Here is a 72,089-nt window from a genome sequence, read left to right on the forward strand (position 1 = left end):
GATTTGTAAGTTTCAGATTGACAGATTCGTAAATAATGCAATTCTGGAAATGTTTTTGTCACTAACTCATTGACAGTGTCACTTTTGAACTACTTATCGTAAATAAATACGGATTCCTGTATGCTACAGACCACTAAAAACCATCCAGAATTGCAATGTAAGCTTATGAAAAGTTACAGATTGGCTTACACATGAAAGCAGAATACCACCATTACACTGATGCAATTGGGATAAACTAGTATGGCTTAGTGTAAACTACAGTGGTTTGACCAGTATCACAGTGTTCGGACGATCAAAAAACGCAAACTAGTTTACCCTAACCCAGACTAGTTTGTTTTAAGCCGAAGTAGTTTGGCTTGAGGGTAACTGCATATTTTGGCCTAAAATCTTGTTTGGTCAGGTATACGTATATACTAATATGTTATATTTATATATAAATATAATTGCAGATCTGATTTCAACGATACTTTTTCTATGAATGTATCGAACTTCAAGTAGATTCATTCTAAAAAAAGCTGGAGTAATTGAAACTGGCTCATTTGCAATGCCATCATTTATTTCTGATACTCTTCTACGGAATGTGTAATTTATGGCTTCTCAATTGAATAAAAGACTTCACCTTACTGAATAATGAAACTTATTTCAACCTCCATCCTCCATCTGTTAGATTTAGATAGCCCCTATTCAATTAAAGGAAAATGTTATCTTCATCTTATATATAGCTAATAGTAAAAAGTGTGTATCATCATAATTAAGAAACAAAAAATTCGCAGACTCTTTTTGCCATACCAAGGCCCATTGACTCATAAACACAGTACAACTGCAATAAATAATTATTGAAGTAGTACTCTGCCATAGAATGCAATTCTTGTCAATTGGTGTATGCAATTATACAATTCAATACTCTGGTTAATGACAACCAAGATCACGGGACCTAGGTCTAGTCAAACTTGTCAAAACTTTATTGAAGGGTCAAATTTTCGCATATTCAGACTCCATCAGGACCTTTGATATTTTTTTTATTTGTTGAGTATATAAAGAAATGATTGTTGTTGTGTGATATTATCGTTCAACGATCGACTATGGTTTTGCTTGATCCTGAAAATTTCATCTTTTTGGCGTGAAGGGAAAAGAAATAGCTGAAAATTCAAGACGAAAAACAGTTTTTTGTGAATAACTCAGAAAATATCCATTTTAGGGCAAGGGTGTGATGCATACACTCACATTATTTTTTAACGTAGATTCAATATCTGCCATAAAAAAATGGGGTTCAATTTTGAAAAAATTGATTTTTCACGATTTTGTCATCCCTAACTTTGAAAGCGATTTTTTCACCCCCTGTATCATGAATCGCGATTTCGATTTTCAAAGTGGATACATCAAGCTTACATCTTGAAAAATCCCAAAAATGAAAATTTTCCATCCAAAAACCTCGAAGTTATTCTTGTTTCAGCGGAGCTCTTTTTTCGATTTTTTTTTCGAATTTTCCCGCTCAGAGAGAATTCTCCAACCAAAACTGAAAAATGTTACATCAAAATAACTTGAAATTTTCTAAGGAATCTATTTCTGCAATAAAAAAATGGTGTTCTAATTTGAAAAACGGAAGTTGACGTCATTTCCGGAAAAACCGGAGGTGCTCATGCCTTGAAAATATTTTAGATTTCATCAGCATCGTGAAATACTTATAAGTGCTGAATTTCATGAAAATCCGTTCAGTAGTTTCCCGTATAAATATGGGTGAGGTTCCTCGTGAAAGATCATTCCGAGTCAATCGCTTGACAGGAGAAGACGTGCTACAGTGCTCCTAGTGCTATAAAAGAGAAAGCGGACGAGAAAGTCACAGTGCCGTAAAAGTGAAAGCGGAGGTGAAAGTGCCCACTAACCAAGCTACGGAATATTTGATTCCGTCTGTGAAGTTGTGTAGGTTCTATATTTGTTATCGGAATTTTAATTCGTTAAAATTTTCAAAGTTGGTGTTCATCCTAAGTGTCCAGAGAATTTTCTCGTTGGTACTGCAGAAAACATCAGGTGAGCTTATTTTTCGTATCTTTCTTTCTGATTTTTCTCATAGCGTAGAGAATTTTTGATGAGCCGTTTTGTTTTTATGCATGAGATACATTTTTCTTTTGTCTTGAAAAATTTTATTTCCAATTTCTTCGAGTAGCGAAGTAATTATTAATTAGATTCTAAAATGTCTGACCATTCGGACTGCGAGTCCGTAATGGAAGAAGACGCGCCAGAAATAGCTAATGTCGTGACCGAACACGATATTTTGAGAGAGGAGAACGCAAGTTTGAAAGCGAGGGTGAATGAGTTAGATAGATGCGTATCTAGCTTAGTTGCTGAGATTAAAAATCTCAGGGAGAGGCTCGAGTTGCAGGAGGGAAATAAGGAAAGTCCTTACTCCAAAGCACTCAAGAAGAACATTATTTTGAAAAATGTCCAAGAAGTGAACTTACCGGTTCAAAAACAGAAGATGGAGGTGGTCAAAACCCCTCAAACCAAAATTTCCCCACCCGCCAAAAGAGTGAGAAAGGATAGCTCCTCGTCAAATGAAGAGGCAAACAAGAAAAGAGTCTTGGAAACCCCAGCCCAAGAGAAAACCACTCCAGTGGAGAGAAAAGAAAAAATCCCCCCAGTTACCCTGAGGGGTACGTCCGAATGGACGTCAATTTTCAACGCGTTAATGCGAAACGGAATAAATTACAGCAGAGCGACTACTGTGAAGGACGGAATTAGGGTCGTTCCACAAACCGCGGAAGACCACAGAAGAATGACGGACTTCCTTCATAAAATAAATAGGGAGTTTTACACTCTTCAACGGGAGGAAGAAAAGAAAATCTATGCGGTAGTGAGATATCTACCGCTGGATGCAGATATCCCGACGATCCTTGACGACCTCAAGGATCAAGGGATCGTCGATGCTGAGGTCATAAGAATGACCTCAAATATAACTAAGAGGCCGATGCCCTTATTGCTGGTTAAAACCCAGAATAAGGGTATCTTCGAGGTGAGAAGGCTCTACAACATGAACTGTGTTGTTGAACCTAAGAGAAGGACGACCGGGCCTGGACAATGTTACCGCTGTCAGCGATATGGACATGCCCAAAGTAAGTGCACTTTTCCATGGAGGTGCGTGAAATGCTCCGGTAATCACAGCTCCAAGGAGTGTACGCTCACCAGGGAGAACGAGGAGCGAAATGCCTCTTGTGTTCTCTGTGGAGAGCAAGGACATCCAGCCAGCTACAAGGGATGTAGCGAATGGAAATTGGTCACTAAAAAGACCAAGAGATCGCCAAGATCGAACCAGACCAGCTCGAGGCCAACACAAAATACACCGAGGCCATCCCCAAACTCTTCGGAAGTGAAGAAACCCCAGGAAACTGCAACCGAAGCAGTCAAAGAGACGAAGAAACCAGAGAAAAAGACGGAAAAGGCAAAAACCGTCAAAAAAGCCGAAACCAGAAAAGGAATTTCTGGAATCACTGAGGAACTGGATAAGTTCACGAAAAACCTCCTCAGCACGATGATGCAGAATCTGGAGAAAGAGATTGAGAAGAAGATGCAGCAAATTATTAAGAATATTTAATGGCTGACACGACGATAAAGAACAATCTCATAATCGTCTCTTGGAACGTCGAAGGATTGAGAGCCCGCAGATCAGAATTCGAAGAACTGATTGAAGAGAAGAGACCGGATGTCATAGCTCTTCAAGAAACGAGACTTAACCCCAACGTTCGGATAGCATTTCCCAATTACGATATTTACAGAAATGATAGACCTAACAGCACAGGTGGCGTTGCTATACTGGCTAGAAAGAATATGGATCACCATTTCGACCAAATATTCAATGGACAAGAAGTAGAAGCAATATCGATTATTGTGAATACTAATCGAGGGCAAGTGAAGATTATTTCAACTTATAAATCACCGGATAAGGACATGCTGGAAGAGGATCTAAAAATGCTACTAGAAGGAAGACACCCGAAAATCATAATTGGTGATCTTAACTGCAAATCGCAGGAATGGAACAGTAGGGTGGAAAATACAAACGGGAGAAGACTGAAGATTTATGCTGAAAAACTTAATGCAGTTGTGATAGGACCTGATATACCGACCTACATACCAAGAGTAAATGGACTACCCGATGTACTGGACATTGTCGTAATGAAAGACATCACTGAAGAAATCAGCATTGATACAATAGAAGACGGAACTTCAGACCACAATCCCATAGAATTCATAGTGGGACATGGCCCAAGAAACGAAGAAGAGACACAAACCAAGGAACGCACAGACTGGGAGAAATATAAGAATTTACTTCAGGAGAAAATCAGGGAAATTCCCCAAATAAACACCCAGGATGAATTAGATGAAGCAGTTGAAAAATTGGAAAATCATATAAAAGAAGCCTATGAAGAAAGCACCAAGAGAATAAGGAAACCAATTCCGAAACATTCACATGGAGATACGCCAAGGGATATAAAGGAACTTATAAAAAAGAACAGAAGACTCAGGAAAATCTACAGAACAACAAAAAGAGAAGAAGACAAGAAGAAACTGAATAAGCATAGTCAGATATTGAAAAATGCTTTAACAGAACTGCGTAATAACAGATGGCACCAGAGATTAAGGGAACTGAATACAATAGATCACTCGGCTTGGAAAATGCAAAAACGCTTACGACGAGAACAGACAGTTATACCTCCACTGCATGGAGCAAACGGAATGGTATATACGAGACTTGAAAAAGCCGAAGCACTTGCCGACACAATTGAGAGAGAAGCCAGAATAAATTACAGAAATGATGATGACAATGAAGATCTAGAAGAAGAAGTGGAGGCAAACGAAGAACTGATGATGGAATCACCGGAAACCGAAATCATTCCAAAACCGGCTTCACCAACAGAAATCAAAGAGATCATAATGAAACTGAAAAACCGGAAAGCACCGGGAGAAGATAGGATAACGAATTATATGTTGAAGAAATTGCCTAGAAAAGGAATAGCAGCCTTGACGAATATAACAAACGGAGTGATGAGGACCGAATACTACCCAAAGAGATGGAAAACTGCAGAAATGATAGTTTTCAACAAGCCTGGAAAGGAACGGAAATTTCCTCAAAATTATAGACCAATCAGCCTACTATCAGCACTAGGAAAAGTCGTCGAGAGGGTTATCGCCAAAAGGCTGAATGAGGAAACAGAAATGTTGAAGATAATCCCACCCGAACAATTTGGATTTCGACGAGAACACTCGACTGAACTCCAATTACTACGGCTCATAGAATACGTCACCGAAGGAATGCAGACCAAACAGGCCACAGGATTAGTTCTGATGGATATCGAGAGAGCTTTTGATAGAGTATGGCACGAAGGCCTAATCTACAAGATGAAAAGAGCAGGATATTCGACCAAGCTATGCAAGATTATAAGGAATTATCTGAGGAATAGAAACTTTTATGTGAAGATAGATGGAGCAACCTCTCAAACCAGACAATTGGAAGCGGGAGTGCCTCAAGGATCGGTACTTGGACCTCTGCTTTACGTAATATACGTTTATGATATCCCGAAGAATGCTAGGAATATGCTCACCTTGTACGCAGATGACACAGGAATAGCGTTCAGACATCGACGCCCAGAGATCATACACCGGAGACTGCAGGAAGCCATAGATGAATTACTCAAATGGTGCATCAAATGGAAAATCCAAATCAATGGAAGAAAGACTCAAGCAATATTACTGCAAAAGAGAAGATTGAGGATGGAAGAAAACCTTGAAGTTGATGGACAAGAGGTTGAATGGAAAAATGAAGCAACATACCTAGGAGTGACGCTTGACAGAGGACTTACATGGAAAAACCACATCAAATGTGCTGTTGATAAAACAAAAGCCGCAATGAGTAAACTTTATCCACTCATAGGCAGAAGAAGTCATATGAATAAGAACATCAAGTTGACGATGATTAAAACTATTGCGCGACCACAACTCACATATGGATCGGCGGCATGGGGCTTCGCAGCCAAGACCCACATCAAGAGAATACAGGCCACTGAGAATAAACTCCTTAGAATGGCGATGGACGTACCCTGGTTTGTTAGGAACAAACAAATCTACAAGGACTTGGAATGGGAACCAGTTACAGAATTTATGAAGAGAAAGGCGGAAAGGATATTCGACAAAGCCAAACAACATCCAAATGAGGAACTACGAAGATTAGTCGACTACTATCCAACAGAAGAAGCTAGAAGGTCAAGAACCTACCACCGAAGACCGAGAGATCAGTTAAGGATTTAAATGTAACCAAAGAAGAGCTTAACCTATAAAAGCTATAGGCAGCATACAACTATCAACACGACTATGATCGTGTGAGAGTCCAGAAACCATAAGAGTCAACTGGTTAATAGGCAAAATGCCCGGAACCTATGAAGAAGCAGTTAAGGGTTTTTAGTGGGTCTCGAGCTCAGAGAGTGAGAATCCCCACACTGTTCCCCCTCAGCAGAGGGTGTGTTCGTCTGTTTGCAGATTTTCCCCCTGCTACACCAACAAAAAAAAAAAAAAAAAAAAAAAGTGAAAGATCCTGTATATGGATCTAAACATATTTAAACTTCACAGATCCGCAGTTCCTATTCCTTGGCAAACCTCCGCAAGAACTATTAAGACAAATGAAGTAAATATGGAATTTCATCTGTAAAATCTGAAAAAGGTATTTGAAAATTGCGATTTTGTGTATACGCCCTTCCGGCACGAAACCCTTTATATGATAACACATACCATCTCAACTCATTTTGCAAAAGTTTTGTTTCTTGTAGTTGTTGAAAAATAGTTATAAACTGTTTCAGAAATTATGACTGAAGTGACTGAGGCAGCTTGGGATGATCCAAGCCCTAGCTCAAAAACCCCACATTTGGCCACACCGAGTATCAAGGAAGAAAATATTCAGAAATTTTGATGTACTTTCAATAATGGACAGTACACCAAGAAAAGAGCAATTAATAAAAATCATTCATAGAAGGGAGAAGAATCTGAGGAAGATTAAAACCTTATGTAGGGAAAATCCCGAGATTTAAAAACTCTCACAAATGTGTGTGAAACTAGTATGGTATGTAAAATTGTGAAATTAATGAAATTAGAAAAAAGAAAAATAAGTATATTTCAACATTGAAAAATTTCAAATTCATTAATTCCACATTTTTTTTCTCTAAGTTCCATTTATTTTGTATTTCTTTTGTAAAATAAAATTTACCTATTGTATATATACCTATACCTACATCTATTGATTATTGAATTGTTTTTTACTAAAATTGTGCTGGAATTTTTTTATGTTTGGAGTTGAAATATAGCTATGAATCTTACTGATTTAGTTTTACATTTCCTATTTCCTTAGTGAATAAATGAGAAACTTTGCATTTTTGATATCTGAAAATTTTCCTTGATGAAAATTTGTCAATGAAGGCAATATTTATATATTTATATATTATTTATATAATTAGATAGGAAATTTTCCGTTCGTCAAAAATGCAAAATTTCTCATTGGCTCTTCGAACAGAATAAAATCGGCAATGCGTCGGTTCAAATTTCCCGCGCTTTTGTGAGATACTCTATGCAGCGCCTCTACAAATGCTTTCCGAGAAAATTAGAGAGATGGAGAATTAGGATGTGACTTCATTTTAGCAGGTAGTTGACCGTCTCGTTTGTCTCTGCCTACTGTTATCTACGAAGTCGCAAAAAGTTGTTGCGGTATGCATTTTAATAAGAAAAAGTCAAAAAAATAGTTCTGAGAGAAAACTGAAAGTGATTTTCACTAGAGCTGGTGTAAGCTCGCAAAAAAGTGCATTGGTAAGTAATAAACAATTTTCTTAATAGGTATTATAGCCTTCGCTATCGCCAACTCAGCATGATCATATTGATCAAAACATAGTTTTTATATTTCTGACCAATATGCCATAATATACTAGAAGTGTTCAGATCTCGAAACATTAGTTTAGTCAATGATAGATAATTAGAAAAAAAAGATACAAAAATTTTTCTGGTCATTAGATAAGAAAAACGTGCAAAATTTTTCTTGTGACTATTGTACTTTTGACTGCCAGCGAACTGCGTTTGAAATAATTTGTTTTTGAATTATTAAGAAACATTTAGACGCTTACTTTAAATTTTCGAATCAAAATTGAATTTTTTTCAGATCGATATAGATTTCGAATATTTATTCGCCAATGCAGGCAACATGTATTCTAATTGGCAGTTATTTGCCAATGAAGTATTGGAGATTTTTGCCAATAGAATAAAAGAAAAGGAATGTTTACTGCTCCTGGAAAAATTGAAAACTCAACAGGATATTTCTGAAGGTTGAGAATATATTGAACATGATAGCATATTATGAATATATAAATTATTAATGAAAATCGATTTATCTATACTATTGAAGTTTTCCTGATGTTTATAAAACTTATCATTTAAGCTTTGTTATGTTATATCTTCTTGATTTTAAATTTTAGATGGGAGAAATGTGGGAATTCTGTTGCTTTTGCATACAGCCATTGTGCCAACATCTAAGAAGACACAAAGAGTCGGTACTAAAAAAATCCTCATAAAATACATGATGAGTGACTCACAGGAAGCTTTTATGGTCACAGGAGCCAGTGCAGCGGAAGTGTAAACAAAACTTTCAACTTTAAAAAATAAAAACATGCCCATACAACCACATCTAGTTGTCATTTATGATGATAATGTGTTGAATCCGAAGCCGTATCTCGTGTGTTGTGACCAAATCATGAACACTTTCTTTTCCCCAATTTCGGCATTAAATAGCAGTTTTCAAATTTTCTACACATTCAATTTGAATTAACCTCTGGAATGTTTAGCTGTATCTCAACTTTTACATATTTATTTTTCTGAAATTAAGACGAAGCACAATATTAATATGTTCATGAATGAATTGAAAAAAAAAATCTTGGTTGAAAAACCACAGTTCATGGATATGAAATGAAGTTTTTCTCGAAATGAGTTTGAATTGAATTCATTTAGAAGAGTGTTATAACATGAAATATTTTCTTGTTATTTATTTTTGTTTCTAAAATAGAGAATATTTCTAATATTTTTTATTCTTCGAATAAAGTTGTTTTCATTTCTGAGTATTATGTTTCAACTCACCTGTACCTATATACATCTTAAAAAACTGTTTTTCTCATAGTGCGAAAAATATACTGTTGACCATCATATACAGGGTGTTTCATTGGTACATGAACTTACAGTAACCTGTGCTAGAGCTACCCTAGGCGAGTCCAAAAAACCCATATGTGATAGGTCTAATCAATTCCATAACCGAGATACAGGGTGCTTCATGTATTCACCTAAAATTTCAATTTCTCATAACTTTCGAACCAACTAGTATAGTCGGTTAATATTTGGAATATATGATCCACTTACACAGGTCGATAGATTCACATTTAAATTTCCAAAAAGTCCAGGTCGTTATTGAAAAATATGGGACATCTTCGAAGCTGGGATTCAACACCCCCCTATATCAAAATTTCTGGATTTGACAGAGATATTTGAAAAGAGCAAAAAATTTTCAATGAGATTCAGTAGATTTCATTGTACCGCACGTTATTTCGCTCAAAGGAAACTACAAGGAAAGAGAAGTGAGAAATGTTTTCTTTGCTTATTTTGGTTACAAATCGTTTTAAGGCAATCTGTTATATTTTTGAAGTACGATTTAGGTGAGCAAGACTCTCAGTTCGCACTCCGATCACAAATCGGAACACGTACATTGCAGGAATGCATTTTCAGTATGACGGAGCTCCACCCCATTTCAGACTAATGGTCAGACATTTTTTGAATCAGACCTAAAGGTGGACCGCATGCCTGGACCGCTAGATCACCGGATTTCAATTCGGTTGATTATTTTATTTGGGGTTATTTAAAGAGTTCAGTATACTCATCTGAAATAGGAAGTGAGGAGATTCTCATGCAATGTATCGAAGTAGCCTGCAATGAATAACGCAATAATCCAGACATGATAAAAAAAAGTATCACACATATTTTGAAGTTTTTATGTTTCTTTATTTATTTATTCATCGTTGTTGTCTTTAAATGAATTTTTCTTAATCAATCATGTTTTTCCGGTAATAACTTGAAATGATTCCTCAGAATATTATGAAATACGAATGTGCAATAAGTGGGACTCAAAAGCCAATTTGATTACAATGTACGATTTTTCTGAAGATTAGAGGAATTCCAATATTTAATTTGATCTTTCCCTGGAGTTTCCTTTGATCAAAATGACGAGCGGGACAATAAAATCTCATTGAAAATTTTCCGCTCCACTCAAATATCTCCATCAAATTCCAAAATTTCAATTTACAAGGTGTTGAATTCCAGCTAAGAGGAAAGTCCCATATTTTTCAAATAAGGACCTGGAATTTGTTGGCAATTTAAATGTGAATCTATCGCCTGTTTCAGTGAATCATACATTCCAAATATCAACCGACTATACTGCTTGGTTGAAAAGTTATGAGAAATTCAAATTTTAGGTGAATACGTGAATCACCCTGTATCTTGGTTATGGAATTGATTAGACCTATCTGATATGGGTTTTTTGGACTCACCTGAGGTAGTCCTAGCTCAGGTTACCGTATGTTCATTAACCAATGAAACACCCTGTATATAAAAACATTTTCCAATATTTCACACAATTTATTAGAAAATACTCATAACATTGAATTTTTTCCATAGATACTCGTTTATAGGAAGCCGATATCTTAGATATTATAAATTCATGAAATTTTAAGCAATAATATTATGCCACCAGCTTGTTGCTTACTCCTTAGTATTTTTAACACATTTACTGTTGAAGTAGTAATTGTTTTTCAACAATATGAAAAAAATATTTTCAATAAAGCAAAGAGATACTATTGAGGACAGCGTAAAAAATTGTTAAATTAACAGTTAACTGTTATAATATGAATATCGATGAATATTATATTCTCACAACCTAATATAAACACTTTTTATACATTATACACGTTATAGAAATTACTATTGGCAAAAAGTATGAATTTTTATATTTCACAACTATACTATCCATAGTACAACAAGGACTGTTGTAGAAATCATCGTTTCTTCCGAATATGATAGTAATAATGAATTATTTCGATCAATTTTACAGCCTATTTTTATAAATATGAAAAAATATATAGCTTTCATAACACAAAAGTATTGTTAGAAACATCAGTATTTCTCTAGTAGTTGATAACTAGGCTATTAGCAGAAGAACTATTTCATTATAATGGTAACAAAGAAATCTTAATATTTATCAAGTTTTCTTTCAACTGATAAGCTAACAAAAGCGCTTCTATTCATTCAACATAATTTTGGATTGACCAAATAGGGAGGTTGCCTCAACATACAATTTTCGTTATATTTACTAGTACAATTTTTTAAGTGCTGTATTATTTATGACAACTTAAATCATGTATCACTTCATTGACGATTGAGCAAAAATTATAATCATTGTGAGCATCATGATGAAAAGTAAAATTTTTCAATCAGTTTTTTGAATTTATTCCCATTAATTCTGGGATACCCTGTATATTACTTACAGTAAATGCGGTTACAGCAGAAATTATTTTTACTCTATGTGATATGAAATAATTTTCCACTACCCAAATGTAGAAATACCTCTAACATATGAAGATTATTCAAATGAAACGATTTTATTCAATCTTGAATATGTTTTATTTCAACTTCGGCGATGATGAAGTGAATGTAAAGTCTAGGGTCTTTAGTAATTTCACCGGAGAAATCGAATGGGCCCATCAGGAATTTTGAACAGAAAACAGGTACAAAAATAGACGAACAAATTTTGATTTCAACCAGTTCGAATATAAAATTTCCCGCTGAATCCGAACCTGCAATGAAAAAGATGGGTATACATTTGAAATTCAAAAGTTGGGCCTCAAATCTCGAATGAGCTCCTTTTATGCCCAAAATCGATTCCTCGAGCGGAATTACTAAAGACCTCAGTTTCAGAATTCCGATTTTGAACCTGTGCGAGAAATAAATTCAACGTGTCCCGACTTTTGAACTATCCGGTATACTTAAAACACACTCTCTATGGCCATTTCAGCATTATATTTCAGTCCCTTAAGGTAAAACAGAAATTATACCAGTCATATGTTTGTGTGATGCATACACTCACATTATTTTTTAACGTAGATGCAATATCTGCCATAAAAAATGGGGTTCTAATTTGAAAAAATTGATTTTTCATGATTTTGTCATCCCTAACTTTGAAAGCGATTTTTTCACCCCCTGTATCATGAATCGCGATTTCGATTTTTAAAGTGAATACATCAATCTTACATCCTGAAAAATCCCAAAAATGAAAATTTTCCATCCAAAAACCTCGAAGTTATTCTTGTTTCAGCGGAGCTCTATTTTCGATTTTTTTTCGAATTTTCCCGCTCAGAGAGAATTTTCCAACCAAAACTGAAAAATGTTTCATCAAAATAAATTGAAATTTTCTAAGGAATCTATTTCTGCAATAAAAAAATGGTGTGCTAATTTGAAAAACGGAAGTTGACGTCATTTCCGGAAAAACCGGAGGTGCTCATACCTTGAAAATATTTTATATTTCATCAGCATCGTGAAATACTTATAAGTGCCGAATTTCATGAAAATACGTTCAGTAGTTTCCCGTATAAATATGGGTGAGGTTCCTCGTGAAAGACCCTGTATTGAATTGACACTGGACAGAACGGTGTCGCGAGGAGATTGTAATCGTGAAACTTTTTCGTTATCTACAGGTATCGTGTATAATCGAGGAAGCTGTTTTAGCCCGAAATGTAATCCTAACATTAATATTGAATTGATGTGGCCGATCCTTGATGCAAATCCATAATTGAACTCAAAAAAGATTATACGATTTTAACAAAATGAGTTTCCAAAACAACATGTGATTCGCTATCACAATAACATCTTCATGTGGGTAAAGGTAAACTGAAATATTTGGTACAGAAACAAAATAAACAGGGTGTCCCGGATAAGATGGGAAACATTTCAATATGAGATAGAGAACACCTTGAGGATAACCAAAAACCCCCATATACTGGCTGGGCTTTTTAAAACGAAACAGACGAGATAACAGGCGGAATAAATTTATTTCGAAAAAATTCTCGGACACGTCGATTTTTGTTTAGAGGGGGACAAATTTTAAGGTCAAATTCACAACTATATCGCTTCAACCCTTAGTGTTAGAACAACAACCCCTAAATTTTGAATGAGAAAGATAGTGTGATGAGTGATACCTCATTTGAAAGGTCTTTTTATCCTGAATTCAGCGTATTAATTTTTTCCTCATTTAATGCATTTGTTCTCGAGATATTCAATTTTGAATTTCGTACAGTACCAGTCATTCCGCTAACCATGCTATGTGAAATCATCAATTATTTGACTAACTCATTATGTGATTACGATGGTAACCATCAATTGTCAACATTAGACAACGAAATAATTATTATTGGCTATTACCTTCTTCAACAATTAAGGTGGTTGTCTCGTCTGTTTCGTTTTAAAAAGCCCACCCTGTATAATACCTAGAAGTTCTAGATTCTCATAACAGGGTGTTTTTCAAATTTTGGTGGAAATTAAAACCACTCTATATAGAAATATATATTTGTGATTAGTTTCTATACTTGAAAAGGGTAAACTTCTTTTATTGCTGATTTAATAGAAAGGATGCTTGCAAAAATTCATTTGGAACAACAATTCAAGAAGTTCATCCTCTTCAAGTAGTAACTAATCACAAATATAAAGCGATATTTCATTTAGTTAATTTTGCTAGATTAGTTTCTGCTTGAAAAGGGTGAATTTGTTTTATTACTGATGCAATAGATAGAATGCTTGTGAAAAAGTTATTCAAAATAGTAATAGGAGCAGTTTACTCTTTTTAAATAGAAACTAATCACAATTATAAAGCGATATCTTATTTAGGAAAGAGTCCGGAAAAAATATCAAACTTTTTGAAAGCTGAAGTTATCAAATTAGTTTTTGAGACGGAAAATACTCTAGGTAAATATATAAAGCATAATAAAGATCAAAAAAATTGGGGGGATGAATGTGAAGTTCATAAACTTGCAGTAATTGTTCATTTTTTTTACATAGGTCAAACGGGTACAAAATTTCAGAAAAGAGTATAAGAGCACAGAAATTGTTTCATAAAAGGCCCCGAAAATTCTACTTTTGTTGAGCATCTGTTGAATGCAACGCACAACTTCAACGAAGACTTCGAAATTTAACATATAGAAAATAAAAGTCAGAAACTGAATCTTTTAGAAAGTTTGGAAATAAATACTGCATGTTTTCGCCGGATTTACTCAACGATTAGATCGACTTCAATAACTCTCCATTACTGAATGTATTTTGAATATTTGTATTCAACTAGTAGTTTATTCGATAGTTTATTCGCTAACATAACAAATTTCAATGTTAAAAAAAGAAAGGATAAAAACTTCGTCATCTAAGGAAAGATGATAGTTTTCAATAACATTGAGGACTAAAGATTTTGTTATGAACTCGTTAGAAAGTTAATAGGAAGTTCTTGTTCTATATTATTCGATATCCTATCCTCCGACTGCTTTCTGTTCCGTAAATTCCTTAATGTTTCCGGAAGCATCTCTAGCTCTAGTCCGATTTGTTCCTGGCCCAACACCCTCAAAATTATTAGGAGTAGAGTCGAATGCTTGCTTATATATTTTGTTTAGGTACTAAATATTTCAGTCACCCACCTGAAGATGCTATTGTGATAGCGAAGTGTCGTGGTTTAAAAACTCAATTTTTCAAAATAGACAATTATGCCAACGTACCTTCATACAAAATTCAAATTTTCTGTATAAGTATACAGTGTGAAAACCACTTATGGAATAACATTCTTCGTTTCCTTATGTTAGAGAATTATGAAAAACGCCGGGACACGTCAAATTTTCAATTCAATAGAACAAAAATGAGCATGAATTCAGATGCAGAAACCATGACATTTCATCCTCTTTATCTTAAATGAAACATCCTGTATATTTTTGTACTTTTTGGTATTAACGACCTGATTTCAAGACATCAAGAAAAATGCTTCGTCCATTATATATTATATAATACCGACTTACCGAGTGAAAGAACTAGACAAATTTTTTCAAGTTCCTTTTGGCAACCTGATTTCTATGAACTATACAGGGTCTTGCAATAGTGCGTTAGGCTTCCATAGTTGCGAAACCAGACGTTTCAGGAATTTAGTTGAGAAGCATTACCTTTGTACTTTAAATTCTACATCTCAGGAAATTATTTTCTAATATACACAGGGTGTTCCATGGGCGTAGCCAGGGTTGAGTTTCGGCAGGAGGGGGGGGGTGAAATGATCTTATTCAGAAAAAATTGCAAAATTTTGACGACACAGTAAAAGCCCTTCAACGATTTCCAGAAGCGATAGAAACATGAATTTGATCATGATTTCTTTTAACCCTGAATTTTTTTCCATGATGATGTACACAGTTTAAAACACTACATTTTTTCAGAAGCAACCTTAGGATTATTTTCACTCCTGTGTCCAGCAGACACGAAAAATGACATTTCAACCAAAAATTTCAGGAATAATGAACATAATAACTAACAGATATTTTAAATGAGTCACACAATGAAACCAAACTGAATGACTAATTTTTGAAAAACACTTCCAAAATCATAATTCTTGAAGATCAACATGAAAATGATAATATTTGTCCGAATAACTATCACATACATATGTAGGTATTATTGGTAACTTGTGTATTCTACCGATTACAGAGAAATGGATTAACACAATTTTTCTTTGTCTTCTTCAACGCGCGTTGGATTTTATTTTCAATTTTTAAATAAAATTTTTCGTTCTAATTTCATTTTTCGTGCCTGCTGGACGCAGGAATTAAAATAGCCCTTTTGTTACTTTTGAAAAAAAGTAAGGTTTCAAACTGTGTATATCGTCATGAAAAAAAATACAGGGTGTTTCATTTGAAAAAATGGAGAAAAAACAATTTGAAATTCTTCATATTTGGACATTGGTAACAGAAACCCTGTATAAGAGAGGTTGATCATTTAGGAACGATGACTAGGCAAATTCTTAAGTTAAAAGAAATCCTCATCAAATTCATGTTGCTATCGCTTCTTGAAATCGGTAAAGGGATTTTACCGAACTACTGTTTCGTCGAAATGTTGCAGTTTTTTCTGAATAAGATCCGAACCGTTGGAAAAATATCCCTAATATTTTGCATATGTTAGAGGTATTGAAGAGCATTGAAAATATGCAAAAATATAGGGGGTGTTCCATTTAAAACATCACTCATTCGTGGAATAATTTTATTTGGGAACACCCTGTATATTAGAAAATAATTTCCTGAGATGCAGAATTGAAAGTACAAAGGCAATGCTCCTCAACTAAATTCCTCAAACGTCTGGTTTGGCCTCTATGGAAGCCTAACGCACTATAGCAGGACCCTGTATAATGTATAGTCTATTAGGGACAATATCAGATGAAATTTCGACTGTACCTGTCTATTGATTTCAAAAAACCAATCACCCAAATTACATGATGTAATTGATTTTAGTACATTTATCTTAAAACTCAAAATGTCCTCCACCTAGTTCTTGGCAATAATACAGTCACATATAATACTATAACACTTTTTTCGAAGTTTCAGTTGATTGTTATTCCACCCCGTATTATGCAGAATACACCAATCATTAATAGTGTTTTGAAATATGTGAGGTTGTTAAATAGTTTCAAATATATAGGCAATATAGACAGTTGTGGATTTGCGCACACCACCCTGTAAATTCGAGTTTGTGCTACGAAATCACAACATTGAATTTAAAAGCGCTGTCCCAGTGTTTCTTGAAATTTTCTAACATAAGTACCTACAAAGAATTTAATTCCATACGTGGTTTCAATCAACTTTAATACATTTCGATATATCCAAATATGCTAACAAAGGAAATATGGGTAAACTGAAATTAATTCAAGTTTGAAGGCAACAAAACGATTCAGAAATAAGAACGACAGATGGTCAAATAAATTGACCTTCAATCAAGAAACTGAAAATATGTTGTTATCTCTTGTACGTTATGATTAAATTTCGATGTGATCAATGATGGAGGGAATAATTCGTTAAAAACTCCCAGTACTGCATGGAAATAGTTTAATTTAAAAAACAATATTTTTCGAAAAATGCAAAAAATGATACGTATTAAAGGAGTTGACTGTATTTTGAGGAGCTGGTCCTTTTGAACACAATACTGTAGGTTGAATATTATTTATACAAAAATATTTCAACAGTCTAAGGAGGTGAAAATTTGCAATTGAAGGCATACAGGATCTCCTGACTCACCCTGGGTAAATATGAAAGAAAGATAACCCGAACCCGCAACGTTTGTATCCTCCCGTATTGACCTCTTGACACCTTTGATTCACTTATAGCTGTTTTCACTAGTATATACTTATGATAATGTTTATAAAACTGTTTTTGTATTTTATTCCGAAATTTAAGTTAGTACGTAACAGTTAATATAGTATTCTACTTGTACGTATCCCCAAGACTCGCAATTCACGACTGCCTTCCCTCCATCAGGTTTGTCCCATCTGGATTGTAAGGACTTTTTTATGAATTGGAAGTGGCGGTAAAGAAGGACAGAGTAATTCAAACATGCCGTGTGTGATATGGAAAGTAGCGAAACATTTCCCTCATGAATTAAGTGAATGAAATATTGGGATCAAATCGAATTAGCAGGTAACCTTGAAAACTTGATTGTGAAAGAGTAGAGAGAAAAAAACAAGCGAAAAATTTAGGAAATTCAAGCAAACCTAAAAAATTACAATCACTTCTAATTTGCATGCCATTGGCCTCAAATAAAATGAAAGAAGTGAAAATTGGACTTCGATGAGTTTAAAAATTTTATTCCTATCAAAGAAAAGGGTTTAATAAAAAACCCTATCAATGATCGAAATATTCACAGCATTCGATTTACAGATGTATTTATTTTTGGTGTAAGAAGTCACCATCAAGTGATTCTCAACTAGCTTCAATTATGGTATCTAATAATAATCAGTTTTTTTCAATTCCTCAGCCGCAAACTCATGCAACATCGTCCGTTTTTCAAATGGAAATATATACCATGTGAAGACTCGTTGGCGAGCTGACGGAAAATAAAATCATACCATCATCTTTGTTATTTTTCCAATAATGTATTTATATCAGGAGTAATATAAAAGTCGCTCGAAAAAAAAATTAAATTTATTGTTTTTCAACCAATAACATGAATTGAGACCCTCAGTTGAAAATTGAATATTTTTCTTCAACCCAATACAATTTCTGTTTTTAAAATGAAAATATACAGCATGCTTGGGCTCGTTGGGAAGCTCCCGAAAAATGAAAGCCCATTATAATATTTGTTTTTTTTTTATTTTTGTAGTTTTCGAAAAAAAACAATAGAGTTTCTTGGAGAAATCCGTTATTAGTAATCAAAAAAAAAAATATGGTGAGATCTTATTTTCCTTGAGCTTTCCATCGAGCCCACATAGTATATGTTCCCAGTCAAAAAAGTAGTTGGTTGGGATTTCGGCTGAGGGGTTGAAGAAAAACACTCAATTTTATTGCCAGAAAACTAGAGTAATTAAAAATCACTTTATAGGTTTGAGAAGGAATCATATCACGTGGCTTTTTAGATGCAGTTGGAGGGAACTGAGGTCTTTTTCCGTTTCCCTTCACACAATACAGGGAGGGATAACGAAACTTGGGATCAGAAATATGGGGCCAATTACTAAGCCAAATTTTAAATTCGGCATATTATTCAAACGTAATCTAGGTAGAAAAAACAGAGGCGTCTAACTGAATTGCACAATTAGCATGGTAACATGAACAAATGACCCCAGTAACACAACCCTTAGGAACAACGAGGGAACTTTATATGCCATGAATTGGCGTGGTTAATAGGGGTCAACCCCATTCTAGTGGTCAGTTCAAAAAGAGAAAATGAATTATTATATCTTACTTCTGAAACCACTAATTTTTATGGGGTTTTCATTATAATTCAATTTTATCAGTTCGTCATCTCGAAAGTCTTTATTTTTCATTCGTGAAACGGAAAAAGAATGAAAGATGTTTTCATTGAAGAACAAAAATATTCATTCATGGTATTAACTTTCCAAAGTGAAATTATCTTTTCTATGAATTTCCAGAAGAAAAACTTTCTCGAGAAGTCTCGAAAATTGGCTAGAATTCGTATACTGGTGAAATTGAAAAAAGACGTTGTTTGAGTGTTGCATTCTTTTTGACGAAAGTGGAAACTATTGTAATATTCGTAATTTCTAGTTATCGTTCAAGTTATTTTAGAGGGAATTCTACCACTTGGCTTTTTAGCCACGTTGGTGGGAACCTAAGTCTTTTTCCGATTCCCTTTACACAATACAGGGACGGAAAATGTAGCCAGAAAATGTGAATTTTCATTTATTGAATATTTAGTCAAGAGGTCTACTATTCGCAATACACAAGAAGAGAATAGAAAATTTCAAAGATTCGTTCTGCTGGTTTTACTGTTCGTTTTTATTCGATTATTTTTGTGTACGATGCAAAATTTCAAATTTACAGTTGAATTGCAAGGCGAACAGCAATTTTGAGCAATTTATTAGCAATTTAACTGGGATAAAAATTCGAATTCCCTGAGCGAGTCCAATGTATAGCGTGATGGGGATATTAAGTTTTATGAGAAGATAATTCGCATTATCTGGAATGTTTCGACAGCTCAATTTAAAAATTTTGGGCCTCACAGCCAACCGGTTTTTTTTTATTATGTTAGAGGTTCCTGCGAGATATTTGGACGGCTGCAGTAAAGAAACGGTTCGATATTTTTCGATTCTGTTTTAATATTCGTGTTACGTATAAGAGGAAATACAATCGGGAAACATTTCAACAATTTCGGGTGTAATTTTTTTTTCGCTGTAGACGTAAAAAAGTTTTGTTCGATTTATAGAAAAATTTTGGCACATATATTCTTCGAAAATTGTGTTTATTCAGAAAATTACATTAAAATGAACCGAAAAGAATAATCACGAACATTGCAGGTTTTCCGCCATTTTGTGAATTTTTTTTCAGAGTTCTTCATCCCTTCTGAATTGAGCAGATGGAATAACTACATAGCACCGAATGATGGCTCGGAACGCGAAAACTCAAAGCAATTTAGAGATGTTCAACCCTGTCCAAGCATTCTGAAAGTCTGTAAAATCAATTTGACCAGCAGAATCAAGTGCTTCGCAAATATACTGGCAAAATATTGGTAGTCAAATTACTTGTGCAAGATCTCCCAGCCATGAATCCGTGCTGTTCAATTTTAATATGGTTCTTTACGACTGGAATAGTCTTTTAGACAATACAATTCTATACAGGTCGTAAGCAGCATATATTTCACCATTGGTGTTATATTGTTGGCCTGTGTTTCTGTACAACCCCTAATTTTTAAGGATTGCGTTGGAGTCTGCGAAGAAAAATAATGATAAAGTACTTATATATCGATTTTTTCAAAATGAATAATTCCTTACTTGCGTAGGATTTTCTGAATTCAAGTCGTACGTATGTCTGTTTCGTATTAATAATGTATTATTCATTTATTTATTGTAGAACCACACATTACATATTAGCTAGGTCAAATTCAATAGGATCAGTGGTTTACTGTACAATAAGAAGCAAAAAACAGCATTTTAATGAATTTTTTGACATTATGAAACGCATCCGAGAAAACATCCACACGTTCACTCAAACTGAGAGACTCAAAAGCGGCCTGTGAACAGAGAGTGCTGTCCTGTATTCGTTCTTCGATAAGGGTTGTTGAATAGGCTTTTATCCCTAACATCGCAACCAGGTACTCTGAAGTTGACTCTTGAAAGCAAGTACGGAGAGTTGCGATATGATTATTGATGATTTTATGGAGTGTATACAGGAATCCATTACGATCATCCTCGAGTTCGAGGATTTTAAATTTATATCTTAAGTGCTTGTTGTTTCGATCATCAATTTGAGTCTTTTAAAGGCCAAAAATTTATTCTGTACTCGCTGAATTCTTTTCGTATGAATGTCATATTTCGGAGGGGAGGGGGGTATCTGCCAGTCATAGATTAAATGAACAGAGAATAGATGGACCACTCGAAAAACAAACTTCAGCGTCATCTGTTTTTACGGTACATGTACTAATTTTCGACGAAACCAAATAAAAAGGGAACCTGTAACGCTCATTTTCAATTTTCTTGTAATGATCAAGGCAGAATATATTTGGAAATTTCTGAGTGAAACTCAGAGAAAGATTCGAAATAAATTGCTCATTAAGAAATTGCAGTGAAATAACGAATAATACGAATCTCTATCTGGATTTTTCTCTGATCCGAAGAATCGAAAAAAAAAATCACTTCATAATTGAAAAATTTATTGCATTGTTCTTCAAACACGGATTCATTTAATAATTGAAATTATCTTTTAAATTCACTTTATTCTAATTACAAAACTTATTCATTAGACAAAAACATTTTTCATAAACTACCATAATACCTAATCACAAAAACAATTCAATATTTATACATAATATACGCATATTCTATTGGATAAAAGCAATACATTTTTGAATATCAAACAAGAAAGTTTATGTATGACATGAAAAAGTTTTAGTAGAGGTTGATATAATGAGGTACCATACAATTCGGCGTATAATACAAGAGCTCAGAGAAGAAACCTCAGTGAGAAAACCCTGCCTCCTCCATTGTATTGTATTGTAGGGCGATGTTTAATTGTACTTTGGGGAAGTAGCGAACATCGTATGAACTTGTTCAATAAAGGTTTTAAGGTCTTTTGAATTCAATGTAATGTCGCAAAATTACCTTTTGAATCACGATTTTTGCATCCAACAACACAGCACGACTTCACTCTTGCAGACATTTCGCTTCGCCTATTGAATAATTTATTAGAAAATTATGTCAATTCGTAAATTGATAGATAATCAAAAATACATCTGTCGGTCTATAGTTAATTGATTAGTCGTTTGAATATTCGGCGGACATCACGGTCATTCACGAGTGATAACGATCGAAAGCTCATAATACAGTGACACCTAACGATCAAATTTGAAATAATTTTTGTGCTTAGTGTACCATAACAATTGGTGGCGCCACTTCTCACAGTGATCCATCTATATTTTAATTTAATCTATGCTGCCAGTATCCTTGTTTCAGATTCAGTGTGGAGATGTATTTGGCCTTACGCATGTAACGTTTGAATTCTCGCGGTGATTTTGATTTGAACGTCGCAGTTCGAACGCATTCAATATTGCGCCGTATGCGCGAATTTTTTGTTGATTCTCCTTTCCATACTTTTCTTAAACCGTATTCAATCTGAATTTGGTGACTGAGAGAGAAATATCGTAGCGTTGAAGCTTAACGTAAAGAGCTTTTGAAATTTCTACTCTCGTAATTATTCGAGTTTTTTTTTTGTATAACTTGATTAAAACTCAAGAATTTCTATTGTTTCAGGGTTTTTTATTTTGTATACCAGTACATTACTGTAAGAACGCTATATCTATATTGTTGGCTGATACTGGGTGGATTAACTGAACCCTGTTCATTCCACTGGTCTACATTATACGTAAATTTCTATCTGATTGGAGAGAATAAGTACCCCAAGTGGGATCACTTATATATATTATATTTCGTAAATTGTGTAGAATTTGATTGCTACATCAACGCACGTAATTAAGATTTAGGCTCAGAGTTAAGTTATAGAGTCAGGTAGTGTAAGATAAGAATGAGGATTAATAAATTTAGGTAGTAAAGATAGGTTGTAAATATAAAAATATAGGGTTAGCTAATTATTAGGTGATCAGGCATTTTAGCCTGGCGCCCCTTATTTCATTTTAAGATTTATTCCTCTTTGAGGGTAAAGAACCTACCCCTTGTGAGCTAGCTGGTCACCCTTTTGCAAACGGGAATTGTTTTTTCCTCTTCATATTCTTCAATATACCCGTTACAAATTTGGCGCCCAACGTGGGGCCCCTTCATTTCAAATTTTTGATTAATTTTCAGAAATTCTGTGAACCTTGGAGTGTTTTTTTCCATTTTTTTCTAATTTTCAAAGAGGGTACATCTTTGAAGTTGGAATATTTGATTTCATATTTCATTCTATTGAAAAATTGTATAGATTCATTGATTTTAAACATTTTCATAGTTCATAAATTTTATGTCAGATTTAATACGAATCGTTCGAACTCTGACTCATACGATAGGCGAGATAATTTCTTTTGCTTTTTTTTTTGACGCGCCATACGGTACTGATTTGAGATTTCGTTCAGTGGTTAGAATTTCATATTAAAATGACTTCTCTCAAATTTTAAATTTATCGACTTTCATCGACTGAACTTAAATATTTACTGGCAATCAGGGGTGTAACTGATGTGGGAACTGTTAAGTTGATGAGAGAGACTTTGCGTAATCTTTTGAGATTGGAAAAGAAATTTGATTTTTCATTTGATTATCCATTTTTGTTCGAAACAGATAAAGTTGAGTTGAACAAGACACTCGCTGAAATCGATACAATCTTGAATAATTTTGATGGTTCAGATGTTGCTGTTCAGTGGAAGATTGTCACTAAAATAAATTTCGGTTTGGAAAGATTGAATAGAGCGAAACCAATTACAAATGATGACAATAAAAACAAATCGGCTCTGCTCGTGGATATTCTCTCTAAACAAACTACCTTGAACAAAAAAATAAAACAGCATAGTCGATAACTTAATAAAACAGCATAGTCGATAACTTTTATTATCGGAAAATGCTTTAGATATCGGTATGTCTCAGATTGTTATTTCTAGTAGCAATTCGGAAATTACTTCATCCGATTCGGAAGCTGATTGCGATATTGCAGTTGGTAATGCCTCACATTCCTCTGCTGTGCCTAATTCACCCAACCCACATAGCATGGTATATTTGTCAAATATTTATGAAATATTTGTACGCAAGGTTTTGAATATTTAATAAATCTTTCGTTGAAATATTCATGAAATAAAGTTATGTCCGACTTTTTCTCACATTGAAATATTTCATATAGATTTTTGAAATATTTTCTACAACATTATGTGAAATCTCTCCTAAAGATCATAGTAATATTACATGGAATATTTACGCAAGATTTCTTCTAATTGAAAGAAATGTTTCATGAAATCTTCAGAAGAGGTTTTCGAAATCTTCCAACGAGGGGCTCTGAAATGTTACGAAATATATTTCTGCGATGTTTGTGTGAAGTTGCTGGAATCTTTCTAGAAATATTTTTGTAAGATTTATATGCAATAATAGTAAATATTTCCATAAAAATTTGGGAAATGTTTTGAATTATATTAAGCGTTATCTGCATTTCTGCAATAATATGCAAAAAAATATCTTGCGAATTCTCTGAACAACATTTCGCCAGGGTAGCTGAATAACTTCATAAAATTCATGTTCCCGAAGAATTGAGCAATACTTTGAACACATATCTTCAAAGTAATACCAAATTTTTGAGAATTTGTATTTTATGAAGTCCCTTGCTAAATATTGTTCAAAGATCTCGTAAGATATTTTTTTGAGGAACATTATATTTATATATATATAAGGTTTTCCTGAAATAGTATACCAAGGTTATATTTGTATTGAATAGAACAAAATCAGTCAAAAGAATTTATTCATTTTCCATTAACTACATTAAAATATGTATCAATGAAACCTTTATCTTCGTCATCAGGATCTGCAGATAATTGAAACGGAAATTGTCGTTGGGTACTGGCATTCCTGGAATAAATATATTTTTATGATTTTTCAGAAACAGAAAGTTTCATATTTTGTCAATTCAGGGTGATGAAAGTTCTTCTATGAAGAATTGTGCAAAATTGGAGGAAAAATAATAAATATGTACTTTTCAGAAAATTAATTCAGCAGCAGTAAATACGGGGTCTTTATTAAAGATTGTTGCTTAGAATTTGGCTTCGAATGATGCTCCTTACTAGAGGGGTTTGAACTGAATAACATCATAGAATTTCGAAATTGACGCCAACTGATGTAAAAATTATTTATAAAGCACCTGTCAGTACAAGATGATACTACATTGGTGGTATGGAATATTTATAGTACTGAAAAGATACACTTTACTGAAATATATTTTCTTCAACTTGTCAAATTCCTGATCGGTGTGATTTTTGCTATTAGAACAAATGATGGTAACAGAAGATTATATAGTGCAAGTCTCTAACTTTGAACAAATTCAGTATACCGAAGGCAGTTTTTTTTGTAAATATGCCCGGACAGAGCGATCAGAGGTTTAAGTTGCGCACAATTGTGATTTTTTTATGACTACTCTAAAGTTACACATACGCATCCAAATATTAAGTTTTTATTTAATATTCTTTTGTTCGATCTTTCAACAAACGTTGTGACCCACAGAATGACAAACTAATGAATATTCTCGTTAATCTTCGCTGCTACTCTCATTAATCATTTTTATTCAACTTTTTATTTGACAGAAAATGATTATCAAGAACCTCGTGACATTCAATTTTTGAAATAACCGAGTTATTTCTTCGAGTTGAATCAGATTCCCTCGTTTTCGAATTAGTCGATGTTTGTTGAATATCTTTTCAACGACAAGAAATAAGACTTTGATATTTGGTACATTCAGAAATGGACATAAAAAATCGAGAGGATAACCACTATGTGAAAAATGTATTATACATTGATTTCGGAAATCAAGATGATTTCGACGATGATTTCGGTATTTCGAATGATGATTTCGGGATTTCGAATGATGATTTCGGTCTTCAAAAGTACATCGATTTCGGAAGTGGTTACCCCCTCGGAAAAAATCAAAAAAATTTCGATAATGTATCAAATTACAGTATCATATTCCTTTACTTAAGAAAGCGCCATTTAAAAATACTAATTCAACCTGTGCTAGTATATTTACAACAAAAAAACTGCCTTTTTTCACAGAATTTGTTTGAAGTTAGACTCTCACACTCTATAAAGTGAAGTCATTATTCACAAAACAATAAAAGCCCTAAAAAAATTCACATCACGAGAACAATTTTAGTGCAGATTCTATTTTGAAAGCAACTTGCACAGCAAGTAGTCGTGAAAAGAACCACAAAATTCATTCTATTCTGAGGGTGAACTGAAGAAAAGCAGAAAATCTCAGGATATGAAAAAATTATAAAACTCACTTTTTATTCCGTCCACCATCTGAATTCATCCAACCATATCCGTATGGGTAACACTGAATTATTTCGGCATCTATCGCTTCTTCATATTTTGTCCTTACACCAAAAGCTACTGCAAAACATTCAAAGTATGAAGTATGATACCAACTTCAATCAAATGATATAATTTGCATAAAAGGGTAAACAAATAACAAAAAATAAAAATACGAGTAGAAATCCGTAAAACATGGAATTCATTAGCTCCCAATCACATGTTAAACTAGATATTATAAAAAGAATAAAGATTAATTCGAAAATTCCATTGAATAGATTCAACCTCTCGTTTAACCTGGTTGTGGTAAGGTAGGACCTAGGGTGAAACAGTTGAATTGTGCTGAAAAATAATAAAAATGAACATATACAAATATTTCTGTGACATTATAGCACAAATGGATAGATTTAATAACACGTGCTAGTAGATTGAAAACGTTAAAGAGGAAATAAGTTACTTACCAAGAATCAAGTGGTAATCAAACTGGAATTTATTTCGTTCCATATCAATACACACTTTAGTTTCACACAAACACACAAAACGATCGAGACAACGCGCAAACGACAAAATCAAAATGGCACCAATGAATGCTTCCTTGTTCGGCTTGCGCTTCTTCTAATGAAACCCAAATCTCACGTACTGCCGTTTCTCGTTTCTGCACTAAGCAGGTGGCTAGAGTGGCTAGTGATCAGCGTTGCCGGGTCCAGAAATTTTATTCCCCAGTATACGGTATCCAGAGTAGAGTAAATCTTTACTATGTTGAATTACCTAGATTCTTGATTTTCATTTTTATCAAGCCTTGTGAAAAACGGATAGAGATATAGAGAATATCGACTTCTGAAAGTAGTACTTGTTAAGTTCATTTGTATCCAAGGAATAAAATTATTTATTTTAAGTCAGTTCCTAAGACAATATGATTAAAAATAATTCATCTACTTCACAAATTATTTATTAGGTACTTATAATGATTGAATGCCGGTTATACAGTTACAGATAAAAGCTGAATCCAACGTTGAACCCAATTCAACTGACTGCCTGACAATGACAAAATAGAACTGAACTGTCCAAAATTACAATGGATTCAACTTTGAACTAGGTTTGAACCTGAACTGTAGAATGTAAAACCGTGGCTTAGAGTAATTGAAGATAGTGTAATATATGAAATAGAACAGATTTCTGGACATCGGAAAATAAATCTTAGGAAAATTTCTCCAACCTGGCATCGCTGCTGATTCTATCGAGGGGGACTTGGAATGCCGCGTCGACGCACACTAGTATAGTCGAGAGAAGAGCGCGTTATTTGAAAGTTAATTAGGATACGACGAAAATTTTAAGATGAATTTAATATACATAAAGGGGTAGTAGGTGAATGTAATTGAGTATCTCCGAAGTAATTCAAGGGATAAAATGAAATATAAATTAATGCTACTCTATGCAATATAGTTTCAATAGAAAATCTACAGACGAAATTATAAATTGTTGAAGAAACAAGGTATAGACTATAACGTCAAATATATTCATACAGATAGATATTTTGTTGTTGTTATTTGCTCTTTCGAAGTACTAAAATGACTACCCAGTGCGAAAAGAATTATAGCATATTCACACATTAAAAAGACAGTAACTTCAGACAAGAGGGATGCTAACGACAAAACATTAAATAAAAAGTCAGTAGAATATTTCACGGATATAACATATAACCCAAAATATTCCGCACAAAAATCCGGAGATGTGTTGAAATATTCCTGCAGTATTTCTTATATATTTATTATATATTAATATATGAATTCTTATATGGAAAAATTTCAGTGAAATCAAAATATCATTTCCTGAAATATTTCATGAAATATTAACAATTTATTTGGGCTTCCACTTCATCTTTCAGAAATATTGCAAAGAAATATTCTGGAGCGATTCTGAAATCTTTATTGTAGTATTACTTGAAACGTTAATGAAATGTTCAGTTGCATTATAGGTACTGTTATGGTTTCAAAATTATGATGTATGTTCAGATACATAATCCTTACCAGTTTTTTCTGTGAGGAATTATAATTTCTGAGATTCAAAATTCCATAGTTTCTATTTACTTTATTTCAATCAGGTATGTCAAGGTAAAGAGCTGAAATGAAAGATTTAAAGAAAATTTGTTGTAATTATTCTGTGACTAATTTAAATCAGTGATATGAAAAAAATCAAGATAGGATAAAAAAAAAATTGAAGGAAAAAAACCGGGGAAACGGGAGAGTTTTTTGTTTTTGGGGAGTTGCAAGTAAAGAAGATTGTTATGAGAAGTTATGAAAGAAAATTGTGAATTCTGAAGAAGTAAACCTGAAGCAAACTTGAAATAAAAGCACATTAAAAGTTGATTAGAGGAAATTACCTTTATATAACAGAAAAACATTAAAATTTTCACCGAGGATACAACTTGTTATGGTCATCATACCTTTATTCAAGATCAAGATATCATAAACATTGAATTCAAGGAATCATCGTAAGTTTGGACATCAAGAGATAACCACATCGACGAAGGAAGCAGAGACAGCTGATTAACCAAAGATTAACCGAAGAAAGAATAACATAACCTTACAAATCAAGAGAGAATTGAAATAGAACCATAGATAGCTGATAGAGCATAGTGATTGATAAAATGAAATAAGGACTGTAGCATAGAATTGTGAGTTGAATGAAAATTATTTTTTAAAACCGTATATAGAATATAATAAGAATTTTTTAGATGGGTTAGATAGGAATCATTGATTTAATTTTAAAATTTGTTATTTGGAGAATTAATTAATAAATTGTTAATTTTTTTAAATCTTTCAAAATTACATACTCGGACCTACCCTGAGACAATTCAAAATTCATCAAAATTTATAATATTCAACGCGGCGCATCAAAACAGTACTTTGGAAGACAAAATATTTCATACATATTAGCGATCTTTATACAAATTATTGGCCAGCCAATCTTTCAAAGAGCATTCAGTAAGATTTCGGGAATGAAAATTGATATAATTTTTACACTTTCAGCTTTTCATCGAAAATCCTCCACTGAAATATTACTTTAAGGCTTTTTTCAATGTATTATGTAGACGAATTAGAAATATTTAGTTTATATTCCTGCAAATATTTTTTGAAAAATTTAAGAAATATTCCTCAAAAATATTCTGATTTCTATGGATATTCATTTTCCTGAAATATTGCAAAATCTGTCATAAAAATTTCGTAGAATATTTCATGAAATATTAATGAATCTTATGAAGTCATATTTCATGAAAGATTTATTACATATCATGGAAATATTCTGCCAATCTTGCGAAAATTTCTTGCCGTAAATATTCTCGAAACCTTTCATAAATATTTCAATGAAATCTTTCTTGAAAATATCTTGAAATTTTTCACTGCAATATTCCATGCTGTGTGGGAAAGTAAAAAAAAAAAAATACCGGTTTCTCAGTGGAACTTGAAATTTTCCGGAAAAAAGGATTACCTTTCTTTGAGCTCATTTTTAGAACGTGTCGAAGACTTAAGAGTGGCTAGAAATGCTACCCATGATGATATATTTAATTCGGCCATAGATTTGTTTTCCGGAAAGGCTCTTGTATGGTATCGAGCAACTGGAAGTCGCGTCAAAGGTTGGTTCTCTCTGGTTGCTTCGTTGCGTGAGGAGTTTCAGCCCCCTGATTACAATGATCGCCTTTTCCAGGAAATAAAAAAACCAACACTGTCACCTGATGAAACTATCGGTATGTATATCGCCGTAATGACGAATTTATTCAACCGTCTCACCATGCCTGTATCGGAGCCACTACACCTCAGAATTTTGTTGAAGAATACAGCTCCATTTCACCAAACTCAACTAGGTCTTATGGAAATTAAGTCTATAGAAGAACTTTTGAAGTATGGCAGGATGCTAGAATCTTGTAAGTATTCTGTCGAATCGTTTAAACCTTCTCCATCGAGAAGGGTTACAAACTTATTGGAGCCTGATTTGGCCGCTGAAGAGATTGGGTCTTCTGAAACTAACTCGTCAATTCTGTAAGTCTTGAAATTAAGTGTTTCAATTGTGGTCTGCGTGGTCATAAGGTCAACGCTTGTAAGGAACCAAAGAGAAAGAAATGTTATAGATGTAACAAAACGGATTACACTGTTTTAATTTGTCCTTCGTGTTCGAAAAATGTTCGAAAAATAAGAATTTTTTAGATAGGTTAGATAGGAATCATTGATTTAATTTTAAAATTTGTTATTTGGAGAATTAATCAATAAATTGTTAATTTTTTTTAAATCTTTCAAAATTACATACTCGGACCTACCCTGAGACAATTCAAAATTCATCAAAATTTATAATAATCAACGCGGCGCATCAAAACAATTTGGCGACCAACGAGTTGGGCATTTTGAAAGATATTTTTTTTTAATTATCACTTTATCTGAAAATTCAACTTTCTAAATTTAAAATTCTTTAATTTATCCAAATGATGACTCGTAGTAAATCGATTATGACTGAGAGTGAGGAAGAGGTATCTGAACAAGTACAACAAAAATCTATTGGGGATAACAATGATGAAGACCAAAATACAACTACATTGGAACAAATCATGAAATTTTTACAAGTACAAAAATCAGATTTGGCCAAAGATTTTAATTCAATTAAAACTGAAATTAGAGAATATAAGCAAGAAATACGAAATGATTTGGAACAATCGATAGAAAATGTTAAACAAAATCTAATTTTATACACCGATAAAGCAATACAGGAAGTTAGACAAGAATGTATGAACAAAATTGAGAAAGAAGCGGAAAATATCTCAATCAATTTTAGGCCTGCAATAGAAATTATGAATAAAACAGTTTGTAATAACAGAGAACAAATTAAAATACTTCATTCAGAATATCAAAATTTACAAAATTCAAGTAATACCAGTTCAATGTTGTTTCAAAATTATCAAAATTTAGAGTTTAAGTTTGATGGTAATCACAAAAACTTGAATCCAAATTCATATTTAGAAAAATTGAAAAACATTTCTCAAAATTGGCAAGTGATTAAAAATGTAATAGATAAAACTATGATAGGAGAGGCAAATTTGTGGTGGTCCATTCAATCAGAAGAATTTGAAAATTTTGAAGAATTTGAAAAAAATTTCTTATCATTTTATTGGAGTGCTTCTGTCCAATCAGAAATTAAAAAAATTATTAGTAACTGGAAAATATCGTGAACATTTTAAAGATAGTTACGTTGAATATACTCTGAAAATATATCAAAATGCACGATACCTAAGCCCTAAATTAACAGAGTATGAGAAATCATTACCCGGAACAAATTTGTCAACATATTATGATTACAGAGATACTTACTTTAAAGGAATTGATTAAATATCTGCAACGAGTACAAGGCATATTGAATAGTAATAATAGAACTAATCCAAATGAATATCAGAGAAATTATATATCTGATGATCCAAGCAAATACCATCAGAATTACCAAAATGGACAATATAATCGATATAATAGACAGGAAAATCAATATAATAATAACCGTTGGAATAATAATCATAAAGCAAATCAGAATAGATCAGACTTATAACCATACTAACAGACAAAATACATATAGACAAAATTCTAACCGATATAGAGAAAACGTAGACACGACAGAAAAACCAAAAACCGGAACATATAAAACAGATCCAGACAGAATAACACTTCATGCTGGACAGGATTTTCAAATACATGCCTCGGACAATTAAAAACTGCTTACGCTCATCCTAGAGAATTTATAACGTTAGATGATGAGACTGAACCGATAGAAAAAACCACACTTTTATATTTAAATTGTAACTGTAATAATGTAAAATTTCAAATGTTGAATGACACAGGAAGTGAGGTGAATCTGATTAATGAGACTATAATTAAAAAAATACCAAATTACCAACAATCAATGATGAAAATACCACAAATCAAGATGATAGGATATACCAATAAAAAATTAGCTCAAAATAATAGAATTATACATTTAAAAATTCAAATCGGTGACCAAAATTTCAATATAGAATTTGTGGTGGTTGAAGACATGATATACGAGGCTATTCTAGGCATTGAAACCATGCATAATTTAGAATTAGTATTTGATATATCAAACAAGAAGGTTTTCCGACATGGCAAATTATTAACAGAAATGATAGATTCAATAGATAATACAGTTGAAAATAATACCTATAATCATGATAAGAAAATAACTAATAATATTTCATTCAATGATCCTATTATGGAAGCTATTCAAGTAAAGCCCATAGAGGATACAATTATATATGAATCTCCTATGAAGAATCCTCATAAAAGAATTGATTATTTTGAAGTCATAAACTTAAATGAAAATTATAATTGTGATAATTTTGCCAATGACGGAAGTAGTGATATACCAAATTATTTGAAAAATGAAGAGAGAATACCTCAGTATGATTTGTCTTTAAAAGAAACCTTTACAAATTATAATAAAGAACAAGACATTAATGATTCAAATATTGAAAAGAAAGTTTCTACTTTTAATAATAGATTATGCCAAAATGAAGATAATAGATACCTTGAACGTGATAAAGAAGTGACATATATAGATAAACTGAAGATAATTAAAAGACAAATGATATGCAAAGAGGAACATAAAAATTTATTATTCAATAATATATTAAAATTTCAAAATTTATTCAACAACGAAAACAGAATTGCTAAGAATTATGTGCATAAAATTGAGATTTTTAATATACAAAATTTTAAAAGTAGAAACTATCCTATTCCATATTGCTACAGGGAGCAAGTTAAATTTGAGTTAGAAAAGCTTCAACAAAAGGGAATTATAGTTAAAAGCAAAACATGTTATATAAATCCTATAGTAATTGTTAAAAAAAATCAGGTGACATTAGAATTTGTTTAGACGCTAGAAATTTGAATCAATATACGAAACCCCAATATGAAACCCCCATAAATATGAATCATGTTTTTGGCAGAATAACACATGCAAAATATTTTACTAAATTAGATCTTTTACATAGTTTTTGGTTGATCCCTCTTCATAAGGAATCACAACAATATACCGGATTCATGATAGATGGACAAGTTTATCAATTCTTGGTTGTACCATTTGGACTCCAATCAGCTTGTTCTAGTTCAGTTAAAGCTCTGAATAGTATACTAGACAAATTTGATCAATTTTGTATACATTACATAGATGATATTCTTATTTTTTCTGAAACAGAAGAGGATCATGTTAAACATGTGTCTATTATTTTAGAGAATTTAGAAAGAGAGGGTTTGAAATTGAACATAGATAAAATAGAGCTCTTTGTAGATAAAATTAAATATTTAGGGTTTGAAATTAATAGAGAAGGGGTATGTATGGATGAGGATAGAATTGAAGCCATAAAAAATTTACCTAGACCCACTAATATTAAAAGTTTGAGAGGTTTTTTAGGAACCATAAATTATTACAAAAGACTAATACCAGACATATCACAACACGAAATCATGTTGTTAAATATATTAAAGAAAAATTCACAATGGAAATGGATAGAACAGCACGAGACTTCATTCAATGAAATTAAAAATATATTTTTCCATAATTTGAAAATTTCTCATCCAGATTACAATTTGAAATTTATCATAAAAACTGATGCTTCAATAGACCGTTTGGCAGGAGTTTTAATACAGATACAAAACGGTGTAGAAGTTCCCATAAGTTTTATTTTTCGTATAACAAAAACATATGAAAGGGGTTATAGCATATCAGAACTTGAGTTTTGTGCAATTATATTTGCAATATCAAAATTTAGATTTTATATATTGGGAAAAAAATTTACAGTTCAAACTGATCACTCAGCTTTAGTTCATATTATGAAGAATAGATTTGGTAATTCCAGAGTACATAGATGGATATTGTTATTGATGGAGTATGATTTCGACATAGAATATATTCCAGGAAAGAATAATATCATAGCTGATTTTCTGAGTAGGCAGACCCAAAATAAGAAAATAATTAAGAATTATCAGATTGGTTTAAACATTTTAATGAATGACAGGGGAATTTTTTCGAGTGAGTTAGTAAAGTTAGATCAACAAAATTTGGATTCAAAATTAAAACAAAAATCAAAATTTAAAAAGGGGTATTATGTTCAGCAATTAAAAGAAAAAGAATTATATATCATCACAAATGATTTGAGTTTTAAAATTCTAACGGAATTACATGAAAAGTTTGGTCACATAGGTGCGAGGAAATTGTGGATTATATTCAGAGAAAACTATTTAAGTGAAAAAGATTATAAATCAGCTAAGCATGTCACAAGAATATGTCATATATGCCAACTTGCTAAAACAAAAAATTATTTCAATCAAAATGAACCAAAAAGTATAATTTCTCACCAACCTCTTCAGATAGTGTCTATGGATATTTTAAGTGACTTGGTAATTTCTAGATATGGTAATAAACATTTGTTGGTAATAGTAGACCATTTCACTAAATATCTAAAATGCTATTCGTGTAAACGTATTAATGAAAAAGTTCTTAAAAGCAAACTCATTAATTATTTTCAAATAGTGGGAAAACCTGGAAAATGTATATTAGATAATGCTACTTATTTTAGATCTAAGAAATTCATTAATTTTATGCAACACAAGAAAATTGAATTATCATTTACCAGTATAAGACATCCAAATAGTAATCCATGTGAACGATACATACAAGAGATAATTAAGTTCATGCGAATAGCATGTTACAATAAACAGAATTTATGGGAAGATGAATTAGAAAATATTGAATTTTATATCAATCATGTTCCTAACAATATTACAGAACGAAGCCCAATTAAATTAATGTATAATATAGAACCAGAAAGACCATGGAAAATTGCAGATATTATCAATTACAATAATATTCTTAGTAAGGTCAATAATCGAATATATATCAATGCCAGAAAATATATCAAAAAACAAAAATTCAAAATTAGAAAACAAATTACTTTTAAAAAAGGAGATTTAGTCATAGTAAAAGCATTAAGAAAAACTGATCGACGTAAACAACAAACAGCAAAATTGATGTTACCATTTCAAGGACCATTCGTTATTTTAAACGATAATGGTTTGAACAGTTATGAGTTGGGATATCCAGAATCTAAATTGAAGGAAGGAATTTTTCATATTTCTCAAATTTATGAGTATCAATCCCAGAAAATGATAAATCAATGTATTTGTATTTCATCTTCAAAATTATGTAGGTATGAAAGAAAACAAAAGACTGCAAATTTCCCAATTTACAATTAGGAGAATTTTCAGTATTTTGTTTTGGAGAATTTGTTATGGTTTCAAAATTATGATGTATGTTCAGATACATAATCCTTACCAGTTTTTTCTGTGAGGAATTATAATTTCTGAGATTCAAAATTCCACAGTTTCTATTTACTTTATTTCAATCAGGTATGTCAAGGTAAAGAGCTGAAATGAAAGATTTAAAGAAAATTTGTTGTAATTATTCTGTGACTAATTTAAATTAGTGATATGGAAAAAATCAAGATAGGATAAAAAAAAATTGAAGGAAAAAAACCGGGGAAACGGGAGAGTTTTTTGTTTTTGGGGAGTTGCAAGAAAAAAAGATTGTTATGAGAAGTTATGAAAGAAAATTGTGAATTCTGAAGAAGTAAACCTGAAGCAAACTTGAAATAAAAGCACATTAAAAGTTGATTACAGGAAATTACCTTTATATAACAGAAAAACATTAAAATTTTCACCGAAGATACAACTTGTTATGGTCATCATACCTTTATTCAAGATCAAGATATCATAAACATTGAATTCAAGGAATCATCGTAAGTTTGGACATCAAGAGATAACCACATCGACGAAGGAAGCAGAGACAGCTGATTAAACAAAGATTAACCGAAGAAAGAATAACATAACCTTACAAATCAAGAGAGAATTGAAATAGAACCATAGATAGCTGATAGAGCATAGTGATTGATAAAATGAAATAAGGACTGTAGCATAGAATTGTGAGTTGAATGAAAATTATTTTTTAAAACCGTATATAGAATATAATAAGAATTTTTTAGATGGGTTAGATAGGAATCATTGATTTAATTTTAAAATTTGTTATTTGGAGAATTAATTAATAAATTGTTAATTTTTTTAAATCTTTCAAAATTACATACTCGGACCTACCCTGAGACAATTCAAAATTCATCAAAATTTATAATATTCAACGCGGCGCATCAAAACAGTACTTTGGAAGACAAAATATTTCATACATATTAGCGATCTTTATACAAATTATTGGCCAGCCAATCTTTCAAAGAGCATTCAGTAAGATTTCGGGAATGAAAATTGATATAATTTTTACACTTTCAGCTTTTCATCGAAAATCCTCCACTGAAATATTACTTTAAGGCTTTTTTCAATGTATTATGTAGACGAATTAGAAATATTTAGTTTATATTCCTGCAAATATTTTTTGAAAAATTTAAGAAATATTCCTCAAAAATATTCTGATTTCTATGGATATTCATTTTCCTGAAATATTGCAAAATCTATCATAAAAATTTCGTAGAATATTTCATGAAATATTAATGAATCTTATGAAGTCATATTTCATGAAAGATTTATTACATATCATGGAAATATTCTGCCAATCTTGCGAAAATTTCTTGCCGTAAATATTCTCGAAACCTTTCATAAATATTTCAATGAAATCTTTCTTGAAAATATTTTGAAATTTTTCACTGCAATATTCCATGCTGTGTGGGAAAGTAAAAAAAAAAAATACCGGTTTCTCAGTGGAACTTGAAATTTTCCGGAAAAAAGGATTACCTTTCTTTGAGCGCATTTTTAGAACGTGTCGAAGACTTAAGAGTGGCTAGAAATGCTACCCATGATGATATATTTAATTCGGCCATAGATTTGTTTTCCGGAAAGGCTCTTGTATGGTATCGAGCAACTGGAAGTCGCGTCAAAGGTTGGTTCTCTCTGGTTGCTTCGTTGCGTGAGGAGTTTCAGCCCCCTGATTACAATGATCGCCTTTTCCAGGAAATAAAAAAACCAACACTGTCACCTGATGAAACTATCGGTATGTATATCGCCGTAATGACGAATTTATTCAACCGTCTCACCATGCCTGTATCGGAGCCACTACACCTCAGAATTTTGTTGAAGAATACAGCTCCATTTCACCAAACTCAACTAGGTCTTATGGAAATTAAGTCTATAGAAGAACTTTTGAAGTATGGCAGGATGCTAGAATCTTGTAAGTATTCTGTCGAATCGTTTAAACCTTCTCCATCGAGAAGGGTTACAAACTTATTGGAGCCTGATTTGGCCGCTGAAGAGATTGGGTCTTCTGAAACTAACTCGTCAATTCTGTAAGTCTTGAAATTAAGTGTTTCAATTGTGGTCTACGTGGTCATAAGGTCAACGCTTGTAAGGAACCAAAGAGAAAGAAATGTTATAGATGTAACAAAACGGATTACACTGTTTTAATTTGTCCTTCGTGTTCGAAAAATACCTCTCGGTATTTGGGAAACTCAAGTCGGGAACATTAGGTGGTCGACTAGATGTTGCTCGGATAAGAATTCTCAGATGGGAGAATTCGCTCCAGTTTTAAATTATATATTGGAAAGTGTAAGTCAAGAAGATATGCAGGTTTCCATATACGATATTAAGTTATAGGGCATATTAGACTCAGGTGCATCATCTACTATTGTAGGAGGCCCTGGTTGGGAAATATTGAAAAGGCTTAATTTATCACTTCGTCCAGCTTCACGATCACATTGTACGGGTGCTAATGGAGATTAGTGTTCAATATTCGGTTACATTTCAGTTCCTATCGAAGTTTGTGAACGAATAGCATTGATTGATGTTTTAGTTGTGCCTTTTTTGTCTCATAATCTTATTCTCGGAGCTGACTTTTGGCAGAAAATCGGTATAGTACCTAATCTTAGATCGAAAAATTTTTCATCGGATGTGTCTTCGATAGATGAAACGGCACAGACAGAATTGACCATAGAAGTCATATTATATATTATTACTCTAGAATGCTAATCCAGTAGTAAGAAATACGGCGAAAAATTAACAGTGGTCGTTAATACGAATGCGCATCCTTAGTTTATTTTCTAGTAGAACGTTGCCGAGTTTCTGAATATTCTGTCGATCGAATCTTATGAAGTGGGGGCAATTCATGTAACGAAGGTATGTCGGACAACAACGCGTTTTCTTTCAGTCATTTCGATTGAAAAAAGAAGGACAGAAAAAGCTCACAATGAAACAGGCTGTGAACAGTCAACAGGAGAAGAAAAAGATATCTGAATCAGACGATGATTTAGATATCTTCACGGAAAAAATTTTCAACAACATAATGTTGAAAATTGAGAGGGAAATGGAGAAAAAACTCCGAGCATTATTTAGTAAACTAAATTCGGATGGACCTTACGGATATTAGGAAGAAATCCCTCAAGATAATCTCGTGGAACATAAACGGGATCAACACTCGGAAAGCCGAGATAGAACAAATAATATCAGAAAGACAACCTGATATTATAGCCCTACAGGAAACAAGAATAAACCGGAACAGAAGACTGAATTTCATGAATTATGAAACATATAGATGTGACAGAATTACAAACACCGGACGAGGAGTAGCAATATTGGTGAGAACAGATCTGAAACACTACTTTAAAAGTAGATCCGACGAAACACAAGGAAAAACAGAAAAAGTGAGGATTGTTGCCGAATTAAATCGGCAAAGAGTCGAAATAACCTCGGCGTCTAAGCCACCACAAAACAATCTATTGGAAGAAGAGATGAACAACATGTCGGAAGGATCAAACCCGAAAATCTCCATCGGAGATTTCAACTGTAAATCCCCATTATGGAATAGCATAACAGAGAATAGAAATGGCAAAAAACTCAAGGATTTCGCCGAAAAACAAAAAGCCATAGTTATTGGACCAGAGCTACCGACATATCTTGCTTTTGGAAGAGGAATACCAGATGTAATAGATATCGCGATATTGAAAAATATAACTCAAGAATTCTCGATTGAAACTTTGGAAGATGGAACCTCAAACCACAATCCCGTGGAATTGACAATTGGAGAAGAACCAACAGAAAAACTGCTGGAAATAAGAGAATATACCAATTGGACTAAATACAGCCATTTAATACAATCGGAAATAACAGAAATTCCAACAATAAGCACTCCAGACGATCTGCAATGTGCGGTTGATAAACTGGAAGAGATTATATTGAAAGCTTACGAAAAAAGCACGAGAAGAGTGAAGAGACCAGCACCAAGTCATCCGCATGGCGATAGGCCTAAAGAAGTAAAAGATCTTATACAAGAAAATCGAAGACTCAGAAGAATATATAGGATGAACAAAAATGATCTAAATAGAAGGAACCTCAACCGACATAGCCAAGTTCTGAAAAATGCCCTGAAAGATCTAAGAACATGCAGATGGAACAAAAGGGTTCAAGAACTGAATACAATCGATCATTCTGCAATGAGAATGCAAAAAAGCCTACGAGGAGAAAAAACTAAAATTCCAGCCCTACACGGAGAAAGGGGAATGGCGTATACTAATACTGATAAGGCAGATGCATTGGCGGACTCGATCGAACGAGAATCGAGAATAAATTACAGGATAGACGACTATAATGAAGATTTGGAAGAACTGGTTGAAGAAATGGATGAATTACCAGCGACTGCTGAAATAGACAAGCCAACATCGCCAAATGAAATCAGGGAAATAATTAGAAGTTTGAAGAAGAGGAAAGCTCCCGGAAGCGATAAAATAACGAATGTCATGTTAAAGAAATTACCTAGAAAAGGTATAGCCGCTCTAACAAATATCGCGAATAGAATTATGAGGACAGAACACTACCCAGAAAAATGGAAAACAGCAGAAGTCATAGTATTCAATAAATCATTCAAAGAGAAGAAGTTTCCACAAAACTACAGACCGATAAGTCTACTGTCGGCGTTAGGAAAAGTAGTAGAAAGAATTATCGCCACGAGGCTAAATGAGGAAACCGAAAATCTGGAACTAATACCACCAGAACAGTTCGGATTCAGAATAGAGCATTCAACAGAACAACAATTATTAAGGCTCACAGAGTACATAACAGAGGGATTCCAAAATAAACAAGCTACAGGTCTTGTTTTACTAGACGTCGCCAGAGCATTCGACAGAGTATGGCATGAAGGATTAATATATAAGATGAGATGTGCTGGATATTCGATCAAAATGTGCAAGTTGATCAGGAATTATCTCAAAAATAGAAGATTTTACGTAAAAGTGGGAGGAGAATGCTCCTCAACAAGAGATATAGAGGCTGGAGTACCCCAAGAATCAGTACTTGGGCCACTTCTGTACAACATATACATCCACGATATTCCGAAAAATCCAAGAACCATGCTAACGTTATATGCTGACGAAACAGGCATAGCAAGTCGACACCGAAACCCTGTAATAATAGAACGAGTTCTACAAGAGTCGATTGACGAAACAAATGACTGGTGCATAAAGTGGAAAATCAAGCTCAATGGACAAAAGAGCCAAGCAATATTACTACAGAAGAGAAGACTGCGACCCACAACAAAACTGGATGTTGACGGCGAAGAAATCGACTGGAAAAATGAAGCCAAATATTTAGGAATAACGCTTGACAAAGGACTTACCTGGAAAAGTCATATCAAACAAGCAATCGACAAAACGAAAGCAGCGATGAATAGACTCTATCCTCTGATAGGAAGAAGAAGCCACATGTCGAAAGAGACAAAATTGAAGATAATCAAAGCCGTTGCTAGGCCTCAACTGACTTATGGATCAGTTGCCTGGGGTTTCGCGGCAAAGAGCCATATCAAAAGAATTCAGGCCACTGAAAACAAGCTGCTACGATGTGCAATAGATGCACCTTGGTTTGTCAGGAATAGACAGATTTATAAGGACCTGAAATGGGAAACCATAACGGAATTCATGAACAGAAAAGCAGAGAAATTATTCGAAACAGCGAAAAACCATCCGAATCAAGAACTCAGGAGACTAGTGGACTACGACCCAGAGGAAGACAAAAGGAGAATGCGAATTTACCGAAGGAGACCAAGAGATCAATTAAGAAGAGATTAAAACTTATTGAAAAATTCAATAAAGTGTTAATCCAATAGAGGATAAACACACAAATCCCAGCACGATAGTGTGCGAGAAGAAAACCGACCAAGAGATGAACGGTTTATAGGCAAATGCCTGGAACCAAAATTCAAGAAGCAGTAGGGTTTTTAGTGGGTCTCGAGCTCAGGAGAGTGAGAAACCCCACACTGTTCCCCCTCAGGAGTTAAGGGCGGTTCGTCTGTCTTGCAGATTTTCCCCCTGCTACACCAAAAAAAAAAGGTGCTTCACGCCCCAATCAAAAAGAACGCGTCGGTGCTCGAGCGAGATGCACCGGAGCTGCCCAGGAGCTGCTCAAACGGTCAAAAATAAAGCGTAATATGTGTCAACACGTCTGCAATACCGAGATTAATCATCTGTATGAAAATCTGACCGCTGTGACCTTGCGTCACGTCCGAATTGTCAGTCTTTTGAAAAGTAGCTTCCTTTGGGTTCAATTAACATATCCTCTAAAAATCTGACACGCTCGAATTTTTTTTTGTCATTTTCAACTCTTTCAAACGACCAGCTTTACCAGGCAAGCTGATACACGTAGGGCATATACAGTGTCTCAATCTGACACGCTCTAGTGTGTACACCTAACGATTTTTTTTATATCTTTGAAAACCTGCAGACGCTTTCTCCACTGCTGAAAGTGCATACATCATAGAACCTTTTTTTCACCATCTAATCTTCAAAATCCACTAGGTTTCCACGACGCTCGAGTAAATCCCGATTTAGCATCGTCGGCTTCCCAACTACGGTAGTCTTCAAAGATATTTTTTATAATTATCATGCGCGACTTCCGAGAGGAACGTTCATTTGCAGATGTCGAGCATTAATCAGACTCTGAGGCAGAGTATTTAATAGGCTGTGACTAGTGTCCCGACTCGGGACTCGTGTCCAGTCCCGAGTGACGTCATTAAACACGGTACTGATATTCGATCCCGTATTCAACGATGCACTGGTGCTTTGAAATTATTAAGCAGTGAAAGGAGTAGCGAAAAACTCAATTTTCAGTACAAATCCTAAGCCTATATACCCAGTCAAATAGAAACAATGATTCATATTTCAATCGTGCATGTAGATATGAGTTGTTTAAAGAGAAGAGAAGAGAAACCAGCATTTGACGTACTTGCTGGGCTATATGGATCTCTGGGAAGTGGGAAGCCGCTGATAGTTTAGTAGAAAATGCAGGTCTCACTGGTAAGTGCAACATTTTAATTCAATTTGATTCTATCGAAATCATGAAAGCGTAAATTGAGTTTTCAACTAATACAAAATTCAATTTCAGAATTCTTCATTCATTTGGATAGAACCTGCAGACCATATTAACGATAAATAGTTCAACTCGACATTTGGTGTGGTATTGTAAGATGGGCATTGAGCTGGCCCAGGAAAAAATGCAAGAAAAGAACTGAAAAGAGAACGTTCAATAATGGATTAATTAATTATGGCTAATAACCAGATCTTTCGATTCTGAAATTTACACAAAAAACTCACTGGTAAGTGAATGGAAATCATAAAAGAGTTTATTGAATTTTCAACTTATAAACAATTCACTTTCACAAGCCTCCGTTTAGAAAGGACCTGCGTATTGAAAGATTGGCCTTGTGCTAGGCAAGAGAGTAATGCAAGAAAATAAATTATCAATCAGATTAATTACTTATGGCTGATAACCTGAGTAGATGAAAGCGAAACTTTCATTGGAGAAAAAAAGGATTAAACTGAGAAGCCTAGGTAAAAGAAGTAGGACATTTGGAATAATTTACATATAATTGTAAACATAATTTCAAATTAATGTAAATTTAAATATCTTGTATGAACTAAGTTGTCTGAACTAGCTCGAAAATATATAAGAAGTAATCATGATTATTCTTTTTACATATATGCAAGTTATGTGTTCCAATAATGTGTGTATATATTTTATAATTTATTGATTTTAAATTATTGATTTTCCTTCACATGTATTTTCAAAATACAATAATATCAAATATAAAACATTGTCAGAATTATTTTTGTTTTTCTTGGTAATCAATGTATTATCGTCTCGTTATTTTCATAGGAGAGTATTTGTGACATATTTCACAACCAAATCACTACATATTATAAAAGAAAGTCGCTTCCTGCTGTCTGTCACTATAGAGGGTGTTTTACGAGTAACCGGACAAACGAAAACCCTGAATAGAGGACATTGAGCTGAGTTCAAAAATATCTCATATATGTGTCTTAGGTACTCCATTTTGGAAATGCAGGGAGTTTTCTTGAAGTTCTCGAAATTTCGTTTGACTATATCTCCTGATGTTTTTGGTCGATTCGACAGAAAATTTATTCTCAGGTTTAAGTTTCAATGAAACAAATCATCTAAATTTGAAAAAACTCTGGTCCGGACTCATTAGGCGCTTTCTTTTTGGTGCTTCATGCACCGGTACAGCTCCGAGCTTCTCGCCCCTGAGCTGTTCCCAAATAAAACGGTTATTAGTGCACCAACTTCGAGCAGCGAGTTGGACGATCAGCTGGTGAGCAAAATGACAAGAGACAAGTCCGGATTCGCGGTTCTTTGGATTATTTGTTTTCAGTTTGACGTTGAAGTCGTTGATTATTAATAAGTTTCACTATTTTTTCGAAAGCTATTGCCATATATTTGGTTGAAAAACTTGTTTTACCGGTGAACTTTACCCTCCCTTTGCTATGAAGAGTAAAAATATACAAAATACTGGATATGTCTGTAGATATAAAACTTGAAAAAATTATTCAACAATTATTTCATCTGTTGAAGCTTCGTTAATAATCCTCTTTGGTAAAAGTAGGTAAAGAGTGTTCTGATTTCACAAAAATTCCATTCAAATACGTGAAATATCAACTTATTTGAAATGAAATGCTACATTTTCACTGATGGGCGCTACCAAACTGAAGCTTATCGTTTATTTTTTTTTTTTTTCAAGATGGCTGTTACGTGCAGTAGGTGTTTAAAATCGATAAGTCGTTATGACGATTCAATACAATGCTCTAATAATAGTTCTCATCTTTTTCATACACAGTGTGTTAATATAACAGTGGACAAACTGGAGGAATTGAAAAAATCCGGAACAATTAAGTCTTGGTTCTGTGGAGAATGTTTACCAACCGACATAACCTCTCAAGTGGATTCCGTTGAAGAGAATTGTTCAGAAGTGGGACCATTATCGGCTGAATCTGTCCATTGCATTAGGGAGATCTTAGCCAAATCAATCAGTGATCTGTTTACGCCTGTAATGGAGAATCTAAAACTTGAGATTTCTAATCTTCGCCGTGAAGTCTCGAGCTTAAGAGAACAAAATACAAAATTGATCAAATACATCGAAAATGCTGAAAATAAAGCATCATATACTGAAGTCAAAAAGATTTCTGAACTGGAAAAAACAAACCTACAAGTGGAGGTGATATCTAATAAATCTTCTGAAGGACGCGAAAGAACAAGATCTGTTAAGAATTCCGAAGAAATTAGAAAAGAAACTCAGGAAGTAACTGCTACTGCTAATCCCAAACCTAAAAGTAATAAAACAACAGCTATCAATGGATTTGCCGTGGGTCGGCCTATGTTGGAAGAATCTCAAGCTGTAACGGCGTTGACCACTGATGGTTGCAATGATGGTTTCACTGTAGTTCAAAAGGGGAGAAAATCTAACCGATCCAACAGAGGAATATTGGGTACATGTAAGAGTGATCAAATAGGTACCTATTAAGTCTGCTCCTAAATTGAAACACCTGCATATCTGTAATCTACATCCCACCTTGGCAGAAAATTCAATTGTTGAATACCTGAATAACTGTGGTATATCTGATATCAAGTGTTTTAAACTGAAGTCAAACAGGCCGGAGGAATATTCTTCCTTTAAGATATCGGTTCCTGAATCTGACTTCCTAGCGCTGAAGAATCCAGAAATATGGCCAGAGGGGGTTCGTTTGAATGATTTTTTATTTCGTCTAGAGAGGAAGGAAAAAACAACTTAAGTAAAAATATATACACCTTGATACACCAAAATTTGCAATTCATAGGAAATTCCTTCAACAAATTGGAAATGTTTGCAAACAGTGTTGACGCTTCGTTTGTGACAGTTACGGAACATTGGAGGAGTGAAGAAGAACTACCGCATTATAGGCTACAAAATTATGAACTAATATCGGCGTTCAATCGTGTGAGTGGTGCTCATGGAGGATGTGCGATCTTCAGTAGGAAAGGTATTAATTGCAAGGTGCGCGCTGGGCTTGTCGATTCTGTCCCATATGTATTCGAGTGTAGCGCGATTGAAGCATTTTTTGACAGTTTCAAGGTTGTTATTGTTTGCATATATCGCCCATGTACTGGTAGAGCATCTGACGTTGAAATTTTCTTCGAGAATTTGCACAACATACTTGATAAACTCACAAGAGAATCGACTAAATACATAATTTCAGGTGATTTCAACATCAATGTTCTCTCACAAAATAATTTTTCTGACAAGTTTATATCTATTCTTGAAAGTTTCGGTGCTGGGTTAATGATTCATGAACCAATAAGGGTGACTTCTTCGTCTGCGACTTGCCTTGATAACATAATAACAAATATAACGGATGACACTACGGCGTGTGTGAAAAATGAATTTCTTTCTGACCATATTGCTCAGGTATTTACTTTCTCTCCATTGTCAAAAAATACGGGTATAAGAAGAAAAATTCGATTGATTAACGAGTCAACTATTTTAGCATTCGTGTTATCTTTATCAAGGATGGATTTCAGTTTCATTGTGAGCGATTTTTCCACTAGTGTTGATTCATTATGGGACACATTTCATGAAGTTTATAGGAACATTTTCGATGAAGTTTTTCCATTTAAGTTTATTCGAGAAAATAAAAGGCACAAAATTCCTATAACACCCGAAGTTCAGAAAATTAAACAGCATTTGGATGCTTTGTTCACTATATCGTCTCATAATTCTAAATATGTGAAGGAGTATAAAAGAATCAAATATTTATATGATAAGAAACTACGAGAAATGAATCAAAACTACTTCAGAACATTAATCAATAATAGTAACAATAAAAGTAAAACCACTTGGAGCATTCTCAAAAGATTGACTGGAAGAGGTAATTCTGGTAAGAATATTTTCGAAAAAACTAAAGATCTTGAGAACTTGGCAAATACTTTCAGTGAATTCTTTGGGAATGCAAACCTTATACGAGATAGAGAAAAAACAAATCGTAATCAAATTGTGAATGATGTGAATAGCAATACATTTTATATTATATATATATATATATATATATATATATATATATATATATATATATATATATATTTACATCTGGCATACTTTATTGCGTCCTTTCATAAAGCAACCTTATTGCGTCTCCCAGAAATACGCTACCTAGGTGGAATCTGATCGAAGTATATTAATCTACGCAAAAAATTACGTAGTTTGGTCGTTTCAGATCTCAAATATCTTTATTAATAAAGAAGTTGATATACGCACATTATTGCGTCCTTTCATGGTCCTACCATTAGTGCGTCCGGCGTATATTTTGTTTTCATATGTAGCACAATGCTGCGTCCGAATTTTATTCAATCTTTCACCATTAGCATGTTGTTGCGTCCAGCGTAGTTGCCACATATGTTTTAGAATCTGGTACAGTAGGATTATTCGAACTCGATGACGTGATCGTATTATAACATTGGCTCCACCTCTATATTTATGATGGCTCTCATCCTTAGTTTGTGGACTGCTCACTTGGGGAATCGTGTTTCAGAATGTTTCAAACACTCCTTAAGTGTTTTTTTGTCAAGAAGAGCTGTGATGATTATGTAATAATTTTAAAAACGTTATATATTTCATTTTCGTTTTTTTTAATAACAAATGAATGTGAGAGAGTGGTGCTCTGGAGATAACTTAAATTAGGAATGCATTAACTGCAGAGTTGTTAGTTTATCCTACGTTTATCCTATGAACAATTTGGCAGTCTGGAGAGTCAACTACTCTCTCAGGGTAGTTAAATGGACGGCGAATGAAATTCTCGAGTTCGATAGAAGAGTTTGAATATGAATCGTAGCCTGCATCCTAGCTCTTCGATATACAAGGAATCTCTTTGCTTATAGAAGGACGAAACCATTGAGCATATCCTCAGTGACTGCCCAGCGGCAGACAAGGTTCGCTCAGGCTGGTTCAAGGCGATCTCATGAACTACTCCTCCTCTGTTATCACCTCTTCCCTTTGGAAGATGGCACTGGAGGTAGAAGTTTAGCTCTTTGATCTTGTTTGTGTGCCACAATAGACCGCTTTGGTCGCGGTACTTGCGGTAGCAGGTCTGGGGGATTCGACAGATGCGCTGAACAAACTGTAACTTTAACTCTTCGATACAAAGGATATACTTTCCTCGAATGCAGGAAGACAGGGGTTTCAAAGTTTGCAATACCAACATTATACACAAAAGTTGGAAATGGAATAAGATTATTGAGAGGTCAAGACCCACTCAAGGGAATAGTAGCTCATCATAAAATCAAAGTCAAAGAGCTGGAGTGCTTTGGAGAAGCTAATATCCGACATATGAATCGATCTTAAGCTAGGAGGAAAATCTATCACGCCAGCAAAACAAAAGATATTAGAAAGCCAGATTAGACAAGCAAAACTGAAGTTTTCATTCGAATATCATATGAGTGAACATATACTTTATATATTTCAAGAGATTGAAAGACCATGACTTGCTGTTAAAATCATCTTCTGCTTCTCTGGAGTCGGCTGAGCTGATGTCGGAAACGGGAGGATTTGTTCATCAAGATGGAGTGATACTAGATACTAGAATACTAGGTAGTATAAGAAGAATATAATGCAAGTGGTCACCTCAACATCTTGCAGGGCTAGCCGTGATCGACGAAAACTCTTATGCACATCTTGTCCGCTTGCAGAATTCATACTTTATCAGGGTATATAGAGAGACACAATGCGAATTCCTAACTTCCATCTGAGAGAAGTTTATGGCATAGACAAATAACCAAAGCTCTCATTTGTACCTCCAAAGACCAAAGCAGTTTTTGAGAATGATAAAGCTCGCATATATTGCAATTAGGCTTTTTCAACAACTTGGCATATGCCAAGTTGTTGAAGAAGCGTGTATATACTCGCAAGGGCTCGATAAAGTTCTGCCAGAAAAAGAGCTCAAAGAATTTCTTGTGTCGTATTCCCTTCGCTGCCAAAAATAATGTGGTAGTGAACGAAGAACAGAAAAGTGAAAAATACAAAGGATCAATGTTCGAACAGGGGGCTTCATACCCAGGGCACAAAGTTTGAATGGTAATTCTGATTGAAGAATTTTTAGATCTGAGAACTAATAACGTTACTGAATTGGAGATTATTCTGGCCTGCAGAACTCTGGCAGAATGAAGGACTATCTCAAGGAAGTGGGGACAGCACCTGGTTCTGTCACTAGGGCAAGAAGAGGGGTTCTGGACGTGACAATGTTCAACGCAGCCTCTAGAAGAGGTGTTAAATCTTGGGAAATGTTGACCAAACCATCAATCTCTGACCATAGGATAATCGAATATAAAATAACAGAAGAGGAACAGATCCACCATTAAGATCCATCTGAAGCAAAACTTACAACAGTTCGAAACTAATTGGCCAAACCTCTCGCATTACGATCTGGAACAAAAAGTCGATCAGGGAATTTTAGAGGCCTTCCACTCCAGTTATCCACTCCCGGAAGTTTGAACAAGTGAGGATGCATCTAATTAATCCTATTCGTGTATGGGCTCATGCCGACGATTTCAAAATCTTTGGTGATATAGGCTCTACTGAAGACTGCGTTTCCTGCAGCGTGCTTTGTGAACTCATTCTTGATTTGTTGTGGCAGAAATCAACTACCATTGAGCATTTTTGAGTGCAATGTCGCCACGTACACCAGGAAAAAGAACTATTTATTGTATAGTTATAGTCTTGATGGCAGCGTTCTGAGCAAAAAAACGGAGATAAAAGATCTTGGCGTTGTTTTGATCAAAGTTTTACATTTGTTCCTCATGTTAATCATTTACTTGGTACGAGGCCAAGAATGTATGAATTCATCGTGCGTAATAGCAGAGATTTTCTGAATCAATATACGTACTTTGGGGTGACTGCTGACTGCCTCTCTTCTATTGATATGTGGTCTGAATATTTTATTCACAAATAATATATGATATTTGAGCAGTAAATGCAGTTTAAGCCAATACAATTCTTCTGAAACAACATCGTCAAGGCAGCAACTTATGTGGTGTACTGACACACCGCGTTTCACTAAAATGAGATCTGACTACTTTTTCAAGTTTTCTGTTCTATTAACCAGTGACAATTTTCAATCATTACAAAATACTTGTAGACTGTGTTGTAATTTCATATACCTACATCAAAGCGCGTCGCCGCTAGGTGTTCCACTACCTGACCTTGAGAGTGGGTGCTGACTTATGTACAGGGTGGGCAAATTTCGATGTTTTAGCACTACAGCTTTTAAACCAGAGGAAATAGACGAAATCTGATACCCCATTCTCGTTCTCCTTTTTCGAGAAACTGACAATTGTAGTAGTCATTTTTGGCCACTTTCTTTTGTTTTCGAGTTATAAGCAAAAATTGGAAAAATGACGATATTGAAATAAATTTATATCTCCGCTAATACTGATGATAGAGCTCTGAAATTGAAACATTATACAGGCACTTTTTTACGTAGAATCCAGTGGCGTACTCACCTTTTTTGCAGGATTTTAAATTACGAAGCTAATACCCAAAGTTATGTTTCTTCAAATGGGAACAATAGTTTTCTGTGCAATTTTTTGAAAGCTTAATTTTTGCTGATTTCAAAAATATATAACATCATATGGTTTGTATCAATATAAATGATAGAAAATGGTCAAAAACCTTTTTTCTCAATATTTCTATGGTTTCAACTTTTGATGAGCACAGAAAAATATAGCATCGTATGATTACCCCTGTCTCCTTCTATAAGTCTTTTCATTATTATGAAAATTTATTAAATATATCTTGATTCAAATTTTGTGAAAATTGGTAAAATGCATAGAAAAAATGACATTTCCGGAAGGAGACTGCTTTTGCTATAGGAAACTACTCTATTTTTCTGTGCTCGTCAAAAGTTCAAACCATAGAAATATTGCGAAAAAAGGTTTTTGACCGTTTTCTATTATTTATATCAATACAAATCATATATTTTTGAAATCAGTAAAAATTAAGCTTTCAAAAAATTGCACAGAAAACTAGTGTTCCTATTCAAAAAAACATAACATATTTCGATATCGCCAATTTTCCAATTTTTGCTTATAACTCGAAAACAGAAGAAAGTGGCCAAAAATCACTACTACTATTATAAGTTTCTCAGAAAAAGAGAACGAGAATAGGGTATCAGATTTTGTCTATCTCCTCTGGTTTAAAAGCTGTAGTGCTAAAACATCGAAATTTGCCCACCCTGTACATATCATATTAAATTATACGCCATTACATAACTTATGCCGAATTTCGTTGCCAGCTCTCGGACTAATGGAGGCTGTTCAGAGAAGTTTTTTCGAGTAAGATCATGCTGTTTTGTTGAATAAATTCGGTGCAGTTAAGCTTGATGTCAGGAAGGGCGTTGTTTGTTTGAGGTTCCTTCATGGACCCTTGAATGGCACATCTACTCGCTAGAGTAGGATTTCATGTAGGACGCCCAAGTTCTAGACCCGTACGCTTGTTCAAGCGTACTACGCCCAGAACAAATATATTGTTCCAGTCATCTGTGTACAATATGATTTGTTCTAAATTCAATCAGATCTCGCATCTCTGTGATAAATACTTTGACAAAGAGTCCTTATTAATTAATATATTACAGGTACACTACATATAAAAAAGGCAAAATGAGTAATCAACCCAACAATATCGCTCAATAAGCCAGACAGATAATTCACCGAAGGAGAACAGGAACGATCTTTCAGTTTTCCCAAAACAACCTTCACAGGTTGTAAACCCATAAGTAGAATCGATACAGCAATATAGACCAAGAAGAAGGAAGATTGGGATATTTAAAAGACGATGTTTGGAGTGGGCAATGAACACCTTCAATCTATATAGATCACCAGAAGTGTAAAGAAAAATCCTAGAAGAGATTCGTCTTCATCTTCTGAAGGTAACCAGAAGCTGCTTAGAATGAGTCATATACACAGAAAATGGAGAAGGACAAAAGTTCCCTTCACACCAAAATGGGGACCCACAATCTTCAAGAACAATTAATTCAACATCGCTTCAATTGAAGACGATGAAGAAAGTAGTAGATAACAACATAAGAACATAGAATCTGGAGAATACACCAATTCACAAATGCCAGATGGCCTACAGGACGACCGATCAACAAAAACTGCTCTGTATGACCGTAGTGACTCTATAGCTAGGTTCCTGGTCCCTCGGGAACTAAAGGAAATGGAGAGGCAAATACACTTGCCTCTAGCAACAAGGGAAGTTGACGTTTATTCATCCAGTGGAATAAAAAAATTTTAATTCACAAGTGAAATGAGATGACATAAGCATAAGCGGATAAAGCGATACCTTTCATGTCAATTTATAAATCCGATAATTCTCTGGAAAGTGTTATCGTTTGATTTCTAATTGAAGTGGAATAAAATTCACGTGAGTTATAATTTTTTTTCATTCGAAAAATAATAATGACAATATCAGTTAAAGAACGCAATAAGGGCACTTCAATCGGACCTGCTATTGCTCTAGAGACAGAATCCAATTCTTCACCTAACAGACTTTCGGGATGACCTTGGAGCCTATGAAGCTAAATCATTTCAATTGTGCAAATACAACTTGGTTTACTTGTATACACAGTTGCCAGATTTAGGACGCAACATTATGCGTCGTGTGAAAGATGTATATTGACTGTATATCAGTTTTCATCATTTGAAGCGCCCTCGAAGCGGAATTTGCGTGAACTAAAAATATACTTTAGCTTTCATGAGACGCACTTTACTGCGTCTGGAGATATGTTTTTCAACATGGAATAACTCTTTTATCAAAAGATGAATGAAATCTATAATTGTTCCAAAGATAGCTCTCGACGTCCTTCACGATTTGCGACCACCCCTGTCGTTGAATCCCTCGAAATACCAGAGAAAACTTTGAAAAACAATGCTGCGTCCGGTATACGGACGCAGTATTATTCAGGACGCAATAGTGTATGGCCCAAAGACAATGTATGGACGCAACATAGTATGCTGTATATATATATATATATATATATATATACAGTCCCTGGCCAGTTTATTAGACGCACTGAGAATTTTTTTTATATTTACTGGTATTGCCCGAGGAAAAAGCAGAATATTTGAATTTCATTTCCACAGAATGTCAGTTTTATTTACGACTCTCATTAAATTGTTCTATTTGGCATTTATTTTTGATGTTGTAGTATTAATACTTAAGTATGAATCAGTACTATGTCTTCCAGTGGACGACTTGCATTCTGCAGGTTCGGACGTTATTCCGATAATCCACATATGAAATCATTATCTTCGAATGCAGCAAACCGAACAATTCTGCTTTGATAGTATGAAGCTCTCATAGCTACACAGGGTGGCTCAGCAAAATATTAGAATTTCATGTTTAATCATCAATAAATCAATATTTTTTATCCAATATGATATATTATATGTGAAAACCATTTACAGATGAAGTATATGTAACATATACATTCAATTTAATAATTCAATATTGAGATTTTGCATCGAATCAATGCGTCTAATAATATGGCCAGGGACTGTATATATATATATATATATATATATATATATATATATATAAATAAATATCAAAATTCACTCCAAACTATAATGATATATATATATATATATATAGGTATAAAGTGTTAATACCACCTCCAAAATAGTAATAAATAAAATAAATATATATATATATATATATATATATATATATATATATATATATATATATATATATATATATATATATATATATATATATATATATATATATATATATATATATATATATATATTTACGCCGTAAGGTGTATTGCTGGACCGATATTTTCTGATGACTATCCGTTCTTTGCTGGACGTCGTTTTTATATGTCTTAACGTGACTTGCTGGACAAGTTACATGCATTGTTGCCAGATGCACCTCCTTATTTGCAAAATGAGGGAAATTAGCGATCCGAGAATAAAAATTCATTTCACTGTAGATGCTCCACATCTGTGACCTACATTTTTATCAACGAATATACATATTGAGTAATTCAATGTCTTTCATACTCCAAGGGTATATTTATGCTTCTTTTAGATATGTTTATTGAAATTTATTCGAAGAATGCTCTGATGAACCAAAAGTTTAAGAAGACTTTAGTCAACATGAAAAATGCGTTTTCTCCGTGAGTATAGAAAATATTCTTGGGACATCTTTTTATTTTTCTGGGCACCTGTGCTATGTTTTCTGTATTTTGTCAAAATTTCCTGCTATAATTCGTCGCGTATACGGTTTTTTTGAGCATTCCTTATAGATTATAAGCAACGTGATTACATCTGCATAATTCTTTAACATCTTCAAATGCTTTTTCTGCTCGTAGCTATGGTGTTATGATTATTTATTTATACAGGGTGCGGCACGGAGGAGGGATGGTTTTAAAAAAAATAATAAAAGCGTTAATTTTTACTCAAAAACACATTTATTGACGGAATCAGATTCTCAAGGAAATAGCATTTGAGACAGTCAAATGTGGAAAATCACATCAGGCATGTGGTGGCCGAAATCGGTGATGCAGTGCTGGAGGCGCTCTGGCTGTGTGGGCGGTCGCCCCATCCTGTTGGAACCACACACGTCGGATTGGAACACGTTGCCGTCGTAATTCGGGGATAAAGAAGTTGATCATTTCGACGTACCGCTCTGAGTTCACGGTGTTCACGGTAACAGCACGACCATTAACGTCTTCGAAAAAGTAAGGGCCAATGATGTGAGTTTGCGATACAGCGCACCAAACCGTAACTTTTGAGCTGTGCAGCGGTCTTTCGTGTAAGTGTTGTGGATTTTCATGTGTGGATTTTCATAAATGCTAGGAACACACGAGTCTAACGGCACCTTTCCCACTTCTCTCGTCCTCAGTGGGGGAAAGTTATGCCCATCTGAAAAACGTCCGCCCTCCGTGCCGCACCTTGTACAATAACTGATGACATTAATAAATTATCATTATTCCCATAACATCGTGAAGTGAATAACTTGATTCCTAACATTTCTTTCTTTCCTTTTATGTTGTATAATTTTGAAGATTGCTTGGTCTTCCACAACTCCGCCTTTGACGAGCATTACTCAAGACATCAGATGTGGTTGATTCACAAACACTATGATTCGGAACTTTGGAGTGATCCGTCTCATATTCAGCGTTTGGTGAAAATTTTTCTTCAGTTTCTGATATAGGTGGATCTTTAAGCGAATTATCAGTTGAAACCATATCGAAAGTTTCCATCAATACATTGGGAGGAATTGAATCATTTGTATATCCTTCTGCGTACCTCTTCCTCATCATAGGCTATGACAATAATCTCTTGCTCTCTAGGTTCGGTACCGTATCCACTACGGATAGGGTGAATATATGTGCACTATTATTCATATGCAAAATTATTAGTCGAAAAATCGATTGTCCAGAGCTTTTGTCTTGTCTTCCGTTTCTGGTTCCCCGTTTGGGTTCTAGGACTGACATGGTCTTTTACAGTGGGACGGGGAGAACAAACGCCAGTTCTCGATCTCCTATAAATTATGCTTGTGGAATTATCAATTCGCTCGCCAATGTATGTGACAGTTTTCTCGACTCTCCTCGAGCCATAGTGCAGACCTATTTATCGCGCCACACCTGAATTTTGTGAGGATTGTTTATTTGTTGTGTATTATATTACTTTGTGTACCATTTCAATATGTAACTGTATTCCCCAGTTTTTTTCTTTTGTTTTCCTGTAATTGGGAGTGTATCCTGTAGCATAGGACATTAATAAATTGTCATAATGTCCATAACATTGTGAAATTAATAACTTGATTTCTAACATATGGGCTCAGATATGAAGATCTTTTTAAACCTTCCTTACTTCCCCCCAATAGTTCCTTTTAGTTTTGAAGACCACTTGAGGAAAAAACAATGCTAACCTGAAGCCTTACCTATCATGACAAAATTTGCATTCATCAAGTTAAGGTCCACAATATTCCGAATATTTAATGATAACCAACATTGTTTCATGCAGGATAAAAGTACAGAAACAGCAATTTATCAATTGATCCAGGAAACCAGGAGAGTCATAAAAAAGCAATACTTCATTGACATTTGACTGTTTAGAATATGAAAATTAATGAATACCATGGAGCATGGAGTGTAAAGCAGATACACCCGAATGCAAATATTGACACCAAAAATTCAGAGTAGTTGGTCCTTCATAGGCCAATTTCTTTTAGACTCCGTTCGAAAGTTGCGGAGAAAGACATTTTACATTAGGTCTATGTTTGTCCACTTTTTTCATCCCCCCAGGCCCTAATGATTGTAAAAAACTAGGCAAAATGGATCAGATCGTATTAACAATGTCCACTTTTGTATACCCGGAGAACCACAGAATTCGATCATAGTGTTGAGTTGGTACCACTAACGGCGGTTTTCAATAAACCTATCTATCCATTTTTTACTGAAGATAGAAAAACCATCTGATTTCATTTCTATGATCTATCTGTAGATATATTTTAGAATGGTTACCAATGGTTACTAATCATCAGTAAGTGAAACGATGGATAGATAGGTTTTTTGAAAAAGGTCGTAAATGAAAGCCTTGAGAAGTTGGCAACTCCAGAAACGAATTTTGAAACCATAAAGCAAAAGAAAGTTCGTTTGTCCATCTTTTTTGTGTTTGCCTAGGCACCATTTAAGAATTATGAAGAAAGGAATTTATATCTTTCATTTTCGGAGCAGCACGCCCAAATTGCAGAAATGTATTTTAAACGTTGAAATTGATCAATTGTCCAAGGTTAGTCCACTTTCGACCATAAAATTATTTTAATTGTCCACAAAAACAACCGTAAAAATCAAACGTCGACCATCGTAGGTGCACGTTTTTTTTTACCTCAGCGAGAATATTTTGGAACGATAAATTCAGGATCATGTTGGTCTACGACGGTCGTCCACGTTTTTTCAATTTGTCATTGTTGAAGGGATATTGGAAAATAAGTTATTTCAGTGCCTTTTCTTGATCAAACAACACAAAATTTTTAGTTTTGAAATTCGAATTTTGTGTTACCAACTTCCAAAACTTTTAATGATTGATTTTTTTTGGTTCTGTGGATGGAAAAATGAAAAATGAAATATGTAAATCGGTGGACTATTGTTGGATAAATGGTCTATACCATTCGAAACAATTTTTTTGCAATTTGATGATCACGATCAGAGATTGCTCAAAAAAATTTATTTTTTCTAATTTTGAGATATAAAAGGACACTTTTCAAAACTCACTGACGTTTTAAAACGTTTTACTTTTCGCAACCAGTTACGCAAAGTAAAATATTTCGCAACTGATGATGAAACGATACTTGCTTTCATAGTATAAGTGAAAAATTGAATAATTTCCGTCAATAGACGATTTTGGGAATCTGCGGGAGACGCTTTTGAAGACGTTTTTGGTACATTTAATTTTAAATAATAGCAACATCCTATTCAAAATTAGAAAAAATGTTGTGTGAAACACGTTGAAAAACACTATTTTTCGTATTTCGCGTTCTTTACGCTCATTTCGAAAAATAATGCTTTTCCTAACTGGTTGCACAAATAACTATTTATTATGATGCATAAATTGCCATGAAGAGAACTTTCATTTCAAAACTGTAAAATATTCAATGACCATTGCAATTCATCTCTGGGAAAAAAGCACTTTGTCTTTATTGGATGTGATTTTCTGGAAAGGGAATGAAGGTCATCTTTTCTTTAAATCATGTCTTTAATACGATGCCATTTATTTCTCATCCAAATCAGTATTACACTTAGGCACTGTTTGTTTTATTTGATTAAATTTCATTTTTGAGTGTGCATGAAAGTTAAATGCATCAACCAATTTAATATTCCAAGGAAATGAGCAGTAAACAACACGGTAACACATTAGAGTTTTCGAATTTGTGTGGATTAAGTCTATCGTGCAGCTATACCCGCATGGACATAGGAAAATCTATTGTTCATTGCTGGACGTCCAGCAATAACACGCTCTGTCCATTAATTGACGCATGGATGAATGGTTCGGTCCAGCTAAAAACGCAACGATATAATATATATTTATGGCGAAGGGTGTATTGCTGGACCAATATTTTCTGGCAAATATCCGTTCTTTGCTGGACATCGTTTTTATATGTCTTCGCGTGAAATTCTGGACAAGTTGCATGAATTCTTGCCACAGTCAACTCGTTAAAAAAAAATTTCTTTATAGTGCATGCTACAAATCTGTGATATGCATATTGTTAAATTCGATGCCTTTTCTATTTCGATAGTTCTTTTTTCACTTATTTGTTGAAGTTTGTTTCAAATAGGCTCTATTTAACCAAAAGTTCGAAGAAATCTTAGTCAACATGGAAACATGGAAATTTCGTTTTGTCCACGAAAATGCTTGGGAAAGCTCATCTCTCAATTCCTCAAAAAGATGTTGTTATTTTACTTGTATTTTGTCGAAATTTTTTGTGAAAAATAATCGTCGTGTGTACAGGCTGTAATCGATCCTTTTTGGAATCTCAAAAAACGTGAAAACATCTGAATAATTTTCACCTCTTTTAATGTACAGGGTGGGCAAAATTCGTTATCTACTGAAGGGATCTCGAGAACTAGAGTAGCTAGAAGAAAACTGATGACACTTTTTTCTCCACTAATCCAAAACTGAAAACAGATCCAGCCTAACGTTTATAGATTTTGAGTTATGAACGAAAATTGAGAAATTGTCATTTTCAATGAAGCTGAATAACTCGCTTATTTGAACTCGTATTCGAAATCCGTTTTAACATTCTACAGGCACTTTTTTATGAGGAATTCGGATATGATATTATTAAATTTTTTGATCCAGTCATTTTGGAGATACGACAGGGATTTTTGACTTTTCAAATGTAAACTATAGTTAAAAGTTCTTTCGTCTTGCTGCAATTTTTTTGTTGATTTCAAAAATGTATGATATGTCACTATTCACATGAATATAACATAAGAAAAAAAATTTAATACTTTTTCCTGCTTTTCGATTCACTGTTGATTTTTCAGTAGGCTGGCGTAACCATAGCGACCGTTGAAAATGCATTATGGTTCGTGAACTCCACATAATTCTATGTTAACTCAACCTTCTGTGATAGGAATCACTAACTGCCGAATAATTATTTCTTTTATATATCGATATCGAGATCGATATCCTTTAAAAGAGAGTTAAAGATTTTCGTTTGATTATTGAAGGAGAAAATTTATTCAATTATCGTTTTTCTATTCATGAAAGAGACTTAGAGAGTCAGTAATATAAATCAAATACGATAGTTAACTATAATTATAATTTTCACAGAAGTAAGATGATGAAAAATAGGTACTTCTGTCAACGGTAGTGTTCGAATTGCGAACCATTGTTAGATATGCATGCCAAACATCACGAGAACAAACGATGACGAATTAATAATCGAAATATTTATTCAGCAATCCGTGATTCCAATCATAATGGCTCAGGTTCACAAAAGATAATGCATATTCAACGGTTGTTGGGGTAAGCCAGCCTACTTATAATTCAGCAGTGAATAAAAAAGCAGGAAAAACATTGAATTTTTTTCTCGTGTAACATTCATGGAAAATACGACATATGATACATTTTTGAAATCAGCAGAAAAATTGCAGCAAGATGAAAGAACTTTCAACTATAGTTTACTTTTGTAAAATCAAAAATTCTCGTCGTATCTCGAAAATGACTGGATCTAAAAATTCAATAATATCATATTCGGATTCCTCATATAAAAAAGTGCCTGTAGAATGTGACAACGGATTTCGAATATGAGTTCAAACAAGCGTGCTAGTCAGCTTCATTGAAATTGACAATTTCTCAATTTTCGTTCATAACTCAAAATCTTTGAACATTAGGCTGGAGCTGTTTTCAGATTAGAATTGTCAGGATAAAAGAGAATTATTATTATTATTATTATTATTATTAATAAACAAAAAAGAGTAGGGGTTTTCACCCATAAACTCAAAATTACAAAGTGAAAAAAAAAAAAAAAACACTCGAATGCAATGGGCACAAAGAAATGAAAAAAAAAAAACAAAACCCGAGAAATAAGCACCTATTCACAGTAACACGAAAAAAGTCAATTCTGGTCGCGAATAAGCCGGTCGAGTCGGTTTTTGAACGTGTTAACCGAATCAGCATCAACAACAGTGTGAGGCAGCCCATTCCATCTGTCAAAAACCCGGTTGGAAAGGAACGTTTGTCGCAGTGTGGTCCTGAAATTCTCCTTCGCCAGTTTGAAGGCATGGCCACGGAGTTGTGTGCTGCTTCTCATGTAGAGGTGATCAAGATTCACACCGAAGAATCCATGCAAAGCCCGGTAGGTAACAATAAGATCTCCTCTGTTACGTCGATCCTCAAAGGATTGTAGGTTCATTAACCTCAAACGAGCCTGGTAGTCTGGCCTTATCCTCCCAAAAGGAATTCTTGTATTCCAACGCTGCACAGACTCGAGGAGAAGTTGGTCGCTCCTGAGAGAAGGACACCACACCGGTCCAGCATACTCCATCAAAGGGCGCACGTAACTGCAATAGAGCATCCGACAAGTTTCCAAGCTACAACCCCTGAACGACCTTTGAATCATATAGGTCATCTGTCTTGCCTTTGCCACGGTAGCCGCCACGTGTTGGGACCAGCTCAAATCATGGGACACCATGATACCCAAATCATTATAGTGGTCAACAGGGGCTAAACGTTGACCATCCACCACGTAATGTGACTTCGGATTACCTCTACCTAGATGTAAAACTCGGCATTTGCTAGTGTTCAGTGGCAACAACCATGCTCGACACCAATCCTCCACAGCCCGCAAATCGTCCTGTAAAGTCCTCGCATTCGATGAGTTGTTATATATTTTTGTGTCATCCGCAAAAAGAGCACATGGAGATCTCAGAAGTCGAGGCAGATCAGACGTGTACAACAAGAAGAGAATGGGACCCAAGACGGATCCCTGCGGAACACCACTGGTCATCAAATTGTCCGTAGATGAGTGAACATCCGCCACTCTCACTCGAAACGTTCTATTGGAGAGAAAAGCCTTGATCCACGAGAGCAACCCACCTCTAATGCCCAGGTGCCGCAGCTTGAACAGGAGACGACGATGCGGGACCCGGTCAAACGCCTTGGAGAAGTCCAAGTACAGTACATCCACAGGTGAGCCCCGATCCAAGGATCGAGTCCAATCATTCAGGCAGCTCAGTAGATTAGTCATAGTAGACCGACCAGGAACAAAACCGTGCTGTTCACGAGGTACTATGTGATGTGTAAGCGCAAATTGAAGAAGTTGCTCACAGACAATTCTCTCCAAGACCTTGGATACCGAGGAGGTGAGGCTTATGGGTCGGTAATTATTGGGCGAGAGTTTGTCACCCTTTTTGAATATAGGCGTTACCGACGCCTTCAGCCAATCCTTTGGGAGAGCGGAAGTAGCCAACGACTGCTTAAAAATGATGGACAAGGGGAGAGCAATGGCAGAAGCACATTTTTTTAGTGTGAAAGGAGAAAGTCCATCCGGGCCAGGAGAGGAAGACTCCTTGAGACTCATCAGATGTTTGAGCACCAATTCCTCATCAACAGCAACAACCTCAAGCTCATCACCAGGACCAGGAATACGAACCGAGGGCAATGGTCCATCCGGTTCGGAACAGCAGACGCCAGCAAAGACTTCAGCACGGGAATCCGCGGATTCTCGAGCATCTTTAGAAATATCTCCTGCAGAATTTCTGACCAACGGGAAAGATACTCTCGAGTTCATTGTTGCTCTCATGTACTTGAAAAACTTCTTCCGGTTCCTGCTGGAGGCAAGTTGGGACTCGTAGGAGGTTTTTGCCTTGTTAATCTCAGTTGAAACAAAGTTGGAGTAGGACCTATGGTTACGGTAATCGGCATCAGATCTACTGCGGAGGTATCTTTGCCACAAAGATTTTTTAGATCTGATCATCTTCAGAATATTCTGGCTAATCCATGGCTTGATTGGGTTCTGTTTAATGGTCCTCAGTCGAGTGAACCTTGAGAGCGTTGCCTTCATAATATCGACAAATTTGTTCCACATGATATCGACGTCATCATCCCGCTCGAACAAATCGACCCAGCACATTTTATGAAGTTCGGAATTCACAGCGTCGTAATTGATTATTGGGACTGAGCGGGTATGTCGGTTCAAACTACTTGAAAAATTGATCTGAAGTGTCGCAGCCAAAACTGCATGGTCGGACTTCCCCAACGGAGGCTGATATTCTATTCCAGAAATCAGGTTGGGATCGGAAGATATAATCCAGTCCAGCAAAGATGGACTCTGACCATCTCTAAATCTTGTAGGCTGCAGAACAAGCTGCTGCAATCCAGAATCAACAAACAATTTAGCTAACGGGTACGATGGTGAAGTGGATGCAGGAACGTGTATAAGTGGAAACCGAACGTCAGGGCAATTAAAATCTCCTGCAATCAATACGTTCCTTTCTGTCAAAGATAATTTGGACAGAAAATCAGACAGAGCTTGATCAGAAAGACAAGGTCTTGGACGATAAATACAGCCTAGTGTGATTGAAAAATCTTTATTCGAGATGTTTAGAAATAGATTATCAATCCCAGACCAGTCCTCGTGCACAGCTTTAATGTTGAAATTGTCGGAAATGCAGTCGCTCACGTAGATACAAACACCACGGTAACCAACTGCTTCCTTGTTATCATCGCGGTAAAGAGTATAAGTGGGAATAGTGTAAACACTGTCCTTGATTGAGGGTTTGAGCCAAGTCTCCGATAACATAATGATACTAGGACGATAACACCGAATGAGCGACTGCAGTTCAGAGAATTTAGATCCAAGGGATTGTATATTAGTATACATTACAGGCCATGATCTTATATTATCTAGTTTTTTTTCGAAGTATATGGTGAAGCACTTGCAGTATTAGTCACGATTCTAGGACAGCCCTTTACATACTTAATCGTTAGATTCCCTTCCCCTCCGGACTGCCTCGTCTTCAACTCCCCGCGCAGGGCGTTCAGCTGATTAATCTGCTCTCTCGTCTTATCATCCTTAATAGATATATTTTTGAATCGTGGTTCTCCACGAAGGGAAAGTTTGTTCCTCAAGATCCGAGTCACAGCATCGGGGGCAGAAAACGAGACCTTCAACCAACGTGGTCTTGAAGTATTCTTAGCTTGAAGACGTGTCACTCCAACAATGCTGGAACCAGAAGGTTTATGAATGTGTTCAACAATTTCCCTTGCAAGCACCATATCCCGAGAAGAATCTACGCTTTCCGGTACATCGACTAAAATGACATTGTGCGACCTCTTAAAGCGTTCCAGAACCTCAGAATAGTCAGAACCAGGTCGAGAGAGCGAAGAAATACCGCTCTCAAGGGTAGTCACCCTCTCCCTCATCGCGGATAAATCCTCCGACAAAGTCGCCTGGGATAGACCAATCGTGTGGACATCCTCCGAACATCGCTCCAGTGAGTTTTGATGCTCGGATAGGATTCTTGAATGATCGCTCAAAGTGGACGTGCAAACAGAAATTTGAGAAAATAAATCATCCTGTCGCTTCTCCACACGATCGACACTGGCAATCAAGGTTTGCATTTGATTCATGAGCAAATTGAAGTGTTCCAAGGTAATAAGTTGACTCTTAGATGAATCAGAGTTCGAGATAGACGGAGAAATAGAGGAACCGCTGGCACGACTTCGCATAGAGCGTTCACTGGAGGAACAGGCAGTACAATCCCATCTGCAATTTTGACTGCTCTTCAATATACATAACTCCTTGTCTGACAAATTAGCACAAGAAGCGTGAAAACATTTACTGCATTTTGAGCAGGATATAGATGATTGACTACTCAAAACGGTCTTAACGCAGAAAGGACAGGATGGCGGCATTTTGAGAACAAACTAAGTACAGGCAACAGGTTGGGGATAAACAGAATGGACACGCTTCACTTCCCTGGGTCTATAAGGAAGACTTAAAAGACAGATCAGGAAGACCACGAAAACAAGGAAAACCAGGAAAGGAAAGATAAAATGTCACGGATCAGACGTAGAGCGTCCACGAATACTCCGCTCCGACGCAAAATGATAAAACGCCTATCCCAACGCCAGCTGATGCAGTACTGAAGACTGAACAACAAATCACAGTCAGAAGATGTTAATTTATAATATCGGGATCATGAATTACGGGGCACCCGCTATGCGTACCTCTTTAGACTCGGGGGAATATTCAAAACAAATAATAAAAATACCACCTCATCACAGTGGAAAAAAACCAGAAATCAAGTCTTGAATCTCTCACCTCTTGATTTAATAACTTATTACACTCAAAACAAAAAAAAACAACCAACCGACTCAACAGATATGATTCAAAAACTTGTAGAGCACGGCCTATGCATCGAGTGAGTTGTTTCAGAATGTGCCGTCCGTTTTCTTCTAGCTGCTATAGTTCTCGAGATCCCTTCAGTAGATAACGAATTTTGCCCAACCTGTACTTTCTGCTCGTACCTGTGCGCTTAGACATAAACTAGATTTAAAAATTTTTTTACTTCCCCTCAAGAGATATGGAAAATAAGTTATTTCTGTGAATTTTCCTGATCAGGAAACCAAAATTGCGGAAAAGTATTTCAAATAAATTAGATAGTACTATCGTATGCAGAGGAGGATTTAGATATTCGACACCCAGGGGCAAACAAATCCTGATTTTTCGCGACATTGTTTCGAGTTATCTTCAGCTCCTTCCTTTTTCCCCACTCATTTTGTTTCTTCAAGATTATTCATCTATGAAGTTTTTCTGCTGTTCGATGTACCTCTTTCAATGAATACTTGACTCAATAGTTTTTCTTTTCATTGTTATTATTTGTTTCTTGTATTATTATCAACATTCTGAAAACTATGGATAACATTTGGTTTTACTTATAAATTTTCCCGAATTGGTGATTTATATACATATTTTGATATGCTCTTGCCGAAACTATGGCAGATATAAAAAAAAATAGTTTTCCAATGTTCAAAACATTTTCTATGAAAAAAACTCATCCTCCGAAACATTGCTACCACTATTTCGAATTGTAATTCAGCGATGTATATGGAATTGAATACGGGTGTTGTGAGTTTCACGCTTACACTTGATAGGCCTCATTCACAAACAAATTTCTGATCTATAATTATAATGAAAATTTTTTGATCATCACTTCTGTTGCGAGTTAGTACCTGATAGGTCATAGGTACTCCTCAATTTTCATGATTCTAAAGTTACACTTCTGTTTAAACTTCCTAAAATGTCCTGTTTTCATTGCTCAATCAAAATCTCAATATATAAAACAAAATCGCTATTCTGTGGGTTACACCATTTATAACTCAAGATTGGATGAAGTGTTTGTTATGAAAGATGATTTGTTGGATTCTTCTACGGCCGGATTAATATAATATACATTAAAACTCAATCATTAAAAATTCGATTGAATGAAAATAAAGGAAATAATTATCCCTCTTGCGAATAACGCCAGTAGGTGACGCTACGTTAAATAGCGTTTTCGTGAAAGTATTATATTGGATATTAATTATTAAGATAGGAGCTTGTTTGACAGTTGGTGAAAACGGGCGTCAGACTTTTTCATAGCAAATATCCTACTCATTAGAGAACTGCTCTTGTTTTTTCAATATCTCCGATAGTTTTACAGAGTCCACATCCCTTTATTCAACCGAATTATTTATAACTGTTGTTATTTTTCAGTCCTGGTTGATTTTCCTCAAGAATAATATGATCAAGAATCGGATAACACCTTGATCATCATTTTCTGAGCCCGAAATCTTCAATTAGAGAAAATAGAACTTGAGTTGTAGGCTTATGGTATGGAAATGGGTAATAGATGAGAGCGTAATTTCGATTACATTTTGCGGCGCTCATACGCTAAAATTATTGATGATACGAAAAAATATGTAGGAGTATATTGTTGTGAATCTACTCTAGTTTAATTTTTCATATAATTGTTATCATCGTCAAATGAGTCAAAAAAACGAGATATTTAAAAAAAATTGATTTTGGCTGTCATTTCGTCAAAATGGCGGCCAAAGTGAGAAGGATGGGAAGTTGATATTCGGAGAAAGCATATCACAATATACAGGGTGTCCCAAAACTAGTGAATCAAACGTCACACCACGATAGAGTAGATCAAATACTATCGAATGACACCAATATTAGTTGAGCGAAAATATACCGTTTCCAAAAAAACCTAACCTGAAATTGCCGATTTTCGGACTAATTTTCTAGTCACAGGGCCAATTTGTGATTAGGGACAGCATTTTTCGCCCATATTATTACCCCAATAGAGGGGGTTTATTCGGAGTAATAAAAATTATGTAGAAAAAACAATTGTTTTAATTTACATTTATTTAGGTTTTCGATTAACACCTTGAAATAATTTTAATTAGGTATAATGAAACAATAATCTAGGATTAATATAATTTAAAATCGCTATCTTTTTTCCCAAACTGGCCCTGTGATTGAAAAAAATTTTGTTCGAAAATCGGCGGTATTTTCATAAACTTCTGATTATTTTGGAAACGGTACATTTTCGCTGAACTAATATTGGTATCATTCGATAGAGTTTGGTCTACTCTATAGTGGTGTGACGGTTGATTCACTAGTTTTGGGACACTCTGTATAAAATCGCCAATTTCCAAAACTTTCGACTAATATTCCCGGTTAACCATCTCAACGCTCAATTTCAAGATCAAGCACCTAACGCCTTTTTAGAATAATTTGATTTGACACACATTTTGTGACTTACCCAAATTTCTTTCGTTTCTCTTTTGAAATAAATCATCGAATCAAAATTGATTATCTGATATTTTATTGTTGGGACATAAACTCATAATAATTATTTTTTTTTTCAATTTTCAGTTCGAATTGCTAGTAAATCTTATTGTTCAGTTTCAATCATAACTCTTTGTTCGTGAAAGCATGCTCATTAAAAATATCAATCAATGTTTTTTAATAAATGTATCTTTCAACTAATAATGAAACCACTAATACCATGGAGAAGTTTTTATTAAAGAGCACATGAAAAAGGACATATAGAACAAAAAATGCTTTTTTGATTATGAAAAATAAAAAGGGATAGAAAGCTGAAGATTTCCTCGAACTAGATAGTTTAAATAGATCTCCTTTTTTTAATACTATTGTAAATGAATGTTTTCACAGCTGACGGAGACCTTGAACTCAACACTTCATTCGTTTCTATTACATAAGAACATTCTCTTAGACTAGGATATGATCCTTCTTGCAGGTGACGAGCAACTGTTTCTTCTAACACTTCCTGTTCTTCTATGCTATATCTTTCTTTCTTTGCTGAAATAATGTGTAGTTGATCATGATCTACTGTATAAAGTTATTACTCATCTTTTCTGCAAACCTCAAATTCTGTGATCAATAATTGTATCATTGAAATAGGAATCTTTGGAAACTGCAATGCAACATTCGAAAGTAAGATTTTTGACAAGTGATTTAGGAATTAAATGTTGAATATGATTGACGGATTCGAAATTATCCGAGTTATGTGTACATTTATATTTATGTTAATATCTTTGAATACTTCTATGTTCATGTTCGGTTGTTGAGAATCGTGCGTTAATTGAAGAAAAATCATGCATTAGTAGGGGTTGTTAATGGACGATTTCGTGTACGTTGAGATGACTTGATCGGCGGAAAATAAATATAAGTTGAGATTCGTGTTTTCTTTGGGGTAATTGAACTGCATGAGTATTGGTCATATTATACAATGACTTGAATTTTTGTGGAGAAAATCTCCATTTCAATATGATATTATTATTGACACATTGAAGAAAATATACTCACGTTTCAAGTTTTCACGCATCATCTTATTTTTCTTCTGGTCTGCTTTGATTTTCTGAATAATTAAATGAGGCGTACGCCTATTCATCGCAACTCTGTTTTTGTAGTAAAACTCCTGTACTTTAGATTTCGAGATTTCCTCATTGTGATCTATTTCAGGACTGAAGGTCTCTTGAAGAAGTTGTATTTCTCTTTTACTCCATGGTACACGTCTAGATTTTTTACCTAAAATCAAGTTTATTTCCGCTTGGGAGAGATTTTCTTCTTCGTTTTCTGAGTCACTGCAACTGGATAGTTCATAGTTAGATTCCTCTTCAACATTCGACGTTGTACGTTCTGAATTTGAAAGTCTGTTATTTTCTGCCATATTTTCTGAATTACAAGACGTCGACGGTAAATGATGGGGATATGATTACTTTCGGCGAACCAAATTTCAAACTTAATTGTACTTCTTTAAGACTACTGAGATCATCCGATTTACACAAGAGTTCATTATTCCCAGTCATTCTTCCAGTCCTTGGTGGAAGAATTATTTTAGAGAACCCCAAGAGTTTTCCAATCGAATTGTCTTTGGAGAAATCAATCGCAAAGTCTTTATGGTAAATTTCACTTTTGAGTGTATTGCGATTGGGTCTTAAGAAAAATAGTTCCTCACTGTCACTCCTGTATTTTTCTTCCGGAAGTAGTTTTTTCTTCAGAAATTCTTCAATATCACTTATTTCATACACCCCTGAAGGAATTTCAATTACCTTTTTATTTTCATTCAGAAAGTCATCAAAACCTGCTTTAGTTTCATAATAACAGAACTTATTATTATTTTCGTCAATGTTTGGGATTGAGTTATTATATAAGTATGAAATCCTATCAATGCAATGCCATACTGGTAATTTGGATCTAATTCTATTGGAGTTGGTAAATCAATAGAGAGTATAGGAGATCGATCTTTCAATGTGAAAAGAACAGACATGACTGAAAGAGAGTAACACATCATCTATTTATTTATATCATTTTGTTTGATAAAAATTCCAAACACAGATGACCACAATTGTAGGGATTAGTTCTCTGATAATCAGTTTGGTTATATTTAATTTCAGAGTTTCTGAAATAACGAACTAATTCTTTAGGCGGTTTCAAATTTCCATAACTATCAAAATATTCCACATCTTTTCCCTTTTTGACATATGCAACCCAGTGCGTTCCTGGACCATATGAAGTATCTAAATTCACAACTCCACACTCTGTTCTGTTTATAGCTTTTGGTAAAGTGTTTCGCATAAATACACCTCGAAAATGAGGAATACTTTGGGCAAATTGTAATATCTCGTGATCATATAATGCCCTTTTGGGAAAACCTTTCAGAGGTTTTTTTTTTTGCTTCTTCAAAAATAGTCCATAACCTTTTTTAAGAACAATCCATGTCCAATAGCTTCCATAGCCCTATTATGCCGTTTTTCTTCCTCTAACTTCTTTTTTGCTCTGTTGGCATTGATAACAGCATTGGCAACTGAACCACTTCCTCCAAGCACTGATCCAATAGCACCCAAACCAGCTAAAATACCCATTAATGGTAGTACTCCACCACACTTAATTTCAAAGGGTATAGTTCGTGGAATTCGTATTTTACGTTTACCACCTGCCCTTTTAACACCTGCTCTTGCTGCTCTCAGAGCTATGGATGCTGATTTCTTCATATCATTCGTATTAGATTTTTGTAATATCTTATTCACAGGGTTCAATATAGCAGTCCGGTAGGATTTTCGATATCCCATACCTAATTTTCGTTTGGCTTTCATAGTACCAGTTACAAAAAGCGCTGCAGTTTTTTCACGCCACGAAGCGTCCTTGGAGCGAAATCGATTCCAAGCTCTATCTTCCAATTCTTTGTCTGCTTTATGTCTTTCTTCTAAATTGTTTGTCCTGCTACAGGTTATATCATGAACCTTACACGCCTGATCTAAAGGATTTATTCCAGGATCACCTCTTTCTAATCGTTTTTGCAGTTTAGTACCAGGTCCACAATATCTCTGAGTATCCTACAGAGAGAGAGAGAGAGAGAGAGAGAAAGAGAGAATATATTAATTATAATCGTACAACTTTCATCATTTTTTTTCTCACCAGGCAAATGGAGTTCAATAGGAAGCTTATTTATTATGGAGTTTATAAGACCCCCACCATTGGCGAAGGTCAGCATTATACTGAATAAATAATGTGTAAGCTCTATTCATATATAACATTATATAATGAGACAGAAAGAGGATCTGGCTTTATTTGATTGTAAGATGGAAGTCGAACAGCAACCATCTGTTTTATCAGTTGATAATTTAGATATGTTAGAAAATGAAAGATTTCCAAAACATGGAGATCTCTTTCCTGACAGTTGTCGAATTTTATTTGCCGGACCAAGTGGTTGTGGAAAATCCAATACACTTTTGAGTTTACTGTTATCTCCGAATGGATTACGATTCAAAAATATATATATTTATTCTAAGAGTCTTTATCAACCGAAATATCAATTGTTGGAACAAGTGCTGAAAGGCGTGCCTGAAATAGGTTATCATCCATACAAGGAGAATGATGATATAATTGATCCTAATGACGCTGAAGAAAATTCTATCATTATTTTTGATGATGTTGTTGGAGATAAGCAAGATAAGATTAAAGCCTATTACTCTATGGGTCGACATAAAGCCATTGATGTGGCATTTCTATGTCAAACTTATGTTATGGCAAGCAAACACTTATGTCGTGATAACTTGAATGCTCGCTTGAATGTTATTGTATTATTCAAACAAGATGATACTAATCTGAAACATGCATTCAATGAGCATGTCTCTCCGGATATGTCATATGAAGAGTTCAAACAACTGTGTGCATTCTGTTGGAATTCAACCAAATATGGATTCATTGCTATTGTTAAAAACTTTGATATTGATGGAGGACGCTATCGTCAAGGATTTGATAGGTTCATAAAAAAAAATTCAGTCAAATATAAAAATTATGTAAATACATGAAATGCCCTCAGTATAGATCAAACTAAGCCGTAATGAAGAGTGCTATTGAGCAGCAGAGAAAACGTAAAATACAACAACTTATAAGAGATATGAGAAAGAAGTTTCTCACATTCAAGCTAGGAAAAAATGAAGACGATCGATCAATTTCTCAATTATTTGATCCGATCACCAAACGACTAGATAGAATAGAATATAAGCAAACAGATGGTTTATTGAAGACTGTGAAACTCCATACAGCTCCAGTACAGCTCAAGACAGCTCAACTGACAGATCCAACACAGCTTCAGACAGATAAGCTGTCAGCTCTGAAACAGCATCAGACAGCAGGGCTGTCAGATTCCTCATATTTTTCAAAGGAAGATTTCTTTCCGGAAAACACTGAAGAAGAAAGTCAAGAGACTCAGTATGAAAATGTGTACCAATCAAGTGTTGATGAATATTTGAAACAGTATCCAGTTGAATCTAGACATTATATTTCATCTATATTGTCATCCCCTGAACAAGATAATGTAGTCGATATCACATATGGGCCTAAATACGATTCTAAAATTTCTAAATGGTTCCTTGGTAACAAGGCTATCAGTTTTGATGGGAAAACTAGTGAGATTATAATAGACAATAATGAACGATTTCCCGGTACACCAGGGCTGTACAGACTGATATTCGATAAACAACCGACCGATTATACGAAAGAGGATTCACAATGTTATAAAACAGTTTTAAATTTGACAAACGTTCATAGGAGACAGTTTGATGCTACAAAGCAACGACGTGGATCAGCAGCATTTAAATGGGTTGAAATTATAAAACCTTTAACTTCAAATCAAGGAGGTAGTTTGTTGACATACAATGAAAAACCAGTCGAGTATGTGTATTGGAATGATGTGAATGAACTAGTTGATAGATTACAATTTCTTCATGCGTCAAGAGATGCAGGTAATACATCGGTGGATAATGAAATCCAATCTATTATCGAAGAACTACGCGAAGCTAACATTATACAGGGTGATTCCGGAGGAGACCGTCAGATTTTAGGTGAAGTATACACTAGTTAAGGCAGTTTCGAAACAATGTTTGGTTTATGGTTGGGGGCCTTTAATGAGAGTCTACAGGGTGATTTGTCCGATTCGACCGATTTTTCTTTTATTCATAACTTTGGTTTGGCTTGATCAATCTTGATGAAATGTTCAGTGTAGAACAATATGATTGTCTTCTTTCAATAATTCCAACACTTTCTCGAAAATACAGGCTGGGAATTATGATAAGTTCAGATTAAGTTTGCAGGTTGAAAAAACACCCTGTACATTCCGTTTTCAAAAATTTTCTACATGCTTCAGATTCTATCATAAGTGTACATTACTGGAACGTTTTTAATTTTTTGGCACACATCCAATTTTCCTAGAAAAATTTTTCAAGGATGAACAATATCGTTATTTCGCTCCGAGGCACTG

General features: G+C 34.5%; 2 long non-coding RNA genes across 2 annotated transcripts; both read right to left on the bottom strand.

The window, feature by feature from the left end:
- Positions 1-28,353: 28,353 nt before the first annotated feature.
- LOC123317928 lies at positions 28,354-28,742 on the bottom strand. Its single transcript, XR_006538220.1, has 2 exons — positions 28,707-28,742; positions 28,354-28,445 (listed from the first exon to the last, which is right to left on the bottom strand). It is a non-coding gene; the product is annotated as an uncharacterized LOC123317928 (long non-coding RNA).
- Positions 28,743-33,079: 4,337 nt separating this feature from the next.
- LOC123317927 lies at positions 33,080-36,390 on the bottom strand. The gene is made up of 3 exons (XR_006538219.1): positions 36,060-36,390; positions 35,708-35,799; positions 33,080-33,562 (listed from the first exon to the last, which is right to left on the bottom strand). It is a non-coding gene; the product is annotated as an uncharacterized LOC123317927 (long non-coding RNA).
- Between the last annotated feature and the right edge of the window lie 35,699 nt (positions 36,391-72,089).

Source organism: Coccinella septempunctata, chromosome 7, assembly GCF_907165205.1.
Source record: "Coccinella septempunctata chromosome 7, icCocSept1.1, whole genome shotgun sequence".
Taxonomy (NCBI): Eukaryota; Metazoa; Arthropoda; class Insecta; order Coleoptera; family Coccinellidae; genus Coccinella; species Coccinella septempunctata.